Below are 72089 nucleotides of genomic sequence, written 5' to 3' on the forward strand. Positions count from 1 at the left end.
AATGATCTACTTCCCTTTGTCAGTCCCCTTATCAGGTTTTGATTCAGAGTCAGAACCTGCGTCTGATTCGGAAGCCTTCAGCTCGGCCACCAGTGACTGCTTGGCCCGACACTCACTTGTATTATGAGTGGAGCTCTTATGGAACTCACACCATTTTCCAGTATCCTTCTTCATCTTTGTAGTGTTGTTCTTTACTTGTGGCTTTGACAGGTTGTCCTGGGTAGCCCCGCCTTGGCTTGGTCCCTTGTTCTTTGGTTTAGGGGCACCTTTTCCTTACTTTGGATTCACAGATCCAAAGTCTCGCTTCTTCTATTTAAACTCCTGCTCAATCTTTACAATGTACCAATACGCCGTGCCGAGAGAGGAAATGTCTAGGAACTCCATCTCGTCTTGGATGTACTTGTGTAGACAGCCGTGGTACTTGAGCACCAAATGTCGCTCAGTATCCTTGATACCTAGCTTCGCGCGAAGGTTATGGAAAGTATTTGTGAACTCCGACACATCTTGGTCCCTTCCCTACCGTAACATGGTCCACTTTATGTTTTTATCTTCATAGCTCCCGACAGGGTAATACTGTTCCATGATGGCGTCTCGGAAAGAATTCCAAGTGGGTGCAGCTGAAAATAGTGAGGGTTCGCTCTCGTCCTTTTGTTCACAGTAGGTTTCCCACTAGTCCTTGACATGTGGGGTGGCATTGAGAAGTCCAAACGTAATCTTTTCCCCATTGGAAAAGTCATGAACTAAAAAATATCCTTCCAATAGGTTTAACCATTTATCTACGACATCTGCATCTTTGAGGCCTTCGAATATGGGAATATCGAAGTTAACTTGTACCTTAAAAGGAGTGATGCCTCTAGAGTGGCTGCTGGATGAAGATGCATCACTTGTGGGTACTCGTTGAAGGATCTGGGCAAAGTTATCCATCATCGTGTTGTCACTCGAGGGCTTCTTCGAGCAACGTTTTGAAAGGATCTCCTGCCCCCTCATCTTTCTTTTCTTCCGCCATGGGAGTTCGTCGGGTTTTGCGAGGATGATCCTACAATGTTTCAACTAGATCAAGCCCTAACTCCTTATACCCTGACCTTGTTGGGGACATGCAAAGAAAAATAGAGAAAGAGAAAACCCCTCTGATACCACTAATCTGAACTTAAACAGGAACACAACAACTTACATATATACTCATAAACATAGAGATGCAGCAGAAAAACACTTCATTTCATTAATAAAAAAATATTGAATTATGCTTACAAACAAAATGGAAATCAGATAACTCGGGCGATGGTAGTTTATCTCTGAGAAGAGATGTGGCGGCTACATGCCTCTAAATTGAGTTACAATGAGGCTTAAGGGCCTTTTTATTATTGAACAATAAGAGAAAACCCTAAACAACCAAGACCCTAACCCAAGGAGATGTAACACCAAGAGTTTATGGGCCCCGTTGGGGTTAGTTGCGCAGCCAACTTCCCAGGGTCATAACTTGGTCATATTATCTCCGTTTTGACGCGTATGATACCTGTTTGGAAAGATCTCTCTGAGGAATACAATTGTCGATGCAATCACTTATGTGATTGCAAGAAGAATTTTGCCAAAAAAATGTCGTTTAGGGCCTCAAAACGGCTCCAAAAGTTTAGGACCCGAAAAAACGGCCAAAAATAGTAAATTGTGCTATAATTAAGGAAACTAAAAAACTGAAAGAAACAATGGTGAGGGTCCAATTGGAATAGGCGGGTGGCCACCAATATCCACGTGGATCAGAGTTGAAGGAGCAACTCCGAAAGGAAAAGGAGATGTGCAAACAGGATAAGGAAGCACAACAAGAACAGGTACAACAGGGGGTGCAACATGTACAGGCAAATGAAATTGTGCCTGTACAGGTAGTAGACTCATCTGAACAGCTGGCACCAAGTAGACAGGGTGAGCAGTCGCAGGAGCAGGACTTCGCTTAAGAGATTGAACAAGCACTTGAGCAGATGGATACGAATATGGAGCAACAAGAGTTAGAGCAAGACATCAACCTCATGCCTTACCACATCAACCTCATGCCTTACCACCAAGAGGTTGACCCACCAGCTTCACCGAATCCGGAAGTAGAGAAAGTCCCAAGCAACCAAGGAGATACTAAGATACTTGGAGACAATCCAGAAAGAGAGATGCACAACATATCATTCGACGAGTCACAACATAGAGTTGCGCAATCACGTAGAGTGTCTACTCCAGATGATAACACATCTCCTGCACAATTTTAAGAACGAGTGATCGTGTCTGACTTGTGCATGCATCCAACAACATTGGCCGATGCTACTAGAGCATATGTTGAACCCACTAGCTCGAGTGTTCGCTTCTTGATAGCTGAAAACGAGCGAATGGCTAAGGAGTTACAGACGGCCAAGCAAGGAGGAGAATTGGTTACAACATCTGCCCGAGTAGAGTTGAAGAAGGTGATACTAGATGAAGTATTGTCCCTTGAGATAGTCATGCAGGCATTGTATTCCAAGTTTGGTACCGTGCATAAGGCAGTTGTCCATCTCAATGGTTGGCAACAACGATGTGCTAGGAGAGCATGTATCTTGTCAAACATGCATACTGTTGTCGACTACATGCAAACATGGACAATGAGATACAAGGGAGCCCTGTTACACTTGCCCAAGATGATGAAGCCCAGAGCAGTCGAGCTGAAGGCACGCATCCAGAGTCAGATCTGGAATTATGAAGATCTCCCGCAACTCATAACTAGTTTGCAGGCTTCCCATGCACGAGTGTTCAGGAGTATGGATGTTGTTGTGTGCGCACATGCGGTCCCATCTATTGGGACACTCACTGAGGCAAGGACGAAGGCATAAGTCTGCCTGGAGCTTGACTCGTAGTTTAACGAGTTGATGCGCATAACCACTAGCGCATACTTGGTGATCATTGCAAACACCATGCATCAGTATGTCGCTGGTTTGACTGCACTCAAGATAATGATGCGCATGTTATTAGACGAGTTGGATAAAGGAGCTAGAGCAGTGTACCCGGATGCAACATAGGCAAGAGTTTGTTTCTAGAAAGATGTCACCACAGAGTACACTGACATCATCATGGACTACCAAGCTTGGCATCAGTTTTCCACGTTGACCATCGTGAGGATGTCGAAGAGCTGGTCTTCCCACAATTGTTTGAATCATAGTGATGTCTTGCATTGCTTGCTCAAGCCTATTTTGTCAAGGGTCACCCCACCCTTTGCTATATATAGTCCCTCATAACTCATTGTATAGGCTTTTGGTCAGCCAAGCTTTCGATAGGAGTATCTTAGAGAAAGCTTGGAGAGTATTGTAATGAGCCTTGGCTTCTCCACTGTGCAGAGCTAGTATATATCGTTGGAGGAGCAGGCGACAGTGACTTTAATGTTTTGTTGTTGCAACTAGTGGTTGGTCATGGTTGTATTGTATCACTGAAACTTTCACTTCTTAATATAACAGAGCCATCACGTTTCATGCATATATCGTATTGTATTTCAATTATCTTGTTTACTCTAAATGATATATGTATATGTTTGCTTATGCATGTGTGTATAGACTCTTTCTGTATATGTATGTATGAATCTTACTAAAATGTGTTGTTGGTTTAACCATCACTTTGGATTGCTAGCTTACTTGCCTTCCAGTTTGTGATGCATCTTTGCTTGTGTGTTCCCTTCTTAACTCTGTGCTTTCACAAGTTTCCAAGGGGTGAACTCACCTCACCCTCCGTGTGTTAGAACCGTTCATGCACCTTCCTTGACTTGCTGCATATGTCACACCTTTGCTACCAACAGGACATCTTACTTGCCTTTGCGCGCAGCCATAGTCAAGGCGATACCGTATGACCCACTGCTGGGACTCCTACACCAAACGGTCTAAGGTCTAGTTGGGATTTCTTACTAGGGAGATCCCCTGACATGTTCGAGGGTCTAGCACAGTCAACACCTCCTTCATTCCTTTAATTACTATAAATCCATTTCCTTTCCTTTCTCAAATGGTTTTTAAGGCATTCTTACCCCTTTAATAACAAATATTACGTGGAATTGTTGTAACTATTTACATAAATGAATTTGTATACACGATCAAACCTCTCATGCACATCATAACATATTATCATCTCAAAATATCTATCAAAATCTTATTCATTTTCAAATGGGTATAAGGAAAGTTACCTTAAAGAGCAGTGCTAGAACTATGTGTGCAACATTAGATGGTTACAAGATATATAAATCTAAATCCACACTTTCTCTGTTTATTTTCATTGCAATAAAGTAAAAAATAGGTGGTATCATGCACCATTAATGATAAGTTAAAATACTCCAAATATTTGTCTTAAAAATTCCCAATTTTTATTTTTCTTATTAAGTTTTGGGGTAAAAATTGTGTGGGAAAAGACCACACAGTAGTGCAATTGCTTTAGAAATGGCTAGACATAGGTGCAACTAAGAAATAGAACATAGTTGTGTAGGTTTCAAGACAAGAGATGCAAAGGTTTATGAGATTTCTAGTGTAAACATATGGGTTTTAATAATTACTGCACATAAAGAGCCTTGGAGTTTAGACATGTTGATTAAATAACTATATTTATTAAATAAAAGATCGTAGGTATTTTTATATAACAAAGTGTAACATTTTTAAGAAATTCCAAATGCTACAGAAGTTAGCAATTATCAAAGAAAGTCAAGGAGACAATAATGCTCACAGTGGAAAATGCTAGGTTGTTTAGCCTTGATTCAAATAATAATGCTCCATTATGGTGGTAATTAGCTCATGTTGAAGTAGATGCATGGATGTTGCATTAAAGCAACTATTTAATCTTGTTTATGAAAAAAAAGCCTTCCCTTTAGATCATTTTTAATTCCTTGGAATGGCACAAAAGTCTCTTCCATAACAAAGCGTCTGGTGAAAAGTTGCACATGGGTGTTGGATAATCTGTCTTTGAAATCTAAAATATTGAATGAGGAGCACAAGGTAAAGTCCGCACAAAAAGCATATAGAGAAGTTGTTGAACAACTTACCACAAATGGGAGAGTCATTGAAGTAAATACTTGAGCCCTGCTGTTTTGGGAATATTTAGTGTTCTTGGACAAACACCTAACCCTCTAGACTTAGTAGCAGGTCTAGAAATAACAGACAAAGTAATCTCTACCTTTTCTATAATCAATAGATAAAACAAGAGAGAAGAGAAACCTACTTGTAGTTTTCGCTAGCTCCTTGTCTCCCTTGACCGATCTTGCTGCTACTTTCCGTACTTAAGCTGCTTGGAAAGTAACTGCACAAACTATTGGGATATTCCGACACATAGGAAATAGTTAAGTACAACTTGGTCTAGTATAGAGTTAGGTATAGAGTTAGGTAAAGTGTGTTTCTTTACCGTTGTACATTTTGTAACTTACAATCCGACGGTCACGATATGTAGTGATCTGACGGTTCATTCTCTCCTCGGTATTACCGACACTTGATCCGTGGCTTGACACCCGATTGGTCCATGAATTCTATTTAAAGCGCATGGAGGGTCATTTGTAGGGTATTCCGTGCATGAGAGAAACATATGTAAATTTTCATTCTTTTATTAATAAATTGCCTGAAGTGGCCGCGTTGGCTCAGGCCGTGGACTGTTTCCCTCTTTGAGGGTTTTAACCACGTCAAAATACTGGTGTATTGATCTGCGATCTGGTTGTGAGCGGTGTCCTTTTGGTGTTCTGTCTTTGGAACTTACCCTGTAAATTCCTACATGGTATCAGAGCTATTTGAGGGCCGCGTCCGTTGATGATCCAAATCTGAAGCCGGTAGAATTGCATCCGACTGTCGTTTCCTAGATCTGCTGTTTCTGACTGCTTTCAGGCCGAGAGGACTACTCTGTTGTGTTGGGAGCATCTGTTCCAGTGAGGAACCCCTTTCGTTTCACGCGAAAAGGTTTCCGGTAGCCCTAGCTGCGTCATTTTTAAGATCTGGAGGTATACAGTGTTTATTTGCAGTTTACTGTTATTTTCTCTCTGTTTATTTCAGTTTCGGTTTATTTAGCTTTTTTATTACCGAATATATACCTTTCATTTCTGCGTATGCTCTTTCCCTGCGACTCTGTGTGATCTGGGAAAATCAGAAATAGAAAGGAAGGATTTTTCTCATGCGTATGCTCTTTTCCCTGCGCCTTAGGGTGATCTCGGAAAATCAGAAACATTGAGGAAAATATTTAGTTTCCGGCCAAAGCTAACTTTGAGCCGCAAGGTTCATTTTTGAAAATATTTAGTTTTTCGGCTAAAGCTAACTTCGAGCCGTAAGGTTCGTTTTCTTTGCATGTCCGTGTTGGGTTTTGTGTTTTTTGTTTTGTAGGGAAAAAGAGCTTTCTCAAAGCAAGCACGCAACCCAAAGCACTCTCTCTCTCTCTCTCTCAAATTTTTTGTATAGATCAATTGGTTCAAAGCTATTTTAAGAGAGTAGAGGTCTTGGGTTCAAGTCTCCATTTTGTGGGGGCGGACTTTTTCATTTCCACACATTCCCGCACTTCGTCGGCAACTTCAACAACTTTTTTTCAAAAAGCCATAACTTCTTCATCCGGAAGCCGTTTTCAGAGCCATTTTTTTTAAACCAGCCTAATTTTTCGAGATCTATCCATTGGAACACTTATTTTCAGCATCTTTAGCTTCAGTTTCCATTGAAATGGAAAGTCAATACCAAGTTACCCTTGGCAGCACCAACTACTTCCAATGGTTGGCTTACATTGAGGATTTACTTAGAAGTAAAGGTCTCTACAGAATAGCCTCAGGCCAAGAAAAGAAACCGAAGGATGAAGATAAGGCTGCTAAATGGGAAAATAGGCAAGATCAAGCACGTGGATTGATAGGGATGTCTATTTCTCCAGATCTTAGATTCCATATTGCAGAAATTGATACTACTGATGAAGCAATGAAACAAATCAATAAAGTTTTTGGGATTAAAAATGAAATTAGAGCCCATCAACTTGAAAATGAGTTGCTTACATTGGACCCTAATAATTTTTCTTGCATTGAAGATTTCTTGTCCAAGTTCAAGACCCTTAGATATCTTTTGGAAGGTGTTAAAGTTAAGAAAGAAGATAGTAACCTTATCTATTCCATTCTTACAAAGTTGGGACCAGCCTACTCTGTGTTTGTTTCCACCTTCCATTCTACAAGAGAAGCCTTCATTTCTCAAGGAACAGACTACAAGCCCCCTTCCTTTGACTCTTTTTGTGATTCTTTAATAAGAGAACAAGAAAAACTCTTACACCTTGGTCTTCTTAATATTGGAAACTCTTCCAAGAAAGCGTTAGCCGCCCAGCAGCAACCAAATTCAAAGAATCCTAAGAAGTCATATCCTAAAAAGAATGGTCCTAAACCAAACAAGGGTCCTAAGCAATTTCAGCCCCAAAATGAAAAATCATTTCAACAAAATGATAAGACAAATAAAAACAAAGGGAAGAAGACTGATAGACATTGCAATTTTTGTAATCGAGATGGCCACTTAGAATCAAAATGCTTTAAGAAGATGGAAGCCTTGGAAGCAGCAATGAAGAAGCATAACATCCATTTGGGGCAATCTTCAACTTCAACTTCATCTTCAGGAATGGCACTTTCTGCATGTGGTTGTCAAGCATCTCGGTCTGGCTATGCATTAAATGTATCTTCTTCTTCTCATTCTCATGAGTGGCTCATTGATTCTGGAGCTTCTTATCACATGGCCAAAAACAAAGCCATGTTTTCTTCTTTAAATGATTGTAACACCAAAAATATATATGTTGGTGATGATAGATCTCTTAGTGTTGTAGGGACTGGAACTGTTCATCTAGACAATGGTCAGTTTAATGATGTATTATGTGTTCCAACCTTATCCTGCGACCTTCTATCTGTATATCAGATAACTCATTCAGGTGAAGGTAAAATCGTTGAATTTTCACCTCATGATGTTATAATCATGGACTTAAGAGATCCTAAACAGATTTTGGCTACTGGCATTGTTGATGATTCTACAAGGTTGTATAAGTTTCACAACTTTGGGTCATCAAATCTTCCCTCAGTATTTGTCGCTCATAACGATGAAGTGAGCAAACTTTGGCATGAGTGATTTGGTCACTTAAACTATCGCTCCCTTCAGCATCTATGTAAAGAAAATATGGTGACAGGTCTTCCTATGGTATCTTGCAGAGATGGTGTTTGTTCCGGATGTGTGCTCGGAAAACATCATCGGGACAGTTTTGAAAAACGTGCCTCTTGGCACGCCTCAGCCCCTTTACAGCTTGTGCATAGTGATTTATGTGGTCCACTTCCAGTTGTGTCATTCTCTGGCTGTAAGTATTTCTTAACTTTCACTGATGATTTCTCCAGACGCACTTGGGTATACTTCTTAAAACTCAAGAGTGAAGTATTTAACACTTTTTTGGCCTTCAAGGCCTTTGTTGAAAAACAATCTGGACATCAAATTCTTAAGTTAAGATCTGATAATGGCGGAGAATATGTTAAAAACACATTCATCAACTATTGCACTGAGAATGGAATTCAAATGCAACATATTGTTCCATATACTCCACAACAAAATGGTGTAGCTGAAAGGAAGAATCGCACCTTAAAGGAAATGGCTAATTGTATGCTACATTCTAAAGGACTTGGTCTTAGTTTTTGGGCAGAAGCAATTAACTGTGCAAATTACGTGATAAATCACACTCCTACTAAGGCTTTAAAGAATATCACTCCAGAAGAAGCATGGAGCTCAATCAAACCAGATGTAAGTCACTTTCGTGTTTTTGGAAGTGAAGCGTGGGCCCATATTCCAGATGAAAAGCATAAAGCTTTAGAACCTAAGAGTGAAAAATGTACTTTTGTTGGATATTCTGAAGATGTCAAAGGCTATAGACTTATTCCATTTAAGTCCAAAAATGTTATCATTAGAAGAGATGTAAAATTTGATGAAAATATATCGGCCTGCGAGCCTAGTCCGGCGGTTGTGCCACCTCTCCCTATCTCTTCTACTTTTGAAAACATTTCTTCTTCAGATGATGAAAGTGAGGATGACAATCCTCCCCCACCATCTCAGGATCTTCCTTCAGCTCCTCAGCTTCCAAAATGGGTTCGTGCTACTCGAGATGCAGCAGGTGATCTTGCCGGTGATCCTACAGATCAGCGACGTACACGTTCTCAGTTCGAGAGAGCCTCTTCTTTACTGGCTCAAGCTCCAGTAAATTATGATCCTGACACCTTTGTAGAAGCTTCAGGCCATCCAGATTGGGAAGCAGCTATGAATGAAGAATATCATTCATTGTTGGCAAATGATACATGGGATCTTGTTCCTCTACCAAAGGGACGAAAACTTGTTAGATGCAAATGGGTTTACAAAACCAAGTATGGACCAGATGGGAAAGTTGATAAACATAAAGCTTGTCTTGTTGCTAAGGGTTTTTCACAGGTTGAAGGCATTGACTACACTGAAACCTTCTCCGCTGTTGCCAAAATGAACTCTATCTGCCTTGTTCTTTCCCTTGCTACCTCTTTCAAATGGGAAGTCCATCAGATGGATGTTAAATCTGCCTTCTTGCATGGAGACTTGCATGAAGAAATCTATATGGAACAACCCATTGGCTTCATACAAACAGACTCCAGCCTTGTATGTCGACTTACGAAATCCCTTTATGGTCTCAAGCAAGCTCCTCGGGCTTGGTATGCCAAAATGGATAGCTTTCTTTTAGAATCTGGCTTTTCTAGGTGTCATTCTGACAATACTGTCTACACCAAGAAAGTGGGCAACTCTCTTATCATCCTTGTTCTTTATGTTGATGATCTTATCCTTACTGGTAGTGATCCCAACCTTATAAACCATGTGAAGTCTAGCCTTAAAAGGAAAGTTGAAATGACAGACTTAGGACACTTACACTATTTTCTCGGTCTTCAAGTCTTGCAATCCAAGGAGGGTATTTCCCTTTCCCAGTCCAAGTATGCTTGTGATATTCTACATCATTTTCACATGGAAGACTGTAAGCCAGCCCCTTCTCCCTTTCAGTCTGGAGTCAAACTTTCAGTCACTTGTACTTCTCCTTAAGTTGATGCTACCTTATACCGTCAACTTGTAGGAAAACTTTTGTATCTAACCCATACTCGTCCTGACCTTTCCTTTGTTGTTGGCCTTGTTGCTCGGTTCATGCAAAACCCCTGTGAAAGTCATTGGAAAGCAGCTAAAAGAATACTTCGTTATGTTCGAGGTACAATTCAGTTTGGGATTCATTACAGTGCCGAAGCATCTCCTCTATTGGTTGGTTTCACTGATTCCGATTGGGCTGGTGACCCTGATGATCGGAAGTCTACTGCCGGTTATGTGTTCACTCTTGGTTCAGGACCTATTACATGGGCTTGCAAGAAACAAGGTGCCATTTCTCTTTCATCTGCAGAAGCAGAGTATCGTGGTGCCGTAGAAGCTAGTAAGGAAGCCTTGTGGCTTCGTCAGATCCTATCAGAGTTTGGCTTTGAGCAGCAGCATCCGACTACACTTTGGTGTGATAATCAAAGTGCCATTCAGCTATGCAAAGATCCAGTCCAACATCAGCGCAGCAAACACATTGAACTGCACATGCACTTCATCAGAAAGCTCATTCACGACCATGTTCTTGAAGTGCAATATTGTTCAACAGATGATCAAGTTGCAGACATCTTCACAAAGGCTCTCACAGAGGCGAAGTTCACTAAACTTCGATTTATGGTTGGAGTTCAGGAAGTTGTCACTAAGGGGGGATAGGCTCTAGTGCCTCCTTCCTTCTCCTATTGTGTCATATTTGTAAATCCTTCAATCCTATCCCAAGTTGTTCTTAAGGGGGGATATTAGGATATTCCGACACATAGGAAATAGTTAAGTACAACTTGGTCTAGTATAGAGTTAGGTATAGGTAGGTAGTGTGTTTCTTTACCGTTGTACATTTTGTAACTTACAATCCGACGGTCACGATATGTAGTGATCCGACGGTTCATTCTCTCCTCGGTATTACCGACACTTGATCCGTGGCTTGACACCCGATTGGTCCATGAATTCTATTTAAAGCACATGGAGGGTCATTTGTAGGGTAATCCGTGCATGAGAGAAACATATGTAAATTTTCATTCTTTTATTAATAAATTGCCTGAAGTGGCCGCGTTGGCTCAGGCCGTGGACTGTTTCCCTCTTTGAGGGTTTTAACCACGTCAAAACACTAGTGTATTGATCTGCGATCTGGTTGTGAGCGGTGTCCTTTTGGTGTTCTGTCTGAGGAACTTACCCTGTAAATTCCTACACAAACACAAACAAAAACCCATCAAGGCAAATGATAATGATCTATTGCTTATAAATAACATGGAATCGAGAACATGATATACATATGAAAGCATTAACATATAACACAAGCATAAGGAAAAAGTTTTGAAAACTTTATTGATAAGAGGAAGGATTACAACCCATATGTGCTCGATCCAGTGACACTCTTCCAATCCAATCCTCATGACAAGCAAGACACTTCAACACTATACAATACTTGCAATCAATTCTAATCTCATATCACTAGCATCTCCCTACAATTCAATAATTTCCAGCCCCTGATCTCTTAGATGAGTGATCTTTATATAGGTGAGTGAAGGAGGTTATGCCATCAATGGTGATAATGAATGCCTTTCTAAATTTAGAAATCAGTTCCATGGAAGAAGGGATAGGGGATTGATGTTTCCTAATTCCCTTCCTCATCCAAATGCAAACTCAAAGGAGTAGGTGGCATTGAGAAACTTCTAGAGGCTTCCAATGGATAAGGAATCTTCAAACCCTCATGGAAGTTCGCTCAAATTCGCCCAGCGTAGGCCAAAGAGGGACCAAGTGCATTGCATAGCACCCTGTCAGTGTATGGTTTGCATTGCAGCGTACCCTAATGAAAGCCTACCTGCGTTGATATTCTTAGAGGTAGTTTTTGGATGTTTTCAGTGATGGAACTTCTTTGGAAGTGAGGCATTCTAATGACTAACTTCTTTAGGGCATGTAACAACTGCACTAGGGGTTGATGGGCCCTAATAGTATCGATCTGCAAGTTGTGTTTGATGTGCCCAAATGGATCTGTAACAGTTGCCCCCTAAAGCATGAAGTCATAAATATATATGTTGGGGGAAATGCTTTATCACGAGGAGAGGAGGTTTCGGAACAGAAGGTGACCTGCATCAATTACAATGCATATATCATGATAATTTGATCTTGCTCACGAACTAGCTGAGGGAAGGCATACCCATGCTCAGTTTATAAACTTTCATTACATGTACAAATATATTCGTCTACAAATATAGACCCATGAATGTAAGGCCATTGTACATTTGATTTAGTAATCCTGAAAATATCGCAGCTCAGATGGATGAAACTAGATCCGGGGTCTTCAATCTTGTTCAATTTTTTGCTCAAGTACAAGTCTAACCATGTGAATAGATGTTCTGAAGTCGAACATGGAAAGACATCGTCTGATTATCAGCCAATGATGTAAGCCGTTAACAAATGCGAGAGGGATCATCGATAATGTTAATGACCCTCAAGGTACTACAACACATTTTGCATGGTGTGAATAAATGATTTGATGTTGAACACCATACAAAGTCTTTTGATTGAAGGCCATTGATGTCAACCTATCGCCGGAAGCAAGAGACTTGCCATTGATGTATGCAAGCTTTAAGGTACTGAAGGGGTGTTTCTAAGTCAACTTCTTGCATGATGTGTTGATGTCGACAAGAAGCAACTCGTCGTAGGAGGGCCTTGATGTATCCCACATCTACAACACGAAACGAGATAAATGATTTTGGAGATGAAAAAACGATAGACGACACAAGGTTTAGGAATGGCGGTCATGAAAATGAAGGTTTACGGTATTGCAAAGGATGAAGTTTGAACTGAAAGACTTCTCTTGAACATGTCGGCGACACTAAGATGAATTGGTAGCATTGACCCAAAACAAGGTAATGGATGGTATGATAACCATCAAGCTGGATGACCCAACTCACATAGTCACGGTGATGAGGTGAAAGTGTTATGTTCAAGGACAACTTGCTACCATAAAGTTTTCTTGGCTTGTTCCATTTTCCCCAGTCATTGCTGACCGATACCTCTTTATTTTTTATCAAGCTTGAGGAGGATAACATATGCTTGTTGTATAATTTCACCCTTCGGGCGAATCCTTCGCTATTTGATGCTTTAACGAGTCTAGCGAAGGTGAAACTCGACCTTGTCTAGATGGACAAGCTTGTCGCTATTTGATGTTTTTAATGAGTTTAACGACAAAGACAACTCGGTCCTTTTCATGTTTAGAGAGTTTGAAAAGGGACGAAAAGGAAACTCCATAAGTTCCTTTTTCGTAAAATAATCTTTCAAGTCCGAAAAAGCGTAAAAAAATACGAAAGAGATATCATTTCCAATCCTTTAACAAGTTGGAAAGGACAAGCGCTCGACAATCTTTTCATATTTAGAGAGTCTGAAAAGAGTTTAAAGAGGACCCTATTTTGAGGAATGAGTGGTGTCTAGGGTAGCAACTGGTTCCGGTGATGTTGGAACTTCTCAAAACATGTTGATTTATGTGAAGAGGTTGGCTAATAAGACCACTCATTGCAACTATTCCTCAAAAAAGGTAAAACAACCAAGTGAAAGCGTATGATTGGCCAAAGGGATGGTGGCGATGGGATGAAAACAACCAAGGCTCATCTGATGAAAGAGGCTGATAGAATGGCAATCACGAGGGTTAAAAAATGGAAATGGGTTCATTTTTACACAAGCTTGAACCATAGGGAACTATGCTTGGATTCAGTTTCATGTTTACACAAGCTTGAAACGAAAAACTATGCTTGGATTCAGTTTCATTTTTACACAAGCTTAAAACAAAAAACTATGCTTGAGATTGGTTTACATGCCCCCAGCATGATGAAAGGGAGAGTCTCCTGTAACCAGATGGAAGTCGTTGTGGTGAAGCAGGACAGTTATCCAACACTTTCTGGCTTTTTCCAGATAGGGACAAAGGTGAATGGGTTGATTCCCTTCACATAACCTACAGGGAAACTTAACTTTACCATTAGGTGCATGCTCCCCAAGCTTCATTACATTCACCTAAGTAGACTACTCATGGCTATCAAGTGGATGGAATGAAGGTTCTTTTACAAGATCAAGTGAAAAACTCGACTGGGATTTTATGAGATCTAATCAAAGACTTGACTTGGAACTTGGGACCTTGTTTCTTTTTTAAATGAACTTGACACAAGACAAGAAACTCTACTCAGATTCCTTGTTTCATTTTGTAACGAGGTTGACACAAGACAAGGAACTATCCTCATATTCATTGGTTTCATTTTTTAATGAGGTTGACACAAGACAAGGAACTGTCCTCATGGACATGTTTCATTTTTTAACGAGGTTGACACAGTAAAAGAACCATCCTAAAATCCTTGGTTTAATTTTTTTTAACGAGGTTGACACAAGACAAAGAACTCTCCTTGAGGGAGCTGTTTCATTTTTTAACGAGGTTGACACAATAAAAGAAATATCCTCATACTCCTTGGTTTCATTTTTTTAACGAGGTTGACACAAGACAAAGAACTCTCCTCGAGGGAGCTATTTCATTTTTTAACGAGGCTGACACAGTAAAAGAACTATCCTCATACTCCTTGTTTCATTTTTTAATGAGGTTGATACAAAACAAGGAACTATCCTCATACCTTTCAATCACAACTCATAAGAGGTCATGAAGGAGAGATTTGGTTCCAATGCCCCCAGTACATAATGTACAACATCACTGAATTGATCGTCAATTGATGTAGGTATGGAATGGGTTGCCACATAATTAACTTGTGGTGGGGATGATACCATTGGTATAAATGGACCATTTAGGGAAGATGGTTGACTGGAAGCCATATTTGGACTGGGAAATGAAAGCTAGTCAACGGTGACAATTCTGCCTTCGTGCGGGAAACAAATCACTCGAAAGAGTGTTGAAACCATAGCTCCCATGTCATAAACATAGTCGTGCGCAAGAAGTAAATTGTAATCTAAAGGGCTTGGGACTACCATCATGTTCAGGTAAACGATTTTTCCTCCCAAAGTAATAGGTAACTGTCGAAGGATCCCTAATGGTTTACAAGTTCCTCTGTTAAAAGCCAACAGATCCTGGGTAACTGGTGCAAGCGGTGGGGCACCGAGCGCTTGCCAAGCAGTTGAGGAAAGGATACTCACTGATGCACCTTCATCTATAATAGTGCTAGATACAATCATATTACAAACTTGTACTATGATCTGGAAAGGCACATAAGAAGGAAAGCGGAATCCTACCAGTCGATTCCAATCAAAGGAAGTGACTAGAATACTTGGAGGGGGTACCGTAGAAATAGGAGAATTAACCCCTTGAGTTATGAGAGCAGGTGGATTTTCCTCCTGCCTTGATGGAACAGGAGGATTGCCCCCAAGCTCATTTGAATCCGAAGAAAGAAAAAGAACTTGAGTGGTATCATATTCACTCTCTTCGGGAAAGGTAAGATTAGCCGAAGGTGAAATCAGGTCAACTCTTACCTCGACCTGTTGATTTGGGTCGGGTATAGACTCATAGGATTCACTTTCAGAGAGAGTGGGTTTGACCGACGGTTGATTTTGGTCAGTCAATTCATCAACTAGTGAAGGATTAAGGGATAGTTTCCTGTAACCAGATGGAAGTCACTGCAGTGAAGCAGGACGGTTATCCAACACCTTTTTAGCTTTGTCCAGATAGGGACAAAGGTGAATGGGGTGATTCCCTTCACATAACCTACAGGGAAACTTAACTTTACCCTTGTTTCCATGAACTTTACTACCACTAGTTGATGGTGTGTCACCAACATGATCTCCAGAAGTTGATGACACAGGATGATGTGAACAAGAAGACCATTCTTCTAAGATCTGAGGAATATCAGGACAATTTTGAAGAAGATGGTCTCCTGCACAAAGTTTGCATGGATATCGAACTTTGTGAGGCTTGATGGACGATTTCTCATCAGATGTTGCATTCAAAGCAATGGTTGCTTGGTTTCCCCTTTGTTGAATTTGCTTCTTCTTCTTCTTCTTCCCTTTCTTCTTCTTCTTAGCCACCTGGTTACTAGTACCAATACTTTCACCAGGTGAAGAGGAAGAAGGGGAGGAAGAAACAAATGAGGAAGAAGGCAAAGGGTCAACTTTAGGATCAACTGGAGGTTGATTTTGTCCAGTTGGAGATGTACTCGATTGCGGAGAAATCATGACATTTTGAACCAAGGAGGTTGAGAACAACCATACTGGCAAGCCAATGGTAAATCCCGGAAGGGAAAATGTAGCCATATATGGAGCACCAATATTTCCGAAAGGAGGAAAAGGACTAGGATTCCCATCAAAAGGAATTCCTTGATCAGTGGACTCTGGATTTGTCGCCATATGTTTCAACCTAAGATAAACTAAGGAGTGAGCGAGGAGGATGTTATCTGTAGAAATTTTGAATAATATGACACATATTCACAGAGATTATCCTGATCATACAATTATAAGCGGAACATGTATAATACATAATCTCCTCTACGTTGATCATCAATTTATAGAAGCAGAAACATTCACAGGTGCACATAGAAGCATCAATCAAACTCATAAACACAGTATGTATCTCGGGGAAAGCATCTCGCTAAAAACCCCACACTATCTGTATATTATATTGATTGAATCATGTAACAATACAAAGCATAATACTTCTCACAAGTATCTCCACCTGTTACACACAATACAGCTCAGATTTGATCTCCAAATCTCTCCCGCTGCTTGCCTGCCTCCACTGCTCAAACCTGCTCGAGAACTGATGAGAATGGCTTCCCAAACTCGTTTTTCACCTACAAAATAGTCACTCACACTTTGTGGACGTGAGAAAAGGCTAAAATGTGGGCCAAATACGTGAGCAAACTCATTGGCATACTCAATCCTTTGATTGTGCAAGATCTTATGCACAACTATAGTCACAACTGATAGCAATCTGATTCTCTACCACTTGTCCCTGTTGAACTGAACATGCACTGACATGCAACTGAGTTAACTGATGTATTCATTAGTTGTATTATGAGTTAATAACTTGTGAATTAATTAATAACTAATTCACCCAACTCATCTCTAGTCTATTGATCAGTTAGACTAAATACAACCAGTTTAACAAAGCTAAACTGAACACAACTCCATCAACTGCACCTCCAGTCCACTAAACTCAACTCACTTGAGTTCTAACTGAAGTCCTGCATGCAAATATTAGTCATCCCATAGGTAACCACGTATTTCCTTGTGGGATCTGCATGTACCACATCCGTAGCTCATTCTGAAGTGCTCCAAGAGAATAAGATCAAGTTTATAGTCCAAATATTATTATGAGACAATAATATTTGACTTTTCTATTTTTGACAGCCAGTCTAAAAATAGACTTTGATCACTCACACTGTGATCATTCACATTTTGATCAAAAATAGAAGTCCATCTATTTTTCCCAACTTGACCAATCATCCATAAACAGCAACCTGCAATCCATAGACATGATCCATATGTCTAAAAATAGACTTGCGCCAAAAATAGCCTGCGGGCCCACTTAGTGAAGGCGACTCTTTTCACTAAGCTCCATCATCTTGTTGCACTCTCAACAAGCATTTCTTGTTGCACACTTTTCAACACTCCCTCTCAACAAGAAAGGCTTCCTCTCAAACCCGATCCTGTAACTCTGGAATGTTCTCCATGCAACACATCTGGCCGGTCCACTTGCTCTGTCATCAAAGTCTCTGACTGCTATTGCCTCTGTCGACTGAAACTCTGCATCTCTGTGCTCTTCAGTATCTGACTGCTCTAGCCTCTGTCACTTTGATCTCTGACTGCATCCGTGCTGCTGCTGGTTCTATCTCCCAGCATTGCATCCGCACTGCACCTCCCAACTGACCTCCCTGTTGGGATAGAAACACCCTCTGATGCTGAAGCTCTACCTGCTGCTGACAAGTGCTCCCTCTCTGACATCTGTGCTACTGCAACATCTCCATGCATCTCGCACCATTGCACACCTCTCTGTGCCACCTAGCACTGTGCAAAACACTTGTGCCTCTCGCATTGCTACAGCTTGCTAGCTATGCGCTGTCCTGGGATTCCCTGCACTGTCGCTCTCTCTGCCGCTCCATCCGCATCTGTCTCTACCCAATCAGTCAGTTCCTGTTACTACACATCTGGGCTCCCGTAGCAAGGTCTCATCCAAGAAGTTGGGTACCTCAAGGATCCTGCCCCTCCTCCTTGGGACAATCAATCCACATCACCCCACCTCCTACCTGGAGGTATGGATGCATGCGATCCCTCAGCCCACCTGGCTTGAAGTTTCCCCCTACTGGAGGTCTCTGGATGAGTAGATGTCTCTACTCGATCTCCTCTCAGCTTCCCCTGTTGTGGCTCCTCCACAATCTCCTGAAGCTGCTGCACCAATCGTGGCTCCTCCACAATCGTCTGAGACTTCTTCTGGCTCTGCATGTTGAGAGGTAATATACGCTCCCTCTCAACCACCAAGTCTCCATCAGTTGCCTTGCTGCTCAAGGCTTTGCATGCATCTTGAACCTCAAGAGCATACAGGTTCTTGACCCATGAACCAATCTCATGACAACGAAAGCATCTCACCTTCGATTTGTCAACATTCTTCCCATCACTGGAAGAACAAGATTCGGAAAGAGAAACCTTCTCCTTCCCCTTCTTCACCTTACTCGCTAAGGCACAGTTCTCCTCATCTTGCATGGATGAAGAACTGTCTCTGGTGCGCCGTCTAATCTCCTCCTGCATCAAATCCGACCATGGTCGTTCCCAATTTGGCAGTTTCTCCCTTCCATTCACCGAGTCCTGGTAGCTATGCCAACTCTTAGGAAGGTCAAGGAGTCCTAGACTCACCATCCTCATCATCAACAGTAACCCCCACACTTCCCAGCTCATCTCGACACTGAGTGAACCTCGTGAGATACTGGGGCATACTATCTCCATTCTCGAACTGAATGTTTCTGAGTTTTATCTCTTGCTTTGGAATTAAATTCGAATTCCACCAGCACAAAACTCAACTGCTTCCGATCTAGAATTCATGAGTGAATAGTAGATCTGATGATCAATCCTCGCTTGATATCCTGTAAAAATCTCTTCTACAAATCAAGCTGCTCCGATACCATGTAGAAATTTTGAATAATATGACACATATTCAACAGAGATTATCCTGATCATACAATTATAAGCGGAACATGTATAATACATAATCTCCTCTACGTTGATCATCAATTTATAGAAGCAGAAACATTCACAGGCGCACATAGAAGCATCAATCAAACTCATAAACACAGTATGTATCCCGGGGAAAGCATCTCGCTAAAAACCCCACACTATCTGTATATTATATTGATTGAATCATGTAACAATACAAAGCATAATACTTCTCACAAGTATCTCCACCTGTTACACACAATACAGCTCAGATTTGATCTCCAAATCTCTCCCGCTGCTTGCCTGCCTCCACTGCTCAAACCTGCTCGAGAACTGATGAGAATGGCTTCCCAAACTCGTTTTTCACCTACAAAATAGTCACTCACACTTTGTGGACGTGAGCAAAGGCTAAAATGTGGGCCAAATACGTGAGCAAACTCATTGGCATACTCAATCCTTTGATTGTGCAAGATCTGATGCACAACTATAGTCACAACTGATAGCAATCTGATTCTCTACCACTTGTCCCTGTTGAACTGAACATGCACTGACATGCAACTGAGTTAACTGATGTATTCATTAGTTGTATTATGAGTTAATAACTTGTGAATTAATTAATAACTAATTCACCCAACTCATCTCTAGTCTATTGATCAGTTAGACTAAATACAACCAGTTTAACAAAGCTAAACTGAACACAACTCCATCAACTGCACCTCCAGTCCACTAAACTCAACTCACTTGAGTTCTAACTGAAGTCCTGCATGCAAATATTAGTCATCCCATAGGTAACCACGTATTTCCTTGTGGGATCTGCATGTACCACATCCGTAGCTCATTCTGAAGTGCTCCAAGAGAATAAGATCAAGTTTATAGTCCAAATATTATTATGAGACAATAATATTTGACTTTTCTATTTTTGACAGCCAGTCTAAAAATAGACTTTGATCACTCACACTGTGATCATTCACATTTTGATCAAAAATAGAAGTCCATCTATTTTTCCCAACTTGACCAATCATCCATAAACAGCAACCTGCAATCCATAGACATGATCCATATGTCTAAAAATAGACTTGCGCCAAAAATAGCCTGCGGGCCCACTTAGTGAAGGCGACTCTTTTCACTAAGCTCCATCATCTTGTTGCACTCTCAACAAGCATTTCTTGTTGCACACTTTTCAACACTCCCTCTCAACAAGAAAGGCTTCCTCTCAAACCCGATCCTGTAACTCTGGAATGTTCTCCATGCAACACATCTGGCCGGTCCACTTGCTCTGTCATCAAAGTCTCTGACTGCTATTGCCTCTGTCGACTGAAACTCTGCATCTCTGTGCTCTTCAGTATCTGACTGCTCTAGCCTCTGTCACTTTGATCTCTGACTGCATCCGTGCTGCTGCTGGTTCTATCTCCCAGCATTGCATCCGCACTGCACCTCCCAACTGACCTCCCTGTTGGGATAGAAACACCCTCTGATGCTGAAGCTCTACCTGCTGCTGACAAGTGCTCCCTCTCTGACATCTGTGCTACTGCAACATCTCCATGCATCTCGCACCATTGCACACCTCTCTGTGCCACCTAGCACTGTGCAAAACACTTGTGCCTCTCGCATTGCTACAGCCTGCTAGCTATGCGCTGTCCTGGGATTCCCTGCACTGTCGCTCTCTCTGCCGCTCCATCCGCATCTGTCTCTACCCAATCAGTCAGTTCCTGTTACTACACATCTGGGCTCCCGTAGCAAGGTCTCATCCAAGAATTTGGGTACCTCAAGGATCCTGCCCCTCCTCCTTGGGACAATCAATCCACATCACCCCACCTCCTACCTGGAGGTATGGATGCATGCGATCCCTCAGCCCACCTGGCTTGAAGTTTCCCCCTACTGGAGGTCTCTGGATGAGTAGATGTCTCTACTCGATCTCCTCTCAGCTTCCCCTGTTGTGGCTCCTCCACAATCTCCTGAAGCTGCTGCACCAATCGTGGCTCCTCCACAATCGTCTGAGACTTCTTCTGGCTCTGCATGTTGAGAGGTAATATACGCTCCCTCTCAACCACCAAGTCTCCATCAGTTGCCTTGCTGCTCAAGGCTTTGCATGCATCTTGAACCTCAAGAGCATACAGGTTCTTGACCCATGAACCAATCTCATGACAACGAAAGCATCTCACCTTCGATTTGTCAACATTCTTCCCATCACTGGAAGAACAAGATTCGGAAAGAGAAACCTTCTCCTTCCCCTTCTTCACCTTACTCGCTAAGGCACAGTTCTCCTCATCTTGCATGGATGAAGAACTGTCTCTGGTGCGCCGTCTAATCTCCTCCTGCATCAAATCCGACCATGGTCGTTCCCAATTTGGCAGTTTCTCCCTTCCATTCACCGAGTCCTGGTAGCTATGCCAACTCTTAGGAAGGTCAAGGAGTCCTAGACTCACCATCCTCATCATCAACAGTAACCCCCACACTTCCCAGCTCATCTCGACACTGAGTGAACCTCGTGAGATACTAGGGCATACTATCTCCATTCTCGAACTGAATGTTTCTGAGTTTTATCTCTTGCTTTGGAATTAAATTCGAATTCCACCAGCACAAAACTCAACTGCTTCCGATCTAGAATTCATGAGTGAATAGTAGATCTGATGATCAATCCTCGCTTGATATCCTGTAAAAATCTCTTCTACAAATCAAGCTGCTCCGATACCATGTAGAAATTTTGAATAATATGACACATATTCAACAGAGATTATCCTGATCATACAATTATAAGCGGAACATGTATAATACATAATCTCCTCTACGTTGATCATCAATTTATAGAAGCAGAAACATTCACAGGCGCACATAGAAGCATCAATCAAACTCATAAACACAGTATGTATCCCGGGGAAAGCATCTCGCTAAAAACCCCACACTATCTGTATATTATATTGATTGAATCATGTAACAATACAAATCATAATACTTCTCACAAGTATCTCCACCTGTTACACACAATACAGCTCAGATTTGATCTCCAAATCTCTCCCGCTGCTTGCCTGCCTCCACTGCTCAAACCTGCTCGAGAACTGATGAGAATGGCTTCCCAAACTCGTTTTTCACCTACAAAATAGTCACTCACACTTTGTGGACGTGAGCAAAGGCTAAAATGTGGGCCAAATACGTGAGCAAACTCATTGGCATACTCAATCCTTTGATTGTGCAAGATCTTATGCACAACTATAGTCACAACTGATAGCAATCTGATTCTCTACCACTTGTCCCTGTTGAACTGAACATGCACTGACATGCAACTGAGTTAACTGATGTATTCATTAGTTGTATTATGAGTTAATAACTTGTGAATTAATTAATAACTAATTCACCCAACTCATCTCTAGTCTATTGATCAGTTAGACTAAATACAACCAGTTTAACAAAGCTAAACTGAACACAACTCCATCAACTGCACCTCCAGTCCACTAAACTCAACTCACTTGAGTTCTAACTGAAGTCCTGCATGCAAATATTAGTCATCCCATAGGTAACCACGTATTTCCTTGTGGGATCTGCATGTACCACATCCGTAGCTCATTCTGAAGTGCTCCAAGAGAATAAGATCAAGTTTATAGTCCAAATATTATTATGAGACAATAATATTTGACTTTTCTATTTTTGACAGCCAGTCTAAAAATAGACTTTGATCACTCACACTGTGATCATTCACATTTTGATCAAAAATAGAAGTCCATCTATTTTTCCCAACTTGACCAATCATCCATAAACAGCAACCTGCAATCCATAGACATGATCCATATGTCTAAAAATAGACTTGCGCCAAAAATAGCCTGCGGGCCCACTTAGTGAAGGCGACTCTTTTCACTAAGCTCCATCATCTTGTTGCACTCTCAACAAGCATTTCTTGTTGCACACTTTTCAACATTATCCGTAGTCAATTAATTTTATTTTAATCAAAGTAACATAACAAAACAAAAGAGGGATAATCTAGGCATAAAGGTTTACCAAGCAACTGTGAACTGCAGAATACCTCCTGGCGAACCAAGAAGTACGGGCAGGCAATCTCCCTTAATGCTATGTTCGGTGTATCACAATGTACAAGGCGACCGACTCAGTTACCTAAGGATGGATAGCAACCTAGAGTTTTCCTCCCATATATACCTGAAGGTACATGGAGGCCCAGTCCGTATAAGCATTCTCTAATGCAAAACCACACAGTGAGAGCATTCCCATATACTTTACGTACTGTAACACCGCCCTATATACCCGAAGGTACGTGGACGAGCTACGATATACTCACGTACGTGGAATGAGGTATCACACTCGGGATGTATTGCAGACAAGTTAGCGACAACTGCTTTGTTTTATGATGCCGGAACATGTCTCTAGCCTAGACCTCTAAATGTTTTTCGTTAGGTGACAATTCTCCATTAGGTAAATTCAGATAAATTTTAAGTTGATATTCTTTAGAATTTGCCTTTCAAGGTTCACCACATGATGTATGTTTGCAATTCCTAAAATGCAACTAATATGATAAGCATTCTTTCCATTCAATTTAACGATGAAAATCCTAGCTACTAGGGATAGAGCAAACAAGTACTTCTTGATCAATCAACAAAGAGCACAAACTAGATGCAATTCCCTAAACCATTCCTTTCAAACATTCACAAACTTTAATATGCACGATGCAAGTTTTTCGTTTCAAATCCCTTAATGTTATGATGAACAAAAACGGAAATATGCACAATTGATAAAAAATCTCTTTTCATAAAAATGATGATTTTCCGACAATTTCTTTTCAAGGAAAGGAAGATTTTACGACACTTTCGATTTCAAAGAAATGAGGAATTACAACACTTTTGACGAAAAGACAAACCATATGCACATATAAATCAATCAATCTTTTATGAATGAAGACTTTACGACAATTCAGTTTTCGAAGGAAAAGATGATTTTACGACTCTTTCTTTCGACAAATATCAATCGACCAAAAACTAACTTTGACTATAGACTGATAATGACAAAGAAGACATTAAAGAAACATTAATCAATCCAATCAAAGTAGGGCTGGCTAAGGAGATGAAAACCTATTTTCTGAGACAAAACATCATTGACATTCAACAACCAATTCAAACAAGAGAAAATTGGCAAAAACTTTCAGTTCCTAGATGGGAAACTGACCCTCAAAGGATCAGCGCAGGCAACAGTTAGAGACAGTGCGATGAATCGCACTGGATCTATGCGGGAAGTTCACTGTAGCGCACTGTGTCCTTCATTAGACTGCGCTAATGACAGTAAGCAATTCTGAAGGCAATTTTGACACAGTTTTGACTCAATTTTCAATGAAAGAGGACTGAAAACAATCAATGACCACAAGTACAGTATGTAGAAATGTCTTAAGAGGCTGATAAGCTACTAAGATGGATAATATGATCCCCAGTGGAGTCGCCAATTTGTTTTGGGAATATTTAGTGTTCTTGGACAAACGCCTAACCCTCTAGACTTAGTAGTAGATCTAGAAACAATAGACAAAGTAATCTCTACCTTTTCTATAATCAATAGATAAAACAAGAGAGAAGAGAAACCTACTTGTAGTTTTCACTAGCTCCTTGTCTCCCTTGACCGATCTTGCTGCTCCTTTCCGTACTTAAGCCGCTTGGAAAGTAACTGCACAAACACAAACACAAACAAAAACCCATCAAGGCAAATGATAATGATCTATTGCTTATAAATAACATGGAATCGAGAACATGATATACGTATGAAAGCATTAACATATAACACAAGCATAAGGAAAAAGTTTTGAAAACTTTATTGATAAGAGGAAGGATTACAACCCATATGTGCTCGATCCAGTGACACTCTTCCAATCCAATCCTCTTCACCTCATGACAAGCAAGACACTTCAACACTATACAATACTTGCAATCAATTCTAATCTCATATCACTAGCATCTCCCTACAATTCAATAATTTCCAGCCCTTGATCTCTTAGATGAGTGATATTTATATAGGTGAGTGAAGGAGGTTATGCCATCAATGGTGATAATGAATGCCTTTCTAAATTTAGAAATCAGTTCCATGGAAGAAGGGATAGGGGATTGATGTTTCCTAATTCCCTTCCTCATCCAAATGCGAACTCAAAGGAGTAGGTGGCATTGAGAAACTTCTAGAGGCTTCCAATGGATAAGGAATCTTCAAACCCTCACGGAAGTTCGCTCAAATTTGCCCAGCGTAGGCCAAAGAGGGACCAAGTGCGTTGCATAGCACCCTGTCAGTGTATGGTTTGCATTGCAGCGCACCCTAATGAAGGCCTACCTGCGCTGATCTTCTTAGAGGTAGTTTTTGGATGTTTTCAGTGATGAAACTTCTTTGGAAGTGAGGCATTCTGATGACTAACTTCTTTAGGGCATGTAACAACTGCACTAGGGTTTGATGGGCCCTAATTGTATCGATCTGCAAGTTGGGGTTGATGTGCCCAAGTGGATCTGTAACACCTGCGTTGGAACCACTTGTCAAATCTGGTTTGTAATATAGCAACCTTCCCTTCATATCATTCTTAATTCCTCAAAATGGCACAAAAGTCTCCTCCATGACAAATCAATTAGTAAAAATTTGCAAAATAGCATTAGATAATCTCCCTTTGAAAATCTAAATTGTTGAATGAGGAGCACAAGGTAAACTCTAAAAACAAGCATATAAAGAAGTTATTGAACAACTTACCACAAATGAGAGAGTTAATAATAGGAAATATAACTCATCCAACGCCAATGCTTCTTAATGACATTGTGAAAGCCGGTTGGAATGAAACCATGGCATCTTATTGCACCTTACAAACTTCCACATATCACATTCCTTAGAACCAAACAAGAGGCTAAAGATAACAAATGATGCATATACATAATTATTGTTGATATCACCTACTATCCCCATGTTCCACACAAACTAAATCACATCATATTGCTAATATTGTTGCACCACATCACCAAATGTCACGCACCACATTGTCATATGACTATTGATGGCAACTGCTCTTTCTCCACCCACGACACGTTCTCCTAATAATATAATAATATCCTATTAATTATTTTCTTATAATGACAATACATATAAAGGATACACATGTGGACCTACGCATTTTTCAAAACTCCTTTGGGGTATAGATTGTGCAATATTGAAGACAAGTGAGTTCAATTAAACTTGTGATGTTTCAGATAACTGTGATATATATTGGTGTGCTTCTCTCAAACCTACATAGTGATAACAAGCACATGGTTATGCCAAAGCATGTGGCAAAAAGATCAACATTGAGAATTTCTCATGTATTCATTATTATTCTTCTGGTTCCAAACACATTTAAGTAAAATGAGGGTTTGCATATGTTACACAAATCCAAATGCCAGACATCTCTTTCTCCTTTTATATTAAATGATTTTATTTTAAGGCATGGGATTGTTGCATCATTTTAACAAGTAAAATAATGTTGGGATGTGTTGATATCTTGCTAAAAATACACTTTTTACACCTACCACCTAGTTCATGTCATTATATTCCTTTCTCATATCAGCATTAAATATATTATATTCCTTCGCCATGCTAGCATTATAAATGTATATTCAATCAATTATTGAAGCTAATGACGATTAATCAAAGTAAAGTTGGATATGATCTCTATTTCATAATCATTCATTAGCCTATAACATAGATTTTGTTTATGCTCATTAAACTACGAAGATGCTAAATGATATATGTGATGTCTAGTCTACTCATCAAAGGGAAATGATATCAGAGTTAAAAAATGAGACAAGTGATCCGAGGACAAACCCCTAATAATCTCCTAATTTATAGATTACTTGGCTTTTGATAAGAATCTCCACTAGTATAAATTACACAAGCCTTTACCACGATCCTTCAAAAATCATGTGTTAACATGATTGATGAGATTTATAGAGTTACAATTTTTCATTGTTGAGTCAATTTGGGGTTGAGGCGATATTAATATACATGCCTAGTCTTATGAAGAGCTCCTTATTAGTATGATGCACCCAATAAATCCAATTCTTATTGAGTTGCATGCTACCAATAAGTGCGACGTTGGTCATGAAGTTGATTATATTAAGTCCCATAATGAATTGAAAATCCCCGGTAAGGATTAAACTTTGAACCATAATGGATTTTGGAATAGGTCCACTATGGGACAATACCAATATGTGAAACTATGTATAATGGCAAGATTTTTTATGAGTGATAGATCATATTGTTGTATACACATTATTTCAAAGTAATGCAATCATTGATAAATCTATGTGAGAATGTCTAACTCAAAAAATGTTAAAGCAATGCTTACATTGTTAATATGAAGCAGACATTCATAAGTTTAGTCCCTAAAGTTTTTATTTATGATTCAGATGTAAAGCCTCCATGCTATGATAATTATAAACATAATTATATTACATAATGAATATCAAAACAAGATGAGTTTCTCCTCAAAATAGTGATGTGGATGCTTTTAACATGGACATAATGATTAACTTGAATTATAGAAAAATGCTACTATTTAAGCATCAATATGGAATTTGCCTAAAAGTAAAAAATAAGCCCATTTTGATATAAAATGTCTAATCAAACTTTCAAGAGTTCTTTCATACCAATTATGAGGTTGAACTTCACTGCCTTCTTCAGAGTCTACATGTAAATTTACAATGACTTGGAAAAGAAGAAATTGGTTGAAACATTAAAACTTAGTTAAGATTGTATTGCATGAGTTATTTATGACTTCATTATATAAGTTATTCAAACTCTTTGTCAATTAGGTTTATCTCGGGTGGTTGGGAAGAATGATTATTTTCCTCCCCATTTCTGCAAGTGACATGTTGAGTCATATTAAATATATTATTATAAGAATTTCAAACCTTATTATTAAATGATCTTAGGTCCAAAAAAATATCTTACCCTTACCCATTCATTACATAAAAAAAAATATTCAAACTCCATAAAATTACAACCAAAAATTATATTTTCACAATTCTAAAATTTCCACTTATCATTCTCGCATGTTTGAAACAATTACTACAAGTCACTAAAAAGGTATTGAACAAATGATCCATCTTTTTATTTACAAAATAAAATATTTACAAATACATTTTAGATTTGAATTTATATATTTTAATTAAAAAACATATTCTTATTCTTAATCATAAATATATATAAATAAAATAAATAATATATATACATATAAAAAATAATTATTTAATGGTTGGACTGAAATCGGTGGACCAATTGCCACACATTCCCAAAAAGATAAAATAAAATTCTCTACGTTTCCAAAAGAGTTTCTAGAATATTGACACACCTTTACAGGGCGGTGACCAAGATTCCGGCGTCCAAATGGTACAACCGCCCGTTTGGAATAAAGGAATAGCCGCCCTGATGGAGAAAAAGTCCAATCACGCAATCTCGTTATGGATTCTTACCCTTTGCTCTTTCTCTCACCTGCAAACTGTCACTCACCACAACCTTCTGTTTAAAAGCGATTCTCCTTTTGGAAGATCAAAGCACAGAAGAATCAAATGTGACTACGCTGGTCAAAACACGGTCGCTGCCTAGAGTTTCTTTTAACCCAGGTTAAAACTGGGATATTTGAGTAGGAGATCACGTAGGAAAAACAAGGACTCCAGAGTGCACATCGTGCTGAGATTGAAGAAAGAGGTGCGAGTTCTATCGCGACTTTCACGCAGCAGATTCGAACTCTGAACATCTCGACAATTCCCCAAGCCGATCATTTAGTTTTTCGAATTCGGTGTAACATCCCCTTCTGAGTTTTGTGGGAGAGCTAGAAACTCAGGTGAGTACATATGCGATTGTCGAAAACTTATCTTTCTTTCTCTGTATTGCAGTTATATTACTGATTGTCAGTGCAAATTCATTTTGCCCTTTTTCCATGTTGTATGAATATGCACCCTGGGGTCCTTGTTATTTGCTAGTATATTTGAGAAATCCGCGATGGGTTTATCTCGTAACTCCCTTATATGTTGGTCTAAGCCATGAATTTCATGTTTTATAGTTTCAGCATCCATTTATGAGAAGGTTTGTGGGAAAAAAGTTTGCTGGGTTTGTGCGGCTGATGTGAAGGGTTTTATTTGGCTGTCCTATTAATTTCTTGCTTAAATGCGTACCATGTCCTTTGGATGTCTTGAGCTGTTCTTCATCCTCTGTATAGCATGAGCTGATTGGGCTCTGGCTGTTGTATGATACATGATATTGAGAATTTTGTAGTCGATCTATCTTTTCGCAGCTCTGGTTCTTTGTGGTTTCCTCTGTCTTATATGCTTTATTACACAGTGCAGAATCCTTGGCAAATGATTTCTTACACAATAAAATTTTATTTTTCTTGTAATGATATGTAGGATGATATTAATGTTTTAGTTCAATATGTGTGTAAGGTTGTTCGTTCGCATTAATTTTGGAGGGCTTGTGATCTACAGATCCTTTAGGCATTGTGGGTCCATATCGCATGAGAGTTTTAACAGCGCTCTAGGTTCTGCAGGTCACAGGTGGTAGTTCATGGCCCATACTTGAGCCTGTAAATAGGAAAGATGGGGCCAGACAAAATGATGCATATACAAAGAGTGATATACGTTATAAGTGGGCCTATGTCGGGTATCGGAGGTGTATGATATTTGATGTATGTGATCAATACAGGTGCAAGGTTGTTTTGTCTATCCTCACTTCTGCATCTGTTGTGCTTATGGGATGAAAGCCATAGTTGAAAACAACACTGAGTCGTCTGAGTAACCCCAAGTCAAACTTTGCCCGGCCTTCCTGCTAAGCCAAGTTAATTCGGTCCCTGGTCTGACTCTTTGCCAAGCAGTCAAATTCTTTTTCAGTGGAGTCAAACCCACAAATATTTGCACATGAGACCTTGAGCCGTGATTTGTTGGTCATTCATTACCTGATTTGGTCATTCATTATCTGATTAGTGTTATGTGGATGTAAAAACTTTCCGTTGTCAAATTTAAATGTCAAAAAGGAAAAGAAAAGCCCTCAGTTTGAATGATTTTTGCTGCCTATTCATGAAATTGAACTGGTATAACAAGGTTGTTTGTATATCTTGGGCTGATCTCTATGCCTTGTAGGGCTTTGGGGTCACATCGTGTGAGTCTACAACCCTCATGTCATGGAGGGTCCATGGGTACATTTGTAGACAATGTACACACCGTTGGACACACATACACTAGTATAGGCATTTCACAAGGGACATTCAAAACACCCCATTTTTGGCAAGCTATGTTGGAATCTGGCGATGTTTGAAACATCACGAGCAAAGTTCGGATGGATCCATTAGTTTTTTAAGATTTTCAAGGTTCTGGGTTGATTCAAAGAGGTGCGAAATGCTAGGGGCAGAGTTCCAACATGGAGAGAATTTTGACTATGGTGGTACTCTGATTTTTGTTGGATATGAATATGAAAACTTGTTGGAAATGGGAGCAGTTTAAGTGCCTCTAATCCGATGCCAACTACTATATACTTGTGTCAAGTAAATCACATAATACTTTAGGCCCTTTTGGGTAGTTTGGCACAATATGTCTTTCACAATAGATTGTGATCTGTAATGTGGGCGTTGCGACTCCTAACCCTGTAACTTAGAGCCAATTTTTAAAATGATGTATCTTGCTTAATATTGATCTCAAGAAAAACTACCATCTATAAGTTTAGATAATTTTGTTATTGTCCAACAAATTATTAAAGGTAGCTCGATGGGAATAATTTGTGGGATGCACTAGGTTTTCTTTGTTTTTGTTTTTGTTTGTTTTTCGTTTTTTTGTTTTTTTTGTTCGATGGAATGCACATCCCAAGGAAACCGTCTAGGAAGTTCTCCTCATTCCAAGGATGCTATCCAGGGTAAACTAGTTAGTTGTAATTTTGGCAACTTAGAGGGGATATGAGTGAGGCCCAATAGTATGCACAAAGGTAGCCAACCTAGGGAATTGACCTTATGACCTCTTGATTTTTTCAACATTTAACCACTCAAGCTAATTGATTGGGCTAAGAGTGCATTAGGCCACTCCAAAAGAAATAAAATAGACAAAAGATAGTGGTTGCAAAACAGGTTATACATCAAAGAAAGAAGAGAGAGGCAAAAATCCCTATTGGATGTCGATAGGTCAAGAGAGCAAGTAGAGAGTAAGGAGGAGGTAATATTTGTGGCCACATCAACCACTAAAAAGGCACCAATACAATTTTCATGATTTTATCAAGAGAAAGTCTGGCATTGTGAGGGTTGGGTGACCTTGTGAGGAGCGTAAGTGCCACAATTAAAAACTCCCCTAATATTTGAGGCTGGAGGAAAAGATTCTGTTAAAGGGCTTAGCGTAGATTATGCATACGCCGTATTCTCTTGTGGCCAGATGGTAACTTGATCGACCTTTGTTAAGTTATGGTATGTTCTATGCTTAGTGCAATTTACTTCAATTTCATTGTTTAGCAATCACATTAACATAAAGTAAAATGTTGATGGAACATAAATAAATCGACAGAAGACAAGCCAAGACAAGAGACACCAGATGTGGCAGCTAGCCAGGGACAAACCCCAATTTGGGGAAACCCTTTGATCAATTCTTCTATAATCTTCAATAATTCAGCAGAGAGAGAGAGATAGTACAAATATACAATTCTGTAATTTTATCACAGCAGCAGCAAAACCCTAACCAGCAAAGTCAAAGCTGGTCAAACAAGTTAGATTTGACCTCCAATCAGCTTGGTCAATATCCTAGTCAACTTGGCCTCCAACAGCAAGAAGAGTCGACCCAAAATAGTGCGAAATTACAGTCAAACTTTAGTCAACACTGGACAAATCTCAACCTTTTGACAGTCAACGCTGATCAAACCCGAGGTCAGATCACCTCGGTTTGCGTGCCAAAATCTGTGGCCTGCCAAGGAGAAGCAACCACACCTAATCCACAATCAAAGAGGAGTCCACGCTGGTCAAAGTACCTTCCTGCAACCCAGGTCAAACTTGGTCAACACAGCCCTAATCAGAAAACACTTCGTCCTTCCACACGTGTGAGAGATGTTGCTCCTTTATGCATACCCAATCAAGTAAGGAGAGAGACGAATGTGAGATGAGATGAGGTGCAATAATGCCACAAGGTGTCTTCTATTTATATGAATCGTTGAGGTTAAGCTGGGGGTGTGCCACACACTTTATCTTGCTAGCCGACCTTGACAAATTGTCAAGTATGTACAAATAAATTCTTATCTCCATAAATACATGTCAGAATCGGATGATCGTTAGATCAATCCCACACCTCTCGACGAGAGGAATCTAAGAAAAATATCAGCTGCCATAAATAAGACGACCCACATGGAGTTTGGCCCTAGTTGCCAATTTTAATAGCCTTGGAGTGAGAGGCCTTATTGAAATAGTCCCTATGGTGCCAGGCCTTAAATGATCTTTGTGTTGCTTATTTCCCATAGGCACAAAATTTCTCTAGAAAAACAAAGTTCTCAATATGACAACATAGATTTTGGAAGAAACTTGCGAGGTTTTCCATTTGAGAGTCACCATCTCACACATTTAAAGAGCTAGACATCTTTGGTTATGGTAGTGAATGAAAGTAGAGATGGACCTCTTGAATCTCAAAACATGTGGTGATATCTCCTTTAGATATTGTATTGCTCTACTCAACGAGCCCTTCGAAACTATTAAGGATGAAACTATCAATTCTAAATATCTAACTTAAAATGTAAGCAATTTTGATAGTGATATTTCAAAATAAATGTTGCAGATCAAGAATTTGTATCCATTTTGTGGGGATCATTACAATGATCAGTGGATATAAGGTGACACCTTCTTTTGGGGATAAGCTATGTTGCCAAGATATGCCTTCACTAGATTTTTAAAAAGCTAGGGTTTGGATATGTTGGGGAATGACAAGTGCAAAACAAATATAAAATTATTTTAATAAGTAAAAAAGATAGAGTTAAGAATCAAAACCATTTGAATGTTTCATAAGGATGCATCCCATAGGGTGGGGGGTGCACCCCCATGCTTCCCATGCTTTTGGGTGGGTGGTGCCTTGAGAAACATTCCTCATGCTCCCCTTTTTGGGAAACAACAAAACACATGAGGAACCGTCTCCCTAGTGTGGGGAGCACATTTGTCAAAAAGGGTGCATCTTGTTGTCCCCCCTAAAAAGGAGGTTGTCTAGGCACCCCTTCAGAATGTTTGCTCAACAATCCTTTAAGACAAAACAAAGATAGGGGTCCTTTAAGACAAAACAAAGATAGGGGTTTGAGCTTTGAGGAGTTTGTGACCTTGGTAATTAATAATCGTATTAAATTCTTAAAGTAAAAGGATAGAAAGGATAAGATAACGAAGAATGTCAACTTTGACACTATCCTTCATCTTATCTTTAATATCCTCTTACTTAAATTTTTCACATTTCCATTAATTGTTTTAGGATGTTTGGGAGTGGTTCCAACCTTAGTGAATTGAATATTATTCAAAATTCAGTGTATTAACACTTTTTGGGATTTTAGGATTGGCAAGACTGTAGTGTTCCGATTGTACCCTATCATGTATGAAGGTATGGGATTGACATTAGTCAAGGCCACCAAGCTATTGGATTTTGCATCATGTAATCATCTATAAGAGTTAAAATAGACTGGTCTCCTAAAATGTTAATTATGCGAGTTATTTTTATTATCTTGCTTATTTTCCTGCAAGATAATGTTTTATTAAAAAAATAAAGGAACTTCATATCTATACTTCTTGTATTTTTTATATACCAAGTTTCTCCCATTTACCCATTTTGGGGGAGTCACATTTCTAGGTGTTCTTGTTTTGGAAACTTGTACATGTTTCCACGTTTCATGCAACTTATCTATTTTGCTTAGTACTAATTACATTTTAGGATGATCGGAAACATGTACATATTTCTACGTTTCATGCAAATTAACTATTTTGCGTAGTACTCATTAGATTCTAGGATGATGAATTTGCATTTGAATCATATTTTTGTCATTTACACATTTGATTTTAGTATTTAGTTTCTAAATTGCGCAATGATGAATTTGCATGGGATGAATTGTTATTGTTGGGATTTTGTTATTTATTATTTTGATTTTTTTAATTTTAGAGAGGGCCCCATATGCTAGGGACCTTGATGCTACCCCATCTTCCATCAATTTCCCTAAAATATGGGTGTGGCTCTTGCACGTTCATCGTGTGCATATCCTTGCTCCCACATTTCCCCATCTTGGAAACTTGGTTGAACATTGGCTATATTATATAACCAAAAAAGGGATTTCTTATGCATATTATTGTTAGCCTTCCATGTTCCATAACTATAATTCGATAAGTTGCAACCATTATTAATCATTGTTAAATTTTAAGACTATTTTAGCGTGAGCATGAAGCACGTCATGACAACATTTTGTGAACTACATCCACTTGCCCATATCAACAACTAAGAAACATGACACATGCTTATCCATTGTCCTCGTGTCATGTATTTCACGTGTCGTGCACACCATGTGCATGATACATGTTCAACACGAGTTTGACTCGTGCTTGTTCATAGGAGATGAGTTAAACTCGGGTCGGACATGAGTCAAACTCATGTAACACGCAAACCCTACTCCTGTCTTGAAATTCGGACATGTGCCTAGTGAAAAAGTGGTCCACGACTTACTAAAATATATTTTTTTCCTTTCTCACGTAATTTAGTCATAGTTTTGGAGCTCTCATAGGTTTTGGAGTGCAACTAAGGGCGATTAAGCAGTGTTAGAAGGGATTCAAAGTGCTAGGAAGTGAATTTTTCCAGGCCCTACTAATGCTATGTAATTAATTGTTTCAGGATGTTTGAAAGTGGTTCCAACTTCATTGGATTCATATGGAGAAAGTAGAATTTTAGACCCCACTTAAATTCCAACGACTTAACATTCAGGATTTCAAGATTTGGGGGATTGCAACATTTCGATATGATTTTTTCATGTATGAGGGTATGGAACTAGCATTTAATCAAGAGAACCAAGCCAGCTATATACCTTGATATCGGTGGTAGTGATTGTTGAATTCCTTTGCCTTGACTCTAGTAAAAATATACCTATCACTCAAACAAAATCTCGATTTGACATGTTGAACTTTTTCTATCTTACTCTAATGCTTAGAGGGTGATATGAATATCCCAATATAAACAATGATTAGCACTAGTTATTTGTTGTAGGCTATAGCATTATTTCTTTTTGGACTCTAGATGGCATTTAGAGCTTCTTTGTTGATGTATTTTTGGTTCTGAGATGGATTGCACTCGGTGCTGTTTTGGTTATATGCACTAGTTGTATGATTGAATTTGTATCATCGTCATGTCAAATTGTAAATGTTTTAGTTTCTAAATTTTAAAGAGATGTGAGTCTTTGTCTATATTCATTTTTGCATGTGTAGTAATTTACCAATTTGCTACACACAGATATGCATAAATAACGTGTCCTCCATGTCTTGTCTTTGGGGCCATCGTGCCTCATGTTAGACACTCATATCTCTGTGTCCCATGTCATCATGTCAGGTGACTTAGTTCAGCAGTGAATAAAGTGGTTTTCTTGAAGACTATGGCAGGACAAAATAACAGTATGGGTGAAGTGAGCAAGAATGTGGCACTGTAGCACACAAGGATAGTGCGCATCTTGACAGCAGACCTCGACCATAATGATGGATCAAACCTTGAGAACAGACCTTGAGACCTATGTCACAAGGTTCGTCGAACTTTAACCTTGAGGTTCGAATTTTGGTGAACCTTAAAAAAATTTTGAGGTTCAGTGAACCTCATCGAACCTCATAGCCATTGACCAAGTGCATAGATCAAAACTCATAACCTCCTGTCACAGCTTAAGCTTGTAATTTATCCTTATAGTTTCCATGTCCGTGATGATAGTTTCCATGTCCGTGATGATATATATACTAACCTAATGGCGAACCTCATTCGAACCTCATCATAAAATTCGAACTCAAACTGAACCTAATCATTGCCGAACCCGAACTCGAACCCGAACCCGAACCATGTGACATTGCTTGAGACCCAACCTTTCTAGATCAGAACTCCAGAGCAGATGTTGACATAAGGATAGATCAGACCTTGACCAGGAATGGGGTTTAGGGTTTTAGCCTTTAGGCATTTGGGGTCTTAAAATTTTTCATTAAAAACCCAACTTTTTGTTGTTTTTGGTGGGTTGAAAAACCACTGGAAGTTGCAGGATCTGTTTCATTTTCCACGAGATATTTTTCCTTCTCTAGTGGATCCAATTCTGTGATAGATCTTGGCAGAATTGGTTCAGCAGATCCTACACTCGAGGGTGTCAGATCCTCGCTTATAGGGATGTGATATAGGCTTATAGGGATAAGCCTGTAAGCATCTTTATACTGATGTAAAAAAACAGAGTGCACCAGTTAATTAGGCTTATAGGCTTATCTCCATCAATTTGAAGCCTATAAGCATTTTTATACTAATGTAAAAATAGAGTACAACAGTGTAATCATTGAGTGAGCTGGTGTACTTATCATGTTTCCAGAATATTGACCATACAAGATTGTATAGACACTGTCTACGTCTACAACATAAACACCTTATTAATGATATTTACTGCCTTTTGGAGACCTTGACCATAATGATGGATCAAATCTTGAGAACAGACCTTGAGACCCATCCTTACTAGATTAGACCTTGAGAGCAGATGTTGACATAAGGATAGCTTAGATCTTGACCAGGAATTGGGTTTAGGGTCTTAGCCTTTAGGCATTTGGGGTCTTGGGATTCTTCATTAAAAATCCACTTTTCTTGGGGTCTTGGGTTGGCAAGTCAACAAAGCACTGGAAGTTTCAGAATCTGTTTCATTTTCCACGAGATATGTTTCTTTCTCCAGTGTATCTGCTTCCATGATGGATCTTGGCAGAATTGGATTAGTGGATCCCACACCCAAGGATGTAAGATCCTGGTTTATAGTGATGTGATATATGCTTATAGGGATAAGGCTATAAATATCTTTATACTAATGTAAAAAATAGAGCGCACCAGTTAACTAGGCTATAGGCTTATCCCCATCAGTTTGAAAAGTTGATGTAGTGGTTTTAGGTGCCCATTGTATATGGATGAATATAGGCTTGGAAGATAGTGTCTTGCTTATGCATGTGTATCACATTCTGAATGTTATGGTCGAGGCAGGATTTTAGAAATTTCTCTAAAATAGAAAGCATCTCACTATAACTTGCTATCTGAAAAGAAAAATCATTGATTTTTCAAGAGATCTTCTTTGATCTTATTTTAAGATTTTAGACTACAATATTTTGTGGTAATTTTAGGTGAAATTTTGGTTCTGGAAAGGATTTGCATTTTTACTTTCTAATCATAGTTTTGTTATCTTTTTCCTATCAGGTGTCTGTGCTTTTCATATAAGGTTGTATTTTAGCTTCTTAAAGATCTAGATCTTTATCTTTGGTTGCATTGTGTTTGACTGTAGATGGTTTAGTGTCCAATCGTAGATGCTTGATTGTCTGATGAGTTGTGTTGCATTGTTTTATCAGCTTTTAAGATGGGTTTAACTTTCACCAAGCTATTCCATCGAATGTTTGCTAAGAGGGAGATGCGAATCCTTATGGTTGGACTTGATGCGGCTGGAAAGACTACTATTTTATACAAGTTGAAGCTGGGAGAGATTGTTACAACAATTCCCACCATTGGTGAGCATTCAGTGGTTTACATATTTCAGTAACTGTTACTGGCTAAAACTCAATTTTCTTAAGCAGTTTGTGTGTCACTGATGTGGGATTGTCAATTGCAAGAGTTTGGTTTTTCTATCAGCTGAATTGAACATGTCTTAGTGCTGTCCTTAAACTGACGGAGGCAAGTATGTTGATGGTTTTAGCAAATAGTTATATCAGATATGTCTGGAATCTGGATGGCTTATTTTTCTGCTTGCCATAGTACATAACTTGATTTCTTTGCAGATTGTTTTGCATTTGTCTGAGTATGCAGACTCCGGAATGCAGAGACCATTTTATATTCGCAACACAAAATGGAAGCATTTTAAAAACTATTCAGTACAGTTTTTACAATGTAAAATTTTGGAGTTGAAGCTATTATTTTTCTTGAAAAACATTTAAAAAATTAATACCCTTTGCTATTTAGAAATATCTCTTAATGAATATCTGGTAGTGAATCTTGATGGTCAGTTTATTTGGGTCATCTGCTATTTCTAGGAAAAGCACATTACTGAGATGGGCGTAAGGATTTGTGATCTAATAACGAGACAGTGCATTTCTTTATTTGCCTTTCTTCAAAGTGTACGATCTGCATGAGTTATTTGCTACAGATTTTCTGTATTTTATTGTTTCAGTGATTTGATCATAACTTTCGATGTCAATTTTGATCATTATCATTTGTTTTGAAACACGATATGATATACATGCTTGGTCAAGCCTCTGACATTCTTGCCTTACTTAGCTTTTCCGTGCCATTCTGAATCTGATTATGGCTTGCTAGTATTTATAATTTTATTATTGAGCAATTAGATACTAACTATGTGCAATATGTAACCTTTTGGTGTTTTTGTTGAACAGGCTTTAATGTGGAGACTGTGGAGTACAAGAACATTAGCTTCACAGTTTGGGATGTGGGGGGTCAGGATAAGGTAGGGATCATTTCTTTACTGATGTTTGTAGTTTTAAAAATGAAGTAACGTCCCTGAATGAGGAATCTTCCTTCATTCATGATGAATTTCATTTAGGAAGGAAATGAAACTGTTGCTAATCACAAGGGTCAGGAAAATGAAAATCTCATGGAGCAAATCTAGTAGTAAAAAACTTAAAATGATGCTTTACCAATAATTAAACATGATAACCATCACATAGAATTGTAAATAAATTCTGTTTGATTAGACATATTTAAAGCGCTCAATATTCCATTTCAAGAAACACATGCCCTTTTTAAGGGGATAACATGAAATCCTGTTAAGAGTTGGAAGAAATATCTGTCTAGTTAATGAGTATGGTCTTTTGGTTTGCAGCTTTCTTGCAGCGGAGAGAAAATATGAGTGGTATGAGAGGAAAAACTTAAAAGTGGAGAGATAAGATAATATGATATAATTTTATTAATGTCCACAGGTGACCAAAGGGATAGATCATCGGGACTAGAGAAAACAGTAAGTTACGATCATGATGTGAGAGAGCCAAGGCAACTCACAACTGCCAAAAGGAAATTAATTACAAGTGAAAATAAAAGGGGTGAGTAAAAAAGGGTAAACCTTAGAAAAGAGAGAAGCACTATTTAGTATTTGGAGAGGAAAAATATAATGTTAATACCTGTATCATCCAGCAAATGGGGGGAATTCAATCAATGGATAAAATAATGTCTCACTAGATCCCATTAGCGGCTGGGGCTAAAAGTAAAATGGGTCCCTATTTTTCAAGAGCACTGGAACACAATCTTTTAAAATTACAGGGACTCTAACTTTCTGGAGCGAGATTCTTTCTTTTTTTCTTTCCTCATTAACCTTCTACTGTTTCCATTGGACCTTTTTCTTCTAAACTGTGAAACTAATCCAATTTCATGTCGTATTTATGACATTCAGCTTTCTGTTTAAACGTTTTAAAATATTCCAGGGAGCATTGAATATTCTTGACACTACGCTATTCCAATTATTGCCAAGAAAGTTTGTACAGAGCTCAATGACGTTTTTGTTCTATTATAGTGCTCCAACTTTTGATCAGAAATTGCCACTTTTTCTGACTCTTTTGCAACTTCTCATTCATGTTTTCGAGCTTTCACATTTGTCTTACTAGGTTCTGTACTATTTTTAACATTAGTGTACACTGTAGACGGATGGAAAACACTCCTTTGTAAATTGACTGTTCAATTATGATAAATGAATATTGTGGACTTGTCACTTGAGTAAGATTTGAACTTAGTGAAATGGTCAGACCAGAATTTTATTTGCTGTGCTCACTCAGGGAGTTCCATTTGTCATTGAGTTGGATAATGCTAGATCACACGTTATATAAGTCTAAAGCTTGTTGTGTCATTTTGCTTCTGTGGTCTCATTTTTCATATAATGTTGTTTGAGGTTTATTCAGTATTGTATTATCTGGAGTAATAAAAAGATGTTTTGCATTTTATGTTTGAGTTTGCTGTGTCCATCTTAGTTACAATAATTTCAAAATAGATATACATTTGACAATCCATATACTCCAATTTATCAATTCATGCATATAAATACAGGTGAGATGTTTTCTGTTTGTATGTTCCAAAGTATCAATTAAAAACGTGAGATAGTTATATAACTCGAATAGGAGGATTACTGAACTAAACTTACAAATTGATAGTTGCAAATTTCTTCTGCCTATTGTCAATGCTTACTAACAATTGGAAAGTTTATAAGGACAAACAATGGCCCCCTTGTCAAAATTGAAGCTATTTTATTATTTTATCAGATGCTTCTGAATTTTCTTTTGCTTGGAATTGTGTTTATTTTACATCTGATAATTCATAAGAAAGTCTATGTAAGTAGTATTATCTTGCTTTTCATGTCCACTGAGTGCAGACAGAGATGCTAACTGATGTGTTTTCTATGCTGAATAACAGATTCGACCACTGTGGAGGCATTACTTTCAGAATACACAGGGTCTCATCTTTGTGGTGGATAGCAATGACAGAGACCGTGTAGCTGAGGCAAGAGATGAGTTGCACAGGATGTTGAATGAGGTGAATGGTTATTCTTAATATCAGAATTTTGTTTGACAATTTTAGTTTTTATCTTTCACATTGTAACAATCAAAGTGAACCATAAAGTGCCAGAAATTGCATCAATGTTACCAGTCTTAGAAATGGGAAAAACTTGGCCAGGCAGAACAGTCAAGAGCTCAACTCAGATTGGGAGAAACTTGCCAAGTGCAAAAATATAAAGGATTATGCATTTTTTGATCATTCTTTCATTGATATTCAATAAATTCATGTCCATGTAAAGTGCAGAAAATCAATAGATGTCCAAATTTCATGTTTACAATGTCTCCTGTTATATATATGTTATGAGTTTTAAAATGATCGAAACTGAAAACTGGAAGCATTTGTTTACAATATCTATAAAGTTAGCTACAATCTAAGAACTTTCTCCTATGCCTTTGGCCGGCTGAGCCTCAAGATCCTCCATGTCTTCAGGGTGAAAAAGAGTACCTCCTCTGATACTAACCAATCTCATGTAGATGATTTACATTATCCAGGTCAACTGCTGCACGATCCATGCCTGTCCTCGTCATGAATTTTTTCTCTACTATCTAATTAGTATTGATTTAAAATCCAGCCTTCAAATTCAAAAGCTTAAACTTCAGTGCAAGGACCAATGTCATGGGCAGGGATACAAACAAGGTGGTATTTGAATCTATGTATGCCACCACTGCAGAGATTGTTGCAAAGTTTACATTTTATTTGATTGAGGAATTCTTTTACAGCAATTTCAAGCAAAGTCCTCCCTTGACATTGCTACTGTTTTGGTCTAATGTTATGCTGCTGTCTTTTGGTATAGGCCTGTTTAAAAAGGAAGCTTTGCCACTGTTTTTCTCTGGTTTATATCTGTTAATGAACGGTGGATACAAAACAGCTTACAGCCTTGAAACTCCTGAAAAAATCAATGGCAGGAAAAAAACCCAAATAAAGGGCTCCAGTGCTGCCACGCCCCGGGCCATTTCGAACCCCAAAAGATTAACCAAAAAAACACCTAAAGTCAGTTGTTAACAGTATCAAAGGAAGGGGAATTGGAAATAAGCATGAAGTGGTGCCTCTTAGGCTTCTAAGGTACTGCAAGGTGTAACAGTTGCTGGCATGCAGCTTGCTGCAAGTTCACATTAAAACCTTGCAATATGCCCACTGTTATGATACCTTAGATGTGTTGACATTTTTTCTGGCAGCTTGCGGCTTGCCGTGGAGAGAAAAAAAATCCAAAAGCCAAACTGAAAAGGGAAAAACGGGCAAAAAAGATTGTTTAAAAGGGTTTCTATATAAACCTGGGTGAGCTTGATTTGGTCAAACCAATACAAGCTCAGTCAAACTTGTAATTAATCATGAATCAGACTAGGTCAACCTGAGCCAGATTTGGTCAACACAAGTTTGACTGGGCAGGAGTTTGGAAGGATTTTTTGGGTACAATCCAATTTAAACTTGCAATTTGGTGAGTTTGATTTGTGAGATCATGTTGAAGGTGGTAGTAATCAATGTTGGCTTTAAGAAAATTGATTAGTCTTTAGTTATTTTAGGGTGCATAATACTGTTGGCCAATGTTTCAAGTTTTTGAGTCAGAAACTGCCATAGTAGTTGGAATTGGAACCGAACTGGAACTGGAATTCCCAAAATCATGAACCAATTGGAATTGGACTGGATCTAGTGGAAAAGCCAGGTTGAAGAACTGGTCGACTAAAATATAATTTAAATACTCAGATTTTACTTTTTAGTAAAAAAGTATAGATTCATGTATATCTATTACCAATGTAAATTAAAACCGTTAGACTTCACAAATGCAAATTTTGCTTATGTATATAGCATGTAAATACATAAAGATTGAGGCTCTATATGATATCTAGACTCTAGATTCAAGAAATCATCATGCTATAATGAACTGAGTGCATAGCTTGTTTCAAGTCTATCTCATTAGTCTGACTCCAATGAGTCCAGGAATCTGAAGTTTGCTCTGTTGGTGAATAGCTTCAACAATTGCTGCCATTTGATATTTTAAATCAGTTGGCACAGGTACAATTGAGTAGTATATATGTTTCAAGTTCCAATTAGTTGGCACCACTGAGCAGCATATTCCCCTTCTAGGTTCCTATCTCAAGAGGTTCAGGGAGAAGGGGTACAGGGTCCTGTGCTGATATATCCTGAAATGCTCGGAAAACTATTGAACGTGGGGAAGATAAAAAAAAAACAGCCCAATGTCTATCTTCTCTGGGTGAGGTCTGATGGGTCTGATTCTATCACCAGACATATTGAAATGAGGGTCCCACTCTAACTTGCAATGTCAAAATTTAACTTAAAGAAAAACATTAATAAAGGTAAATGTCAATATGATTAAAGGTTTTCGACAGTTCCAGGAAGGAGGATGATTTATTCTTTTATTTTTAAACTGCGTTTGTTAGTTTTGGGGTTGTTGGTAAACCGGCCAGTTCAGTTAAGAATTGGTCCCAAACCAGTTCACAGTCTCAACTGGATTGGAAAAGGGCCAAAACGGTCTGAACCAGCTGGTTGTGACTACTACGGAAAGTGTCTACTGAATTCTAAATTTGCCCTTCCCTATGGCTTAATATGACCTGGATGGCCTTCTACATGCTTGATGCTAGAATTTCTTTCTATTAGGAGATTGCCATGTATAGAGATATGAAATAGGTTTCGGGTTGCTATTCAGGGAATACAAGGCTGGAAGGCATGAACTTCGCTCCACATACTTTGCCTTTTATTGAAATGTTGACTTTGTGAATTGGCTACTGTGCGAAATGCTAACATGATTGAGTATATTTGTCCACTATTTATTTACTTAGACGGCATCAATCTGATGTCATTAACCATATCAAATTATGGTGTAGTAGCTACTTGATATTGTGATTAATTTGTAGCACTGTGAAAGTGGGAGTGAGGTACTCCAATAACCAGGGAAATGCATTTAAATTTTATACTATATACTATATAGCAAGTAACTTTATGGTAGAATGCACAAGCACAACTGGTAGTTTTTCAATGGAGCTCCATTGTTCTTTCAATCTTGCTATGATACTCTGAAGCTATTAGAATCACATGTATTGGTATTATACTATTATACTCAATAAATTTAGTTTTCTTCTATTTATTCAATCAGTATTAATGATTCTTCTTTATTGGTTGGTGAATGTAATTCTGAATAACCTATCAAGAGAAATTACACTTGTTTTTTGATACACACTTTGCCCTTGTTTTGTTTGTAGTTACGTATATAGACTTATATCAAATCAATTCATCATTTGGAGCCTGTATTTCCTTTGCAGGACGAGTTACGAGATGCAGTCCTGCTTGTGTTTGCAAACAAGCAAGATCTCCCAAATGCGATGACTGCTGCTGAAATCACTGATAAGCTTGGCCTGCACTCTTTACGCCAGCGACACTGGTAAGATTAAGCTTGGCCTGCACTCTTTAGTGGATGTTTCTCTATTTTCATTTTCAAACTACAATGCATCAAAAGGTTGTCAGGTTGTTAGAAGGTTGGTTATTAGGTATTCCAGAGCAATCCAGAGGGAGGCAAAAGCTTATCTAAGTCATGGTTCTAAATTTCATAAAACAATTTAGCTGATCGAGCAAAGCCTTCTCTGTATTGTCAGTTACAAGTATGAGAATAGGAGTGTGTATCTAGACTCTAGAGTAACAAACTGAAGTTTATAATGCCAAGTGGAATGTTCAATTAGTGAACTTCCTAGTAGTAATTTTGACAGCTTGAACACTAGGATTTTATTCTAAATCTCTGTTGCTTCTAGGGTAGACGTTTATTATTTGAGTTTATATTTGTAGGATTTTATATACTAACTCGCATAAGGGCTACTTTGGTCTTGAAGAATATGATAAATCATTAAACACATTCTTGCATTTGCATAAGAGCCTATTGTTTGCCAAAAAGTACTTTTAAGATACTTTCTAGAATATTAAGTGAGCATTCTTGAGATGTTCTACATTCCGGGAAGTTATATCTGCCAGGGACATGAATATTCATATTACATTTCCTTGGCTTTCCTATACTTCTAGCTATAAAACATCCACAATTTACCCACTATTTTATGATGATAGAAAATATTGTTGGATGATATAGTTGGAGCTGAAAAGAATTTAGGCTTCTGGTCAAAATGTGCTATTTTGCATCTTGATGTGCTTCTTTTGACAAAATAATTAGTTCGAGAGAGATAATTATCCGAGATATCGTGTTGGAAAAGTGTCAATTATTTTTTGAAGTCTTAAATGTAAAGTAAACATCTGAATACCTTTTTGAAAGGGGTTATGGGGGAAGTTGTGTTGTAAAGAGTAATTTGATAGTTTGAGGAAGAGGCACCCAGTAACCAATTCTTTCAATATGTATTCTGTAATTATTTTATTATGCCTATATGTCAGAATGGTCTATTTTTGCGGAGACCTGAAATAGTTGCACATATGAAATGAAACTAAATTCTAATTGTTATTAATTTGTCTAGGTATATTCAAAGCACTTTTGCGACTTTAAAGGAGTTTTGAACTTAGGGGATTGTTTTTTATCTTTACAAAATACAAAGCATTTTACAAAGAATAAATTCAGAGTTTTTTGCACCTGGAGAAGAATTGTTTGTTTTGAAATTTATTCACTAATTTGAATGCTTAATCATGCTACATGGCAGGCATTTGTGAATTGACCAGTTTCTTGAGATGTTCTACATTTCGGGAAGTTATATCTGCCAGGGACATGAATATTCATATTACATTTCCTTGGCTTTCCTATACTTCTAGCCATAAAACATCCACAATTTACCCACTATTTTATGATGATAGAAAATATTGTTGGATGATATAGTTGGAGCTGAAAAGACTTTAAGCTTCTGGTCAAAATGTGCTATTTTGCATCTTGATGTGCTTCTTTTGACAAAATAATTAGTTCGAGAGAGATAATTATCCGAGAAATCGTTTTGGAAAAGGGTCAATTATTTTTTGAAGTCTTAAATGTAAAATAAACATCTGAATACCTTTTTGAAAGAGGTTATGGGGGAAGTTGTGTTGTAAAGACTAATTTGATAGCTTGAGGAAGAGGCACCCAGTAACCAATTCTTTCAATATGTATTCTGTAATTATTTTATTATGCCTATATGTCAGAATGGTCTGTTTTTGGGGAGACCTGAAATAGTTGCACATATGAAATGAAACTAAATACTAATTGTTATTAATTTGTCTAGGTATATTCAAAGCACTTGTGCGACTTCTGGTGAAGGCCTTTATGAAGGCCTGGATTGGCTTTCAAACAACATTGCAAACAAGGTAAGGGGTTTCTGACATTAAATTTCCTTTGTATCTCGCCTTTGCAAGATATGACTACCATTTTTCTCTTACTGTTTCTATATTGCTTCTTTTCATGCAGGCTTAAAAGATGATGTTTAATAACTGAGTTGGTACAGTGAATGGGTCCTAGTGATATGCATGCATTTGAAGTCTTTGCCGAAGAGTAAGGGACAAGGAGTCGTGTGGTGAATTGGCCCTTACATTTGTACCTAGAAGTAACAAATACTATAATATTTTGTATTTATCTAAGAATTTGAGGGTTTTCCTTTTTGGCTCTATGCCATATATTGTGATTTCGGTTTCTTTTCTTTGTTGGAAGCTGATTATGAAAAAGTATTAGTTATATATGCTTGAAGCTAAGTGCAGAAATGCTAAATATTAGAAGCTCCAAAGGTTAGCAGTATATATTAAAGACTCGAAAAATTATGTAAGAGTTCGGAAAACTCCACGAGGATACGTGAGATACCTGAGTATGGAACAAGAAAATAAAAGATAGAAATCGCTCTAAAAAAACAATTAACGCCCTTCTCTCCACCAATCTCCAGGCCATAGATACATTATAAATGGCTGGTAGATATGCAGATGACTAGGGTGGTCTCGTTTTTGAACCTTGCAACTCTTATATTGTCAGGTTCTTCACTTCAATGCACTGCGTGTGCATCCATCAATTTTGCAATTGTTTTATGAGAGGCCGATGAAAATTATTATATAAAATTTTTGCAAAGGCATGAGATTTGAAACAAATAAGCATTCTGTTTTAATTATTTATTAGAGAATAAAGCAGAGGCTTTGAGAGGAAAATGAAAGCTGCCAAAAGGCAGTTTGGGGGAAGAGTATAACGTTTTACAAGTTTATAAATAACATGAAAGCAAAACATTTTCCAAGAGGGATGCTAACCACTCGCATTTGTGAAGGGATCCGAGTCAGTGTAGCTTATGAGATATAAGCAATAAAAAATGCGTGCAGGTGTGTAGGAGTTGATTGCCGAGTCTGAATGATATTCTAGCCTATTGAGTGAGTCAACCCAGTCAGCAGAGTCTTTGAAGAAACCGGTCAAACCTGGGTTTACTTGGTCTACACTCGTCCAACGGGAAAACACTCCTCGACTCAACTTGGACTCGGTTAAAACTTGTATAGTCTAAGCTCTGGCCTTTTTCTGGTCAATTGTCTTAAATTCGACAGCGATTTCAAGTTTGAGTTGTCAAGTCCGCATAATTGCTGTTTAAATCGTTTTGCCATCCGAGAGTCAAACCCAGTAGACTCACCAGCATATCTGTAAAGGCAGATTTCGAGGACTGTTCTATCCTATATTTAAACAATATTTCAGATTTTGTCACATGGCTCTCGAATTTGATTACTGTTTGAATCTTGACTCGCAACATTTCACATTCATGGTGGCTGAACGATATGTATCAGTTTCGATGATTGAAATTCGTCAATCTGTTTTTACATATTTTTGATGTATTTGTATTAGGTTAGAATGTATTAATTCACGATGGCTGAATGATGATATTTATAATTCTTGGTTACTGAAATTTGAGAGTAGCAAATGGTTATGCATTTGCATTATGTTAATTTTTGAGCGTGTCGAATGGTTATGTATTTGCATTATGTTAAATTTACATTTATTTGTTACTAAAATTTATATTTATTATTATTATTTATGTTTTTAATTTTTTCTGGTGCTGAGCATTTGGTTAAAGTTGGCCATTTCTTGAGTAGAGTTTGGTGAATTTGAGTACACTGTTTTTATTGGTGATTTTTTTCTAGAAAAGGAAAATAATTGATTTGATTAAATGAAATATATACAACTAGAAAACATCTACCGTCAACATATATCATCATAGCTTGTTCATAATGTTGTATCGTGGCTTTAAAGCAATTTACAAAATTGATCGTATAGAGGAACATCTATGTATGCTGAGAAACATACCCAGAAGAGAAAGCTGAACTTGTAAGTATCGGCTAACAAAAAAAGACAATCACCTAGAAGAGCATGGACTACACAAAATTCAGAACATCATGCCAGGGGAAAGGATCACACATTTGATACAAATAGATGAACCTGAGATCAGTTTGGAAAAGTAAAAATGTGACAGAGACCAATATCAACAAAAACTTCCTACTCCTAAAGGAAGACCTCCTGCTAATGACCCGCCAGAATACCAATTATGCTAGATCTAATCCTTGATAAGCCCTGAAATTCCTCAAAAAAAATGTATCCTTTCTCCACTGTCAGGGCCCTTCTTGAGCGATAATCCACTTGTGCATTCCATTCATGATAAATGTGATGAAAAATCAATGGATGAAAGGAAGATTTTAGTAGTAGGATCCTTTGCTTCCAACTATGAATAAAAAGTGCTGGAAGAGAAGAGTGCCCTGAGAGCTAGTTGATTTCACATATGGAATCACCAAAAACCTGAAGGAACTTAACACCATATGATGAGCAAATAAACAATAACGTTCAAGTTGCAATCAATTCTGCAGTTGTGTTTACAGTTTGATGATCTCCCTGTGTTTAGCCAAGCCTTTATGAACTTGTTACCATTAAAAGATATATATATATATATATATACCTGCACCCCCAATATTATTTGAAGATTCCCCATCAAAAAAGCCTTGATTTTCAACCATTGGAATAGGAGGGCCAAGAACCCCCAAGTTGACGAACCCTTGGGGGCTTTCTATATCTCTAAAAGAAACCAAGGATTTGGGGTATGATATAATGTAGATCCAACACTTTGTCTTTGCAAATTGAACAATTGAAAGATCTACATATCCCCCACAATAAAAATCAGCTCCGTTGACTCCCATATGAGAATCCCACCAATATAAACAACCTTCCAGGTCATTTTCAAAAAGGAATTGAGAAGTTTTAAGAAAAGAAGTGACACTCATCATACTTCACAAGCAAAGGATCATTCAAAGAATAGATTGGAATATATTCTTCGTCCACAACTCACAAGACACATCTATTTGGCCCTTGAAATCTTCTTTTCTGGGTATTGTCAATAGTAAGTAACTTTTTCTTTAATGCCAACCATATGGAGGAATAGGTCAAGCCCAAATCTTCGTATACCACCAACCATTGACATCTAAAAGAGAATTACTACAAAGAGCATTGTAAGCAACTTTTGCAGAAATTTGACCAGTTACAGGATCCACTATCCAAACCAAGGAACCCACTCCAACTTCTAACAGGATAACCCTCCTGGCCAAAAGTAGGATAAAAGAATCCCATTTAGCTGCAACATCCCCTTGAAGACCAATCTGAAGAGAAGATAGCCAGGAAGAAGCCATCAGAGACAAAGGATCCAAATGATAAACTTGCTCCAAATATATAAAACCATGAGAACTTAAACCTGAAATAAAAGCATGTTAAAATTGGCAACTAGGGGCCAAATTCCACTTTGGTCAGCTCTATTGATGGAGATAATAATTCCATTGAATTTCTCTTTTCGAGAGGACCAAAATCGATATAAAAATCGTCTCATTTGGAGAAGTGGAAGTGTGATTTTGAATTTTTGTTTTCTCAGAAGCAATTTTCAAGTTCGACATCTCCTATATGTCGGTTCACCAAGCCCAACAGTGACGTCCCTTCATCCCCATCGACTAGTATATATAGAAGTGCCTACATCCTCATTTTAATCGCCTATCTCATGATTCTTTTCTCCGAAATAACCACAGGTGATCCTCAACGAAGGAAGAAAGGCTAGTGGGTTGTTTTCTTCTGATAGGAGTCTGAGGCAGTGAGATGTGTTTTGGGTTATCTCCTTCTGGCAGGGGGCTGAAGCAGTGAGGTTACAAGTCGAGATTCCTCAGTTAAGCAGCCGCAAAACTTGGCCATTTGTTTGGATAATTCAGTGTTCTGATGTTAGGCCGAGTTTGGGAATTATGTGTTTGGATAATTCAGTGTTCTGATGTTAGGCCGAGTTTGGGAATTGTCTCCAAGTTGATTAGAGGAAGATCTTCCCCCTTTCTTGTGGCCGCACTTAAGAGATCTTGCTTCAAGAAAATCTAGGTTGCATTAGCTTAGACAAAGTGCATGAGAAGCCTATGAAGGGTTCATATTAGTGCTAAAGGCTAGTGAAAGGCATCACCATCCATTCCTTGTAAGGCCACAACTAAAATAAGGAATTTATGGGGCAGCGAATGGGACAGTGGTGATCTTCAGGGAACCCTAACCAGTATGCCATAATTGCAGTTGGGTCATCATCTTGTTTAAGACAACAATAATGGATCTACAAAAATTGGTAGTTCATTTTGACTTATTTTACTCTTTCCCCTGAACACTTGGTTTAAATACTAAGAGGATTTGATTAAGGGTTTTCCCCATCTTAGGGTTTTTCCCTAGCTTGTGCCGATTTCTGAGTTCTCTTGTCTTTGGCTTGTCTTCTTCTTATATCTATACTCATGTTTTTTCTTCTTTTACTATCAATGGGTAATAATTTATGTGATTGCAATTAAAGGAAATGGAATTAATCTTGGGGCTCATATGATTCATTGATGTAATTGTCCAAGCAAATAACATGTTAAAATTAACATGGCATCAGAGCACATGTGAGGGCAAGCCCAAGGCAACCAGTCAACTACATGGAAACAATTTCTTCCCTCTGCACGTGGAGTAATTTCCTCTTCCATCTGCGATAGGAAGGGTCCCGATCTCTGTAAGTTTTGAGCATTAATCACAACCTCTTTAAAATTTTTGAAATAACTTCTTTATCTTCGCGTCCATTTCCTATGGATCTCTTGGTATCTGGTGTGGTTTGGTAATTGCAAGGAGTAGACTTTCGGCCTCTTGAGGACATCAACTTTTACACAATGATTTCCTCTGCAGCCAGGAGTTTCATTGCAGAACAATGCGGTTTTTGTCTTCCTCTTTGAATAGAACTAGAGCTACAGAAACTAGCAAGAGTTCTATGAAAGATTTGTCCAAGCAACACTCAAATAATTCTTTGTGGCATAATTTTTGAGCAACACTGTAGTCTCTGTGATTAACATGAATCGATGAACAAGGAGCAGTAAGGATTGTTAAGGATCCATTTGGGCTTGCTTGAAAAACTTTTAAAGACCAAATTATTGCAGACTTGTTATAATTTTGGCTCTCATTAGGGATTTATTACTGAGCATGAAGGTTTGTTGATCTCTAAGGTTCGGTGGTATCACAGTTCACTGACAGTTTGACTCTAAAAGAAATTGTATGAATAGTTGATGCCACAACTAGATTTGTGGCATAAGACCTCGTCTCTGTGGAATATCACTCTAATCCTTGAATTTCAGCGTATTGTTTATCTTGTGAAGTGTGGAGCTATTTTGATCCTCTTAGGGCTTCAATCAATTGGTAAGGATGAACTGTTACGACGTGAAAGTTTTGAAGTTACTTTCGGATTGGCTTGTATTTAGAGCTTACACCAGTGATCATTGAAGGAAACGGTGAAAGAAATCCTTTTTATCTTGCAAAGTATTTGAACATTTCCCAAAAATTGTTTACAATTGCTTGAAGCACTTCAGTCATCTTTGGTTAGAGTCAGGGCATATGGATATTTAGACCTATTTCATATTTGCGGATAAGTGTTTTACAGAGATGCTTGCAACTACTTTTAGATTGAGATTCCTCTGTGCTTAAGACATGAATTATAGAGCTACATGTAATCTTTGTTGGTCATCAATTCAATTATCTACGACCTAATACCATTATAAAGATGAATAATTCAGATAGTTGATTCAGAGTTTTGAAGTTTGAATCTAAACGTTTCAAGTTCTATTCATACGTATTGTTGATTGTAAAGCATATAATTTATGAAGCATTCAAACTTTGCAATATGCAAGCTATTCAAGTAGAATGTTGTGCTAAAGTCAGCTTCACTCTATCGTTATTATTGTAACAATTAGAGAAGATAGTAATTTTGTCAAGGGCTTCCTCAGTGTGCAACAATATGAATAGATAGAGGACTACGATTCATAGTTCTAACGCTGCCATCCTTTTATCTATATTAGATAGAAGTAGCATAAAAAAGCCTTGCTAGGGTTTAGATTGATGGCAATCTTGACCTTAATAAGCAACAAAGACAATACTTGACAACTACATATGTTGATGTCAGAATCCCTCATACAAAGATGCTTTGTAGGCAGGTTGGAGCAGATATGTGACATGGCAATAACAATAGTCTTATATAAGACAATGATTCGATAGTGTTTTTGTTGTGACACACATTGGAGCAGACATTTTGAGATACCTTAAAGTGTTACAAATCTTATCCGAAGTCTAGAGTTTGAAGAGTAATAACATTAGGTGTTTGAAGATGTTTTGAAATTGTGCAACAATTTAAACCACTGACCTTATATATATTGCGAGTTGTGACAGTAGCAGAGAAACATTGGCATGATAGTGATTCAGGAGGGTCACTGTAGTAACCTTCTATATGACAATAATCTATGATGGGATGATGTATTAGATGCAACACAGTGACAGTTAAGACGATGATGATTGTACAATAACCCCTGACGCAACAACAAACAGTGGTGTGTACCCTAGATGATGTGCAACAATAACATTAGACTTTATTGCTATCATTGAAGGTTTGCCAGAAATTAGAAAGGGTCCTTCATCACTGCAACAGATTTCATTGATCCTAAAAGCAAGTCTGTAAGCAAAGGTTGTTGATGGTTTTAAGAACAGAGCAACTATTTAAGAAATGGTAGTGGTAAAAGTATGACAAGAACAGAAGAATAGAGCACGAAAGAAGGTGTTAATGAGGTGCATAACAATTATTCTATGTAAATGATAATGCAATGACATTGATGTTGAAGCAGCAAAAAGGTCGAACAATAGAATCCGTGGTGAGAACTGTGAAGTGCAGAAAAGGCAGTTGCATGGCATAGGGAGAGTGACAACAACAATTGAGTACAAATTGCAACACCTTTTGGCTTTAATGGGAGGCACATCTCACTTGAAGCTTTTACTCTTAAAAGGGAGTGCATAGAACTCGAGGTAGTCCTCTGTATCAATTCATTGTTGTTTTGAATCATTGTTGGACAAATCATGTCTACTCAAGTTAGTTGATATAGTTGAGGAGCAAAATGATGAAGGCTAAATGATCAATTGAAGCAAGACTTCACAGGGAGCTATAAAATAGCTCGATGACTCTTCTACCCTGAAAAAGGCAAGACATGAGTAATAAGTATGATGATTCTGATGCCTTTGATATATCCCTATTACTTGAAAAGCTGCATAATCATTATCGTAAGGGTCTAAAGCAAGAAAAGGAACAAGTTTAAGGTGGTTTCACGACTGTGTTTTGGTAAGGTCACTGCCTCCATATTTAGAGGGAGTTATGGACAAACCATTATAATTGATTTTTAAAGACACAGTCTCAATAAGGTGAAGAAGCCACTGATCTGCGTATGTATACCTTGTGGGATCCTTGCTGTACTTGATTAATCACCTTTCAGTCATATGCTTCACTATGAATTGATCTATGGATAAGCCTCATATATTGAATAACTAACTACTCATTGAAATATCTATGTGATGTTATTATCTCCTGGAATCTAAGACACCATGAATATTCTGATGATAGCTCGATTGACAGTTTGATATCTCGTGATTTGGGTATACTAGAAGCACTGCTGAGACTGAAGGTTCTTAGCAACAAGTTTGTCTTATGAAAACAACTCATCCATGAGCCATTTGAATATAATACAATACCTCTAAGCTTTATCACTATTGATGAGAGATGCAAGAAGTAGAGGATTGCTAAGTGCTACCAAAAATCAATATGTTTAATGTCGAATAGAGCTATGAGGCTCCCATCAATCCAGTCTTGACTTGCAGAAAGCAACTTGGCACTATTCCCTATATGAAGGGATCCTTGGTTGACGATTGAGCTCTAGGAGCTTGGGGTACTTATTGAGCTATGAATGACCATAGGGTGAGTGGTTCACCTTCCCCCAGTGGTGCGCTATGTGCAGGGTGAGTGGTTCACTTTCCTCTGTGATACCCCATGGTGGTTGGCATGTGTGTATGGTGAGTGGTTCACCTTCCCCTACAATTGTGGATACATGTGTAGGGTGAGTGGTTCACCTTCCCCAACTGTTGATGACATATGCATAGGATGAGTGGTTCAGCGTCTCTTATGGCATAATCGTCCCCACATGTAGGATGCTTATTCCCTAAGATCTGTGGTTGACATGTCGGTGGGATGTGGTCCATCCTTTCCCCACGTGTAGAATCCTTCCTACTATTGTTGGTTTGCATGTGTGTAGGACATGGTTCATCCTTTCCCTACTCTCGGTATTTTGCATGCGTGTAGGATGTGGTTTATCCTTTCCCTACAATGATTGTGATATGTGACTGTAGGAGGTGCTTCATCCTTTCCCTACGTGTGATTATGACGTGTTTTTAGGATGTGGTGTCTCCTTTCCCTGCGTGTGGTTGTGAGCAGGATGTGATATATTCTTTTCACGTTGATGTTCTTGCATCATCCTACCCATGTATTTTGTGTTGTACCTCTGAGATAGTAGTAGGTTAGGCTGCCAATGCCAGTGCATCTAAAATAATTGTTTTGGGGGTTTTTGGTTTAAGTTTCTTGGAAGACCAATGAATGAAGACAGATGTAGAATTGAAGTAATTAATCCTTTGGGGTATATTAATACTTCAGCAAAGGGCTGCTATAAAGCATTACACAGTGATATAGATTAAAATAGTGGTGAGTAGAAAACAACAAAAAATATGATTATTGCAATTTCCAGACTGTAAAACAGAACAATCACAAGTTGGAAAACCTTCTAAACCACGTTCCAAAGGTTCAAGGCAGTATACTTAATGCTTACACAAGATGCTGATGATTTATTGATTAGAGGGGATTAGCTACACAAACAGTGGCATTAATCCAATCTCTTAATAGATGATCACTTCAGGAGCTTATAGGAATCAATTGAAATTCTAATTGTTCCTACCTAGATATCTCTGCAAGTCATAAGCATATGAAGAAATACAATAATGATTGAAAAACTGGAAAAACTTACAGGATAACACAATTTGTGCAAGTCCATATTCAAAATCTTTTGCTTTGTATTAAGGTCCTAGAAAGACTGATTACATCAATTCAAGGAAAGGAAAAGATCTTTATGGAAAGAAGATAAGGGCAACTATTGAACTGTTTCTTGCTGTCCCCTTTTATTCAGGCTGTGCTGGCTTCATTTGTATGGTATTTTGCCTCTTTATGTTGATATATTGTTTGAATCCTTTACGTTGGCAGATTTGCTTCATTTAGCATTTTATTGATATGTTTAAACTCTGTGGATCTCTTTTAACCCTGCTGAGTATATTTGACTGTGCATTTCAGGTTTTATTGTGTTTTTCAACAGTAAATCTTCATATTTAGTCTTCAAACTGTTTTGCAAGCTTTTTGTTTATAAGCCTGAAACAACAGTCTTTTTACCTGCAAAACACAGAACTCATTAAGAAAAATATGGCGACAAAGGAGGTCGTGATGGTTCTGCTGAGCTTGAAAGGTTATCAGAGGAAGTCTGGGGCATATTGGAGGCTAAATGATGGCTTAAATGGGCCGCAGAAGCATTATTGGGTTGCGCTGTGTTAAAACAGGCAAACAGAGCAAATGGTGTTGTTTGTTTAAATGGAGAAAAACAATCTTGCTTTTGAACTATCGGGCGAATAAATGAACAGTGGCAGAAAGAGTACGGAGGGATTAATAAAGGCGGGAATGGCTTAATCATGTTTAAAACAATGATTAGTGGCTTAAATGGAGGTTTTGAGTCATTTCTATGTTTAAATTGAAAGATGATTTAACATAGAAAATCATCGCAAAACAATACATGGTGGATTTGAAATTTAATGGAATCGGGCAGATAAAGATATCGGGTCTGAGGTTAATTGCATATCGCTATCAGAATGGTGGGGAGTAATGGTTTTGGTCAGGGCTTGCGACGATAGGCGGATGCGATGTAGCGATACACTGGGATATATACAGCGTCGGGTCCGTGGCTTATCGCGCATCGCATTTCACAATAGCGAAGGGTTATGTGTTATAAGCAGGAATTTGCGATAGGAACGGACGTGATATGGGAAAACACTGTGATATATATAGCGTCTGGTCCGTGGCTATGACATATTGCATATCGTAATCGGGGAAAGGTGCATTCATATGAAAGGTTGCGATCCTTCAACATTTGCGATATGCAATATTTATATAATACATAGTTTTATTATAAAATTATGGAATATGCATTTTAAAGGCCCGTGGTTCCATCGATGCGATATTTGTGTATAATATATAGTTTTTAAACAAAACTAAGGGTTTTCGGATATTATATTAAAGGAGCTATTATATATCGGAAAGGGGAATTCTTAATGATTTAATACATAAGTCAATGTTAATATGAAATATAGCGGAAAAGAGGAATAACACTAAATATAATGCCTTTTATGAATGTTTTGACTTTTCATATAGCATTTATACTTAGGGTAAAGGTATTTTTAGGGGTTTTTTCGGATAGAAAGGGAATTTACATGGTAAAAGAAGGTTTTTTACCATAGGAAAAGGGATTTTTAATGGAAATGAATGATTATGAACTGAATGAAGGTAGAAAGGGGAAATTAGTGAATATAGGAATGAATAAGGATGAGGGAGGTTAATAAATTGACTTTGTAAACCTTCATTTTCTTCGTGTAACTGCCTCATGAGCATAGAAACATGATAAATGTATATTTTTTCTGATCAATCATTAAACTTCTGCAACCTTTCTCTGCTTATCCTATCATTTTTTTTTTGCTTAGCTGGTGCATTTAAGCTAGCAAACCCTTATAACCTCCAAGGGCTCATATTAAACTGATAAGCACCTTATTATTATCTACCTAACTATTGATCTGCCAAGATTAAACAGTTTGGCCAGATCTTTATTCTCTAACTATAATATCAATTTAAAGCATGAAACAATCAAGATTAAACAATTTGATTGTCATGGGTTGTGGCATTTTAAAAATAAGTTGCACACAACCATTATTTTGCAGAAACAGAGTAGTGGCATTTAGACTTGCTCACTTTTAGAGTTTATTTGTTTTCTTTCTACCTAACATTTTCATTTTGCCTTGATTTTTTAGAGTAGCTAACCTAACATTTTCTTTGATATGGACATCATCATCAAGATTTTTTTAAACTAACATTTTATTCACTATTATTATGTCCATATCCTAACTTAACATTTTTTGAAATATTCTATCTAATCAAAACAAATAAAAGCTACAACATTGGCTCCATCTGGGGACTGCTTTCTCCTGTAGAATGCAGAGAACTTGCAGATCCATGTGCCTTCTCCTCGGGCTATGGAGCCTTTGCTGTAAAAATATCACACTGACATCTCGGAAAGGAAAAGAAAACCAGAGTATTTTACAATGAAAACTATTTCACCTTCTTAGTACTGAATATAATGTTTGAGAAACCTTCCATTTACAGAATAAGTGGAATATTGCCCCTCAAGATTCTGCAGCACAAAAGTGTTGTTACCCTTTACTTCAGCAATCGCTAAAGGTCCAAACCATAGATTGTCGAATTTGCCATGCTTTCCTTTCTCTTCTCTCCTAGCATCTCTTAGAACTAGATCACCTTCCTTAAAGTCCCCTTCCTTGGCTCTTCTATCAAACAATACCTGCATCTTATTCTGATATTTCTGCAATTTGTATTGAACTTCATCTCTTTTTCGTTAAGCCCAATAATCTGATTTATTCTTCTAGAAAAATCATCAGGTTCATCGATTGCATCTTGCATAAATTTTAAAACAGGGAAAGCCAAATTGGTAGGGAAAATTGCATCTTTTCCATAGACTAGATGAAATGGAGATTTGCCAGTTGACCTCTTTGGAGTAATTCTGTTTGCCCATACTACATAAATCAAATGTGAATCCCAAATCTTCTTATGATCAACTTGTGTCTTTTTGATTACCTTTACCAAACTCTTGTTTGATGATTTTGCAAAACCATTACCCTGAGGGTAATATGGAGTTGAATAATGTAACAAAATCTGATATTTCTGGCAAAAGTCAATCATTTTAACACTAGAAAAAGACGCTGCATTATCAGTTACAATTTGAGTTGGGCAACCAAATGTAGATGAGATGTTCTCCTCAATAAACTTGATTATCACTGCATTAGTAGCATTTCTGACTGGAATTGCTTCCACCCATTTAGTAAAGTAATCTGTTGCAGTGAGGATCCATCTATGCTGATTACTTGAAGTGGGGTGAATCTCTCCAATAAAATCTAATCCCCATTGAGAAAAAGGTGCTGAAACTATTGATGGAACAAGTGGAAGAGCTGCTAATTTCTGTTTTCTAGCAAACATTTGGCAAGGAACACAACCTCTTACCTTTGCCCCTACTTGTAAAAACAATGTGGGCCAATAAAATCCTCCCCTCAGAATCTTGTATGTTGTTGCTCTCCAAGCATAATGTCCTCCACAAAATCCTGTATGAAACTGATCAATGATGCCTTCAGTTTCTGATTCTGTTAAACATAATAACAAAATGTTAAGTGGATATTTCCAATATAAATTTGCATTTATAATACAGTACTTCACTGATTTTAACTTGAGGGTTTTACACTGGGTTTTGGAGAATGATGCTGGACACTCAAAATGGATCAAGAAATTTACAATATCTTGATACCAGTTTGACAACAAATATTTCTCATCAATGTGTATAGGATTGATCTGCTTTGAAGGTGGAGGTTCTTGTGGATTCTCCCCTATAGGATGAAGGGAAGGTTCTTTTGGATTCTTCCCTTCTGCAAGGACAAAAGGTTCTTGTGTATTCTTCCCTTGTATTTCTAAAACAGAATTGATTCCAAGAACTTTGTAGTTGGATTTAGCTAGAAGTTTAGCTAATCCTTGGCCTTTTACTAGCTTGGTAGTCTTGATAGTTAGATCAAACTCCAGAATTTGAGTGATCCATCTACCTCTTTTCCCATCAGTGTCTGGTTGGGTTCAAACAATTTTTACAGCGCTATTTGGGATGTAAGTAGTAATAGGTGAGTGTAAGACATACATTCTGAATGATTTCAGGGCTTGAATGAGGGCATAGGCTTGCTTCTCAGTGATGTCATACTTAAGCTCAGCATCTCTCATAACTTTGCTAAAAAAGGCTATGGGTTGGTCATGGGAATCTTCGTTTTTCTGTAATAAAACAACAACAAGGGTTGTTTCAGAAGCAAAAGAGAAAATACTAAATGGCTTAGTATAATCGGGGCTGGCTAAGGTGGGAGCTTCAGAGATTTCCCTTTTTATTTGTTCAAATGCATGCCTAGAAGAAGGAGTCCATTTGACTTCATGGTCCTTTCGGAGCTTGTCTATTATATCTTTCACAATTTCTGCATAATTAGGAATGAATCACCTTAGAAAATTAATCTTGCCCAAAAAAGCTTGAATTTCCTTTCTGTTTCTAGGCAAGGTCAATGATTCTATGGAAGATACCCGTTTGGGATCAATTACTATGCCCTCCTTTGAAATTATATGGCCCAACAATTTTCCTTCTTTAACAGTAAACAAGGACTTCTTTGGGTTTAGTGATATTCCAAATTTTCTACACCTGTCAAAAACTTTCATCAAGTGCTTTAAATGTTTCTGATTTGATTTAGAAAAAACAATTATGTCATCAAGATAAATAACTACAAATTTATTTACCTGACCCATAAATGCGATGTCCATAGCTCTTTGAAATGTTGCTCCAGCATTTGTTAAGCTGAATGGTATCCTTTCATACATGAATGTACCCCAGGGTGTAGTAAAGGCTGTTTTCTCTCTGTGTGCTGTATCAACGTTTCCCTGATTATAGCCTAAAAAACCATCAAGCATAAACAATATTTGTGCTCCTGAAACCATTCGCAGTAGCTGGTCCATTTTGGGCAAAGGATAATTATCTTTTAATGATGCCTTATTCAGATTTCTAAAATCCATGCAGTCTTATTTCTCCATTTTTCTTTCTAACAGGAACCAGATTTGCGACCCAATTAGAATATCTAAAAGGGAGGATAATCTGCGCATCTAACATTTTCTTAATTTCTCTTTCTACAGTTGGTAGAAGAGTTGGATTTATCCTTCTAAGCTTCTGCTAATACGGTTTTGCTTCTGGCTTAAGAGGAATCGTGTGCTGTATTAAAGATGTGTCATAGGTTTTCAAATCAACGTAAGTCCAGGCGAAAATATCCTTATAATTTTGCAGTAATTTAAAACACTGAGCTTTGATTTATGGGTCTAGAGATGCGCACAATTTGATGTTTTTAACATCTTCAACAGTTCCAACGTTAATTTCCTCTATGTTATCTTTTGAAGAAATAGGCAGCAAGTTTTGGAAAACATCATTTTGATTGAATAATTTTTCGAAGGAATGAGTCCCTTTGGAATAAAATTATTTGACAATTGAATAATGTCGTGATTAGCAATTTGGGCTTTAAAATCTGAAGTGTCATTTTCTTCTGTGTTTTCACTTATTTCAGCGCTGTCATCATCAATTTGCAGAAATGAAAAATCATCTATTACTTGTAAAAATGATTTTCGCTGTTTATCATCTTCAAATATTTGCCAATGTTTAAGATTATCAGGGATAGATGGCCTGTATTTGACTTGAATCTGATTTAATGCATCAGTATGATCATGAATTTTAAAAGCGCTAGTAGAGACAGCGAAGGCATCTGAGTGAATGTTCTGATCTCTGGGAATGTGAGTCAAATTAAAGGCATCAAATAAGTTTTCCACTGAATCCCATACCACATTTCAGTAGGACCGAATTCTTGGGTGCTTGGTCTGACAAACATTCTTTACTTGTTTAGCAATATGTTCAAAATCGGTAAAAACACTTAAGTTCTGAACTTTTAGGATTTTGGCTAAATTTAATCCTAAAAGGAAAGCTTCATATTCAACTACATTATTAGTGACTTCAAAATCTAATTTACATGATTGTGATATATTTTCCTTTTCAGGTGAAATTAAAACAACACCAGCTCCTGCCCCATCTTTCGTGCAAGAGCCATCAAAGAATAGTTTCCAAATATCGGTTTGGTTTGGTTCAGAACTTTCAACTACTTCTTCAATTTTGACTTGAGTTTTGTTTTGGCTTGAAGTGCGATGAAAACAACCAAAATCTTGATCTATTGCATAAATTGGATGGTTCCTGGGTTGGTCAGTGTCACAAACAATGTGTGCAAATCTTACCTCTCTATATAACCTCAATTGCTATCCTCCATAAACAATAATAGTAGCATATGACATGTCCATCTGTAGAGTTCCCCCTAGTTTGGCACAACATGACCTAGAAAGGAGCATTCCAAACTTGGGAGGGATATTTGTGACAACAATGTCAAGTACTACACTTTTGACTGGAATTTGAGCAAGAGTAACCACTAAATCCTTGATCAATTCCAAACAGGGCACCCTTTTGGAATCAAAGGTGTACAGGTCGTGGTAGGATTTAGTGATGTCTAATTTCAAAAGATCCATGATGGATTTTGGCATAAGATTGTGAGATGCTCCTAAATCAAGCATACAATTGTACAACAAGGAGTCATTTGTTTTAAGAGTTACATAGAAAGGAGGCACTATCTCATCTATCATGTTTGAACTAGGGCCAAAAACTATCGCTGGTTTTTCATCTTGTAGACTTATGACATCACCTTCATCATCAACTGAGGTATTTTGTGTCCATTTAGTGACTTGGTTTTTGTAACCCGGGTTTTTAGAAAGTTCTGACAGTGGAATTGGGATCTTAACCCTCTCTAATTCTTTGTCAATATTAAATGCAGTCAAGATGTTTTTACCAGCTTGGGTAGTATCATTTGATTGATCTAATAGCTGAATAAGAGTTGTTTGAGCTTCAACAGTTTTGGTACGTGGTTCAATCATTGGAGTTTCCTTTGGAGGTCTCCCAGGACCAGGCCTAGGCCTAAGATCATACCTTTTGTTTAATTCTGCAATTAAAAATTTAGAAAAAGCATGATATTTAGATACCTGTGCAGCTTCCTGATCTTCTTGAACCTAATTTTGTTGTGAGAGAGGAATGATGGCTGTTTGATTGGAAGAAGAATCCATACTATTAATATCTTCAGTAATTGTCATAGTATTATCATCAGGTTGTTGGTCATCTATCAATAGAGGAGTAGGAACCTGTTGATCATTGGTAGGTCTCTGAAGAATTTGTAGTGGTTGGTTTCTTTTATACTGACCTTGATTTTGGTTTTGAGGTCTAGTAACTGTTCGCTGTATGGTCCTAAGTTAGGTCTCAATCTTTGAAATCCTATTTGATAGGTTTCTAACAAGAGATGTTATTTTATCTATTTTTGAGTCTTCTGATTTAGTCTTTGAGGAACTAGAGGCTTCTTGAGCAGATTTGAGTTTTCTTTGGGCCTTTTCTTCCTTAAGCTTCAAAGAAGTTGACGCTGCCCTGTTTGCTTATACTTCTATAGCGTTTGTTTGCATGTCTTCAAGAGTTCTTGAAGTTCTTTCTCGTAGCATAACAACAAAGTCATCATCGAAAGCTTTGGAAAATCTCGATTTAGCTGCTGCTACAGGGGACTTACAATCAGCAAGCATTTTGTGATAGAGTTTGTTGAACCTTTTGATAAACTCTGCTACTAGTTCACCGAAGCTCCTTTTAAGCTCTTCAAATTCTGTGAGGAAATAAAGAGGATCCTTTTTGACACCCCATTGATTTTTGAATATGGTAGTAAGCTCTTCCCAATTTCTAATGGAAGCTGCTTGTAACTGCCTAAACCAAATCCTCACATTTCCTTCGAGTGACTCTACAAACAATCTCATATAAACATTTTCTTCTTCAATAGTCATGTTGTCTGCAAAGTCTAGGAAAGCTTGAAGATGGTCTTCAGCCGAGGGACCACTTTCTCCATTGTATTTGGGAAAATATTTTAAGTATCCAGCTGGGAATGCATCAAGGTTATTAGGTAATCCTAAGGCAGCGTATCTGGCCTGTACAATTGGTCGGAAAGCCATGACAACAGGTGGTGTATGGGGTGCTTGAGGTATATGAGGTTGTCCAGGTGGAGTATGAGGTGTTTGTGTGGATGTAGAGGATGAAGAAGAAAAGAGGAAGAAGATGGTGTTTTAGGAGTTGGTGAACTAGTTGGAGGTGAAGGAGGAGGAGATCTTCTGAAACACTTCAAAGGAGTCTTAAGAACTAACTTTGGGACCTGTAAAGGAATACCTTCGTTGATTCAAAGAGAGGATTGGCACATACAAAAAATGTCTCTTCAGGTTGTTAAGAAGAAGAAGCTTTAGGTTGATAAAAAATGGAAGGAAATGGATAGGTGGTAGGGGATATGAAATCTGTGGGTTTATATTCAGGAAGATTAGCACCCAAATCAGATTCAGTCTTAGGTGATCCCGGTGGAAGTGTGGGTCTAGGATGAGATTCTAATGAATAAATAAGGTAGGCTGACTTGAAATCAACTCCTTTATTTAGAAGTTTAGCAACCCTAGGTGATAAATGGGAGTAATTAGGATCAGATGGGATATTACTATAGGGGTCAAATGATTCTAATTCTTCAGACTCTAGGGCTGAAGAGGAAGAAGAATATGATCGGTGGTGTCCCCTTTTAGAACTGGCTTTTCTCAGAAGCCTTTCAGGATCTGACAGAGGTTTAACAATGTCAGCGTCTGAATGAGATATAGTATGTTTATAAGGTGCTAGCTTGGGAGTGTGGAGTCGCCAAGGTGAATGATTTTAACCCTTCTAAACCTTTAATCACCTTTGAAGGAAAAGAATGAATGAATATTGTTGTCCCAAGGGAGACTTTAAAGAAATTTGAATCCCCAGCAGCGGTGCCAGTCTGATGTTGTACCTCTGAGATAGTAGTAGGTTAGGCTACCAATGCCAGAGCATCTAAAATAATTGTTTTGGGGGCTTTTGGTTTAAGTCTTTTGGAAGACCAATGAATGAAGACAGATGTAGAATTGAAGTAATTAATCCTTTGGGGTATATTAATATTTTAGCAAAGGGCTACTATAAAGCATTACACAATGATATAGATTAAAATAGTGGTGAGTAGAAGACAACAAAAAATATGATTATCATAGTTTCCAGACTGTAAAACAGAACAATCACAAGTTGGAAAACTTTCTAAACTACGTTCCAAAGGTTCAAGGTAGTATACTTAATGCTTACACAAGACGCTGATGATTTATTGATTAGAGGGGATTAGCTACACAAACAGTTGCATTAATCCAATCTCTTAATAGATGATCACTTCAAGAGCTTATAGGAATCAATTGAAACTCTAATTGTTCCTACCTAGATATCTCTGCAAGTCATAAGCATATGAAGAAATACAATAATGATTGAAAAACTGGAAAAACTTACAGGATAACACAAACTGTGCAAGACCATATTCAGAATCCTTTGCTTTGTATTAAGGTTCCAGAAAGACCGATTACATCAAGTGTCTGCAAAAGCTTCTTTCAAAGGTTGCTTCCAGGTTCAAAGTAGTATAAACAGTCAAAGACTTTTACAAGCAGTGAGCTATGAATCTTGAACTCCGAACCCATAACATCTCAAGAAGAGAGTTATTTATACAATAATAAAACTACAAATATCTTAAAACTGTTTAAGATTTATTCAAGGAAAGGAAAAGATCTTCATGGCAAGAAGATAGGGGCAACTATTGAACTGCTTCTTGCTGTCCCCTTTTATTCAGGCTGTGCTGGCTTCATTTGTATGATATTTTTCCCCTTTATGTTGATATATTGTTTGAATCCTTTACGCTGGCAGATTTGCTTCATTTAGCCTTTTACTGATATGTTTAAACTCTGTGAATCTCTTTTAACCCTGCTGAGTAGATTTGACTGTGCATTTCATGTTTCGCTATGTTTTTTTAACAGTAAATCTTCATATTTAGTCTTCAAACTGTTTCACAGGCTTTTTGTTTATAACCCTGAAATAACAGTCTTCTTACCTACAAAACACAGAACTCATTAAGAAAAATATGGCAACAGAGGAGGTCGTGATGGCTCTGCTGAGCTTGAAAGGTTATCGGAAGAAGTCTGGGGCATATCGGAGGCTAAATGATGGCTTAAATGGGCCGCAGAGGCATTATTGGGCTGCGCTGTGTTAAAACAGGCAAACATAGCAAATGGTGTTGTTTGTTTAAATGGAGAAAAACAGTCTTGCTTTTGAACTATCGGGCGAAAAAATGAGCAATGGTGGAAAGAGTATAGAGGGATTAATAAAGGCGGGAATGGCTTAATCATGTTTAAAACAATGATTAGCGGCTTAAATGGAGGTTTTGGGTCATTTCTATGTTTAAATCGAAAATCGATTTAACACAGAAAATCATTGCAAAACAATACATGGCGGATTTGAAATTTAATGGAATCGGGCAGATAAAGATATCGGGTCCAAGGTTAATCGCATATCACTATCGGAATGGTGGGGAGTAATGGTTTTGGTCAGGGCTTGCGACAATAGGCGGATGTGATGTAGCGGTAAACTGGAATATATACAGCGTCGGGTCTGTGGCTTATCGCGCATCGCATTTCGCAATGGCGAAGGGTTATGTGTTATAAGCGAGACTTTGTGATGGGAACGAATGCGATATGGGAATAAACTGTGATATATATAGTGTCGGGTTCGAGGCTATGACATATCGCATATCGCAATCGAGGAAAGGTGCATTCATATGAAAGGTTGCGATCCTTCAACATTTGCGATGCGATGGAATATGCATTTTAAAGGCCCGTGGTTCCATCGATGGGATATTTGTGTATAATATATAGTTTTTAAACAAAACTAAGGGTTTTCGGATATTATATTAAAGGAGCTATTATATAAGGGAAATGGGAATTCTTAAGGATTTAATACATAAGTCAATGTTAATATGAAATGTAGCGGAAAAGAGGAATAACACTAAATATAATGCCTTTTAAGAATGTTTTGACTTTTCATATAGCATTTATACTTAGGGTAAATGTATTTTTATGGGGTTTTCGGATAGAAAGGGAACTTACATGGTAAAAAAAAAGTTTTTTACGATAGGAAAAGGGATTTTTAATGGAAATGAATGATTATGAACTGAATGAAGGTAGAAAGGGGAAATTAGTGAATATATGAATGAGTAAGGATGAGGGAGGTTAATAAATTGACTTTGTAAAATTTCATTTTCTTCGTGTAACTGCCTCATGAGCATAGAAACATGATAAATGTACATTTTGTCTGATCAATCATTAAATTTCTGCAACCTTTCTCTACTTACCCTTTGCTTATCCTATCATTTTTCTTTGCTTAACGGGTGCATTTAAGCTAGCAAACCCTTATCCTTTCTTCTTATCTTACAAAATCAAACAATCTAAATCTACCCTTATAACCTCCAAGGGCTCAAATTAAACTGATGAGCACCTTATTATTCTCTACCTAACCACTGATCTGCCAAGATTAAACTGTTTGACCAGATCTTTATTCTCTAACTATAACATCAATTTAAAGCATGAAACAGTCAAGATTAAATAGTTTGACTATCATGGGTTGTGGCATTTTAAAAACAAGTTGCACACAACCATTATTTTGCAGAAACAGAGTAGTGGCATTTAGACTTGCTCACTTTCAGAGTTTATTTGTTTTCTTTCTACCTAACATTTTCATTTTGCCTTGATTTTTTTAGAGCAGCTAACCTAACATTTTCTTTGATATGGACATCATCATCAAGATTTTTTTAAACTAACATTTTATTCACTATTGTTATGTCCATATCCTAATTTAACATTTTTTGAAATATTCTATCTAATCAAAACCAAAAAATGCTACAACAGTTTGGGTCATGAGAAGTACCTCCCATCTGACCAATGAGCTGGGAAAAGTGTATAGGGACCATAACACTACCGACGGATGCATCGTGTACTACTGTACTCCCTATGTTTAGAATACATAATGTTCTTCAACTTGATCAGTTGGGATCAAGTCCGATTGGAGTTCACTCTTTGGTTATGTGGACTGAATTTTGTCAATGGAGAGTGGCAAGGTCTTGTGACTCACTCTCGATCGATTCTTCTTTAGTATTTATATCAGTGTTCAACAGAGCAGAGCAGAGATGAGATACATGAATGGCTTATGACGATAGGATGGCATGATGATCGATGATGGATTGGCAGGTGGAATTCTCCCTAGTTGAGAGGGAGTTTTAAAATTGGAAACTAGGGACAAATTACACTTTGGTCAGCTTTGTTGATGGAGATAATCATTCCATTGAATTCCTCTTTTCGAGAGGACCAAAATCAATATAAAAATTGTCTCATTTGGAGAAGCGGAGTTGTGATTTTGAATTTTTGTTTTCTCATAAGCAATTTTCAAGGTCGGCCTCTCCTATATGTTGGCTCACCAAGCCCAACAGTCACGTCCCTTCATCCCCATCAACTAGTATATATAGAAGTGCCTACATCCTCATTTCAATCATCCATCTCGTGATTCTTCTCTCTGAAATAACTGGATGAGATCCTCAACGAAGGAAGAAAGGTTAGCGGGTTGTTTTCTTCTGATAGGAGTCTAAGGCAGTTAGATGTGTTTTGGGTTATCTTCTTCTGGCAGAAGGCCGAGGAAGTTAGGTTACAGGTCGAGATTCCTCAGTTAAGAAGCCACAAAACTTGGCCATTTGTTTGGATAATTCAGTCTTCTGATGTTAGGCCAAGTTTGGGTATTGTCTCCAAGCTGGTTCGAGGAAGATCTTCGCCCTTTTCTGAGGCCGCACTTCAAAGATCTTGCTTCAGGAAAATCTGCAGGCTGCATTAGCTTAGATGGAGTGCACGAGAAGCCTAGTAAGGGTTCATATCAATGCTAAAGGCTAGTAAAAGGCATCACCATGCATTCCTTGTAAGGATGCAACTAAAATAAGGAATTTCTGGGGCAACTAATTGGGCAATGGTGATCTTCAAGAAACCCTAACCAGTGTGCCATAATTGCAGTTGGGTCATTAGCCTGTTTAAGACAACAATACTTTATCTACAAAAATTGGCAAGTCATTTTGAATTATTGTACTTTCTCTTCTGAACACTTGATTTAAATACTAAGAAGATCTGATTAAGGGTTTTACCCATCTTGGGGTTTTCCCCTAGCTTGTTCCAATTTTTGAGTTCTCTTGTCTTGACTTGTCTTTTGTTTATATCTACTCATGTTATTTCTTCTTTTACTATCAATGGGTAATAATTTATGTGATTGCTATTAAAGGAAATGAAATTAATTTTGGGGCTCATATGATTCATTGATGTAATTGTCCAGGGAAAGAACATGTTAAAATTAACAAAGTAGGAGATAAAGAAGTGACCTTCGGAACACCGATGAGGGGCTCATACCCTAGCTTAACCATCCTGCCATTTCCTACTTGCCAGTCAAGATCTTTTACAATAGATGAAATAATATCAACTATACCCCTCGAGATGATAGAGCCAGTAGGGCGAACAAGCTTTCGGAAAGACCAAAGCCGTTCATGCAAAGGAGTATTTTTAATATATTTAGATATAATGATACTGCTCCAAATACCCTCCACATAAATGATATGCCATAAATTTTTCATAATCAAAGCCTGTCCGAAGAAAAATAATTTTTTTAAACCTCACCCACCTTTAGATTTTGGCCTAGAGATAACATCCCTAGATCATATTTTGACCAACCCCGCCCTGACCGCAAAAAGTTACTCACTATGGCTCCAATACGCTTGATAGTAGATTTTGGAAAACCAGGAGACTAGAATCCCCTCTAATACAAATTTGACAAGGGTTAATCATCCTTCGATGCTCAACTACCTATTGCACTAGTGCCCAATACGAGCCTCCTATTTGCAATGATTTTATTGGTGAATTTGGATGGGTGGTTAATGTATTTACATAATATTAAAATTTAGTGTTTTTATGTATAATGTAAATATACATTTATTTTGCATGAAAATATTTGTGGTGTGTGTTTTTGGCTAAAACTAGCATGTTTTAAGTAGAGTGTGGTGAATTTGAGAACAATGCTTTCATTTGAATAATTATTGTTTTTTAAGGAAAATATGGCCACATCTCCCTCTTATGGGGGGTATCTAGATGGACCATGACTCAATCGCTAGCCATAATAATGGTTTCTAATGTCAAGGGACTTGATTGGATTCAACATTGTGACCTATGGCCTCTTATTAGCTACATGCCTTGGTTGGATGGTTTGCGGATTGAGCTAACCCTTTGTAAAAGATAGCAATTGTTTACACATTTTGTAATTTTTTTTTTTTTTGAAATTGTGACTAGAGGAATTGACAACTGGGTCAGTTTTGTACTTGTGTGACACTAGGTCAAATCAGATCGCTACTTCTATAACTTGTAGTTGCCTACGTATGCTCCTTATGTAGACATGGGTAAGTTAGGGATTTGAGCTGGGCTGTCTACTCATCTTCCATATTTCTCGTTGCTTAAATTAAAGGATTGAAACATGGCATGGGTTGTCTTGTAAGTACGAACCACTTCGCGAGCTATGTACAAACATTCATCTCTCACCTCGTGACATGATAATTTACGTTGTGTCACTTGTGGGGAGGGTTGAGCCCCCTCTTAAATTCCTTCATGTGTGTCCAGAGGTGAGGGCTTAGATCCCCTAGCTTGACACCCTTCACAGGGATTGAAGCTATTAGTGTTACCTAAAATAAAATCGACTTTATATCCACACAAGCCATTATGACACATGCTAAGAAGAATTGGATTTTTATCTAGATAGTAATTTCATATGATATAAAAATTAATAAAATTGGTTTACCTTCAATATGTTAAAAGTTTGTTGAGTAGCTGATTTAACATATGTGAACAAGAGCAATTATCTAATCTTGATAGCGACATATGATGTAGAAACTAAATAGATGATTTTACATGAAATTTAGTAATTTAGTTATTCTTAAAAGTATTTAAAATATAAAATTTAATGAAAAATTGTGGTTTGTAAATTGCTGAAAACTATCAAATGAAGTCATGAAAAATATCTAGCATATGTAAGTTTGTACATTTAGTGAAAGAAAAACCCCAAAACAAATCTAGAATTGATCTTCAAATAGTCAAATGGTTAATATTGGTTTGTGGTTCAATGCCTTTGCTGTAACCTTAATTTGCTGCTAGAATGTGTAGAGTTAGTGTAATCATCACGTAAGCACCTTTAAAACAAATGATAGTGCGTTCGTGCCCTTTTTTATTAACCTCTCTATTGCATTGGAGCTTGTATGAGCTATCAACCTTGCAACAATCATAGGTTGTTGCTTACACATGTAACAGGTGCTTTATAAAATAGATGTGGTCAAGGCATTTTGATATTCTTTTGGTGCTTGTTTGAGCTATCAACCTTGCAACAATTATAGGTTGTTGCTTGCACATGTAACTGGTGCTTTATAAAATAGATGTGGTCAAGGCATTTTGATATTCTTTTGGAGCTCGTTTGAGCTATCAACCTTGGAACAATCATAGGTTGTTGCTTGCACATGTAACAGATGATTTATAAAATATATGTGGTCAAGATATTTTGATATTCTTTTGTCGTGTTTGAGGAAATGATGGAAAACTTCCAACGTTTCATCTAGCCTTATTTATTAGGGACTCCACAATTGTGGAGTTGATTTCTTCACATACACCAAAAATGATATAAAGATTTATAACTCATTAAGATATATTAATAAAGGGTAAACATGTAATAGGTTTACATGTTTTACATGCTTAGATCTTAAATATGTCATATTTTTTTTGTTGACATGGCTTTACCAGGTTTACCCTAAGAATATATTATGAGCAAATGAAGTGAAGTAGTAATGCATTTTTTTTTTGCCATTGCTATAATTTTTCTTGAGTACTTAGATGAGGTCTTGCTAGTGGGTTGAATTTATAGATACCTTGTGGAGAGTGAAGAAAAGATTAAAAACATCACTCATGCTTGAATTGCTAGTGGGTTGAATTTATAGATACCTTGTGGAAAGTAAAGAAAAGATTAACAAGGTCACTCATGCTTGAATGATATTTTCATCACCACTTAAGCACCTTCGTAAGTCTAAGAAATGAGAGCTTGCATGTGGATTGAATTTATTGATAGCCTGTAGAGGGTGAAGAAAAGATTAACAAGATCACTCATGTTTGGATGATTTTTTCTTCATTACTTAAGGACCTTCATACGTTTAACAAATGAGAATGTACAAATAATATAAGTGATGAATGGAGGATTGGATTGAAAGTTATGACAAGATATATTAAAGGATCACAATATACGAGTGAAACTTGTAGCAGTGATTAGTGATAATTAATGTTAGGACTCTCTTGTGTGTTTGCTTGATGAGAATGCCATTTTCTTGTCCCCAAATTGGTTTAGATTTTGGCTACAGTGTGATGGATGTTTGTCGTACTTATGGATAAGGAAGCAAAGGCTAATAAGGAAGGTGTTCGCTAGAGGCCTTGGGTAAACTACTATAAGCATTAATGCTATAATTCATATCTATCATTATTGATAAAGAAACTAAAATAAATTTCCCTAGTGATATATTTTTATGGATGAAGAAATGCAACCATTAACCTTTAAAGCTCGAACTCAAAATCTCTAGATTAGTCATTACACTTGATAATTGTTTTGAAAATGATTCATGGTATGCTTTCTTGAGCTAATACACAAATGGCGTCTTTGGCCCAAAAAATGTGCAAAAGTTGCTGCCCAATTATTATTTGGATTTATAGGAAATTTGAAATGTCAGTGGGATTATTGAGGAATTGAATATTAAAATCTGTGATTTCTAGGTGGTCCTACTTAATGAATGAATTTTTTGGAATCCTTG

The 72089-nt window shown here is 37.8% G+C and overlaps 1 protein-coding gene across 2 annotated transcripts; it reads left to right on the forward strand.

Annotated features, from left to right (window-relative positions):
• The first annotated feature begins 28661 nt into the window (after nucleotides 1-28661).
• On the forward strand, nucleotides 28662-46609 carry LOC149221703 (ADP-ribosylation factor 2-like). Of its 2 annotated transcripts, XM_089385197.1 has the most exons (7): nucleotides 28668-29037; nucleotides 37771-37926; nucleotides 38806-38876; nucleotides 40826-40945; nucleotides 44245-44363; nucleotides 46162-46243; nucleotides 46344-46609. In XM_089385197.1, the coding sequence occupies exons 2-7, from the start codon at nucleotides 37779-37781 to the stop codon at nucleotides 46347-46349; spliced, it is 546 nt and encodes a 181-aa protein (XP_089241323.1). In that variant the 5' UTR covers nucleotides 28668-29037; nucleotides 37771-37778; the 3' UTR covers nucleotides 46350-46609. The 2 variants fall into 2 exon arrangements, with proteins under 2 accessions (XP_089241324.1, XP_089241323.1); XM_089385198.1 differs by lacking the exon at nucleotides 46344-46609 and having other exon boundaries at nucleotides 28662-29037; nucleotides 45433-46242.
• The last annotated feature ends 25480 nt before the right edge of the window (nucleotides 46610-72089 follow it).

This window comes from Pinus tabuliformis, chromosome Q, assembly GCF_031772625.1.
Source record: "Pinus tabuliformis cultivar Carrire ecotype Pingquan chromosome Q, CPIR1, whole genome shotgun sequence".
NCBI lineage: Eukaryota > Viridiplantae > Streptophyta > Pinopsida > Pinales > Pinaceae > Pinus > Pinus tabuliformis.

Coding starts and splice junctions, on each gene's coding strand:
- LOC149221703 (XM_089385197.1), top strand. CDS start 37,779: ATGGGTTTAACTTTCACCAAGCTATTCCATCGAATGTTTGCTAAGAGG. Junction 40,946..44,244: donor TGCACAGGATGTTGAATGAG/GTGAATGGTTAT, acceptor TTTCCTTTGCAG/GACGAGTTACGAGATGCAGT. Junction 44,364..46,161: donor TCTTTACGCCAGCGACACTG/GTAAGATTAAGC, acceptor TAATTTGTCTAG/GTATATTCAAAGCACTTGTG.